At 28.3% G+C, this 68,714-nt stretch overlaps 12 protein-coding genes and 1 long non-coding RNA gene across 18 annotated transcripts in view; 4 read left to right on the top strand and 9 right to left on the bottom strand.

The window, feature by feature from the left end:
- Positions 1 to 501, bottom strand: part of LOC123268784 (cell wall protein DAN4-like) — a 1,456-nt gene extending 955 nt beyond the window's left edge. Inside the window, exons 1-2 of the mRNA XM_044734141.1 lie at positions 272 to 501; positions 1 to 129 (exon numbers count right to left, since the gene is read on the bottom strand). The exon at positions 1 to 129 is cut by the window's left edge and continues 35 nt beyond it. Coding sequence (XP_044590076.1) covers positions 1 to 129; positions 272 to 329 — 187 coding nt within the window. The 5' untranslated portion in view covers positions 330 to 501. The remainder of the gene's footprint in view (positions 130 to 271) is intronic.
- LOC123269026 (prion-like-(Q/N-rich) domain-bearing protein 25) lies at positions 409 to 4,302 on the bottom strand. The gene is made up of 7 exons (XM_044734518.1): positions 4,046 to 4,302; positions 3,426 to 3,677; positions 3,075 to 3,329; positions 2,777 to 3,016; positions 2,455 to 2,523; positions 1,821 to 2,018; positions 409 to 470 (listed from the first exon to the last, which is right to left on the bottom strand). The coding sequence occupies exons 2-7, from the start codon at positions 3,634 to 3,636 to the stop codon at positions 409 to 411; spliced, it is 1,035 nt and encodes a 344-aa protein (XP_044590453.1). The 5' UTR covers positions 3,637 to 3,677; positions 4,046 to 4,302.
- A 10,306-nt stretch (positions 4,303 to 14,608) lies between these two features.
- LOC123269022 (prion-like-(Q/N-rich) domain-bearing protein 25) lies at positions 14,609 to 15,884 on the bottom strand. Its single transcript, XM_044734512.1, has 3 exons — positions 15,637 to 15,884; positions 14,991 to 15,245; positions 14,609 to 14,928 (listed from the first exon to the last, which is right to left on the bottom strand). The coding sequence occupies exons 1-3, from the start codon at positions 15,842 to 15,844 to the stop codon at positions 14,609 to 14,611; spliced, it is 783 nt and encodes a 260-aa protein (XP_044590447.1). The 5' UTR covers positions 15,845 to 15,884.
- A 747-nt stretch (positions 15,885 to 16,631) lies between these two features.
- Positions 16,632 to 22,954, bottom strand: LOC123268794. The gene is made up of 3 exons (XR_006510300.1): positions 22,823 to 22,954; positions 22,632 to 22,722; positions 16,632 to 16,865 (listed from the first exon to the last, which is right to left on the bottom strand). It is a non-coding gene; the product is annotated as an uncharacterized LOC123268794 (long non-coding RNA).
- An 8,212-nt stretch (positions 22,955 to 31,166) lies between these two features.
- On the top strand, positions 31,167 to 33,627 carry LOC123268790. 2 transcript variants are annotated; one of them, XM_044734151.1, is made up of 3 exons: positions 31,167 to 32,451; positions 32,595 to 32,748; positions 32,891 to 33,627. In XM_044734151.1, exons 1-3 carry the CDS (start codon positions 32,122 to 32,124, stop codon positions 32,962 to 32,964), a joined length of 558 nt encoding a protein of 185 aa, XP_044590086.1. In that variant the 5' UTR covers positions 31,167 to 32,121; the 3' UTR covers positions 32,965 to 33,627. The 2 variants fall into 2 exon arrangements, with proteins under 2 accessions (XP_044590086.1, XP_044590085.1); XM_044734150.1 differs by having other exon boundaries at positions 31,169 to 32,451; positions 32,586 to 32,748.
- A 668-nt stretch (positions 33,628 to 34,295) lies between these two features.
- Positions 34,296 to 37,787, bottom strand: LOC123268781 (26S proteasome non-ATPase regulatory subunit 12). The gene is made up of 6 exons (XM_044734138.1): positions 37,649 to 37,787; positions 37,089 to 37,284; positions 36,771 to 37,007; positions 35,266 to 35,552; positions 34,811 to 35,192; positions 34,296 to 34,722 (listed from the first exon to the last, which is right to left on the bottom strand). The coding sequence occupies exons 2-6, from the start codon at positions 37,251 to 37,253 to the stop codon at positions 34,432 to 34,434; spliced, it is 1,362 nt and encodes a 453-aa protein (XP_044590073.1). The 5' UTR covers positions 37,254 to 37,284; positions 37,649 to 37,787; the 3' UTR covers positions 34,296 to 34,431.
- A 517-nt stretch (positions 37,788 to 38,304) lies between these two features.
- On the top strand, positions 38,305 to 39,258 carry LOC123268791 (autophagy protein 12-like). The gene is made up of 3 exons (XM_044734152.1): positions 38,305 to 38,751; positions 38,846 to 38,982; positions 39,067 to 39,258. The coding sequence occupies exons 1-3, from the start codon at positions 38,571 to 38,573 to the stop codon at positions 39,187 to 39,189; spliced, it is 441 nt and encodes a 146-aa protein (XP_044590087.1). The 5' UTR covers positions 38,305 to 38,570; the 3' UTR covers positions 39,190 to 39,258.
- LOC123268778 (cilia- and flagella-associated protein 52) lies at positions 39,257 to 45,888 on the bottom strand. The gene is made up of 11 exons (XM_044734134.1): positions 45,699 to 45,888; positions 45,401 to 45,600; positions 44,505 to 44,682; positions 44,164 to 44,413; positions 43,656 to 43,932; positions 43,417 to 43,589; positions 43,172 to 43,320; positions 41,700 to 41,845; positions 41,465 to 41,616; positions 40,850 to 41,394; positions 39,257 to 39,627 (listed from the first exon to the last, which is right to left on the bottom strand). The coding sequence occupies exons 1-11, from the start codon at positions 45,742 to 45,744 to the stop codon at positions 39,275 to 39,277; spliced, it is 2,469 nt and encodes an 822-aa protein (XP_044590069.1). The 5' UTR covers positions 45,745 to 45,888; the 3' UTR covers positions 39,257 to 39,274.
- Positions 45,889 to 46,916: 1,028 nt separating this feature from the next.
- Positions 46,917 to 47,980, bottom strand: LOC123269021 (speckle-type POZ protein B-like). Its single transcript, XM_044734511.1, has 2 exons — positions 47,002 to 47,980; positions 46,917 to 46,948 (listed from the first exon to the last, which is right to left on the bottom strand). Exons 1-2 carry the CDS (start codon positions 47,978 to 47,980, stop codon positions 46,917 to 46,919), a joined length of 1,011 nt encoding a protein of 336 aa, XP_044590446.1.
- Positions 47,981 to 48,938: 958 nt separating this feature from the next.
- On the bottom strand, positions 48,939 to 50,440 carry LOC123268783 (speckle-type POZ protein-like). Its single transcript, XM_044734140.1, has 2 exons — positions 49,243 to 50,440; positions 48,939 to 49,159 (listed from the first exon to the last, which is right to left on the bottom strand). Exon 1 carries the CDS (start codon positions 50,278 to 50,280, stop codon positions 49,249 to 49,251), a length of 1,032 nt encoding a protein of 343 aa, XP_044590075.1. The 5' UTR covers positions 50,281 to 50,440; the 3' UTR covers positions 48,939 to 49,159; positions 49,243 to 49,248.
- Positions 50,441 to 51,495: 1,055 nt separating this feature from the next.
- Positions 51,496 to 56,481, top strand: LOC123268782 (luc7-like protein 3). 2 transcript variants are annotated; one of them, XM_044734139.1, is made up of 8 exons: positions 51,496 to 51,898; positions 52,398 to 52,646; positions 52,779 to 52,985; positions 53,059 to 53,220; positions 53,411 to 53,625; positions 53,707 to 53,795; positions 54,531 to 54,641; positions 56,374 to 56,481. In XM_044734139.1, exons 1-7 carry the CDS (start codon positions 51,794 to 51,796, stop codon positions 54,602 to 54,604), a joined length of 1,101 nt encoding a protein of 366 aa, XP_044590074.1. In that variant the 5' UTR covers positions 51,496 to 51,793; the 3' UTR covers positions 54,605 to 54,641; positions 56,374 to 56,481. The 2 variants fall into 2 exon arrangements, 1 of the variants encoding a protein (XP_044590074.1); XR_006510296.1 differs by having other exon boundaries at positions 54,531 to 55,251.
- Positions 56,482 to 56,980: 499 nt separating this feature from the next.
- LOC123268785 (mitochondrial glycine transporter-like) lies at positions 56,981 to 60,249 on the bottom strand. Of its 3 annotated transcripts, none has more exons than XM_044734142.1 (7): positions 60,056 to 60,249; positions 59,448 to 59,760; positions 58,435 to 58,553; positions 58,057 to 58,141; positions 57,632 to 57,980; positions 57,298 to 57,548; positions 56,981 to 57,142 (listed from the first exon to the last, which is right to left on the bottom strand). In XM_044734142.1, the coding sequence occupies exons 2-7, from the start codon at positions 59,499 to 59,501 to the stop codon at positions 57,116 to 57,118; spliced, it is 885 nt and encodes a 294-aa protein (XP_044590077.1). In that variant the 5' UTR covers positions 59,502 to 59,760; positions 60,056 to 60,249; the 3' UTR covers positions 56,981 to 57,115. The 3 variants fall into 3 exon arrangements, with proteins under 3 accessions (XP_044590077.1, XP_044590078.1, XP_044590079.1); XM_044734143.1 differs by having other exon boundaries at positions 60,052 to 60,067; XM_044734144.1 differs by lacking the exons at positions 59,448 to 59,760; positions 60,056 to 60,249 and adding an exon at positions 59,314 to 59,441.
- A 2,030-nt stretch (positions 60,250 to 62,279) lies between these two features.
- LOC123268789 (40S ribosomal protein S9) lies at positions 62,280 to 64,601 on the top strand. 2 transcript variants are annotated; one of them, XR_006510297.1, is made up of 5 exons: positions 62,280 to 62,389; positions 63,153 to 63,391; positions 63,594 to 63,780; positions 64,045 to 64,222; positions 64,368 to 64,601. XR_006510297.1 is itself a non-coding variant. In XM_044734148.1 (4 exons), exons 2-4 carry the CDS (start codon positions 63,169 to 63,171, stop codon positions 64,537 to 64,539), a joined length of 582 nt encoding a protein of 193 aa, XP_044590083.1. In that variant the 5' UTR covers positions 62,280 to 62,389; positions 63,153 to 63,168; the 3' UTR covers positions 64,540 to 64,601. The 2 variants fall into 2 exon arrangements, 1 of the variants encoding a protein (XP_044590083.1); XM_044734148.1 differs by lacking the exon at positions 64,045 to 64,222.
- The last annotated feature ends 4,113 nt before the right edge of the window (positions 64,602 to 68,714 follow it).

Genomic DNA, 68,714 nt, shown 5'->3' with positions numbered 1-68,714 from the left:
AAAAGTAAGCAAAGGTACCAGACGGTCTGGTACCGTCACTGTAATAAAGATCAGCTTGAAAAGTTATTATTCCACCTTGGACAGTTGGTCCATCGTGGGTCAATTTGACATAACCACCATACACTATATCTGAATAAAAAAAAATAACTTTAGAAAAAATTGAATGTTAAGTGTTACATTAAAAATTATATTTATAATAAAATACTACGCATATTTTTTTGAGCAATAAGTTATTGGTGAAATAAAAAACGTCATCACGTATTTAACTTACTTTGCCATGTTAAACAATAAATCGCCGCAATGACATTTAAAAAATTAACTCGCCCCATATTACAAAAATCACGTATCACATTTATTATTTTTTTATTTTCCTTGATGTAGTGATAACAAACTTATATCTAAGTTTAATTACCAGTACTCTATGCCAGTGACAATCATGTTTTGATAACTATCATGACTAACTCCATTGTCTGTCATTTTTTAACAATTATGAGTTACTTTACGAAGTTGTCTGCTTGTAGAATAAAATAATTTTTCTTTAGTTGGTAAGCAGGTGGTAAATAGTTGGTTGGTAGTTGAAGAATGCGCGTGCGCTAATCGTAAATAATTTCAAATTCAAACATTTGAAATTTCATCAATGTGATTTTTCACTGTCAAAGATAAAAAATTATTAAACTAAGATTAACAGGTGTCTGACTATCTTTAGAATTTTTTTTAACAAATAAATTATTCTCGATAAATTAAAATAAAATATATAAATACATTTTTTTCAAATATTTCTTTAGTACAATTTTATGAATGACTTTTTTTTTTAAATGAATATCGCGTTCCAGATGCCATAAGGACGTATACCGGCAAAAGGTCCCGGTGAAAAGCTATAAGGGCGTATAAAAAATTTTTTTTCGGGAATCAACGTAGTTTTGTATGAAACGTGCAGAAATGCAAAAAAAAAATTTTCGTCTAACTAAAAATTTTTTTGGACTTAGAAAAAAAACAGAATTTTTATTATACGCCCTTATGGTATCCGATGTGGGTCCCGGGAGCCATAAGGGCGGATAAATTTTTTTTTTGCATTTCTGTACATTTCGGACGAAACTACGTTGATTCCCGAAAAAAATTTTTTTTTATATGCCTTTATGGCTCCCGGGACCCATCTCGGATGCCATAAGGGCGTATAATAAAAATTCGATTTTTTTTTCTAAGTCCAAAAAAAATTTTTATATGGAAAAAATTTTTTTTTTGCATTTCTGCACATTTCATGTAAAAATACGTCAGTTCCCAAAAAAAATTTTTTTTGATACGCCCTTATGGCATCCGAGGTGGGTCCCAGGAGCTATAAAGGCGTATAAAAAAAATTTTTTTCGGGAATCGATGTATTTTCGTCCGAAATGTGCAGAAATGTAAAAAAAAAAATTTATACGCCCTTATGGCATCTGTAACGCGATATTATTGAAGCCTTTTTCAAAGCTATATGCGTGTTTTAGATGATACTGGTCAACTGACAGCTGTCAATTTTTTTAATTTTTATAACAAATCAATTACAATAAAAAAAATTATTTAAAAAATTTCCAAATCATTTATTTTAATTTTTATATGTAGAATTTTTTAATTAAATTTTTTTCATAATAACTTCATTTTTATAAAATAATTAAAAAATTATGTCTTCCAATTTCAGTGCCATTGTTTTAGACACTATTAAAATAAATTTATGTTTTAGAAATCCACTTAACAATGTCAAACCTTTCACTATTTTTTTCTTTTTTAATTTTTAATTGAACATAAATTATCTGCAATGGCAACGTAATTTGGTCTACATTTACAACGAAAATCTTCACAAATAGAATTTCCGACCATGCACTGATCATCTTGCCAACAATATCCATCTAAAATTGGTAAGCATGTTGTATTGCTGACAGCAATATTGTTGATATTACAAACACATTTTTTATTTTTTGAGCAATTTGCATGCCACGGGTCACTGCATTCTGAATTATCATTACAAGAGTATAACAGATCGGCTAAAAGAAAAAATAAGTTACCAATAATCTGAAATTTTATGATGAAATATCAAAAATAAATAAGCTTACATTCTCTGCATTCATGGACAGATACTGATGAAAAAAATGGTTGACATTGACATGTAAAATCGACACAATGAAAGTTTTTTTCACACTCTTCATCATAAGAACAGACTCCATTTAATATGGGGTAACAAGTATGATTATTTAATGCAAAATTGTTATGCTTACAAACGCAAATTTCGTTCAATGAGCATCGCGAATTTCCCAAGTCCAAACAATCTCGGTCTGCTCTACAAAATCGGCTTCGTGTAACTTAAAAAAAAGAAAAAAAAAATATTAAACAAAATTTCAAGAAATAACTCTTAAGTAGGAATAATAATAAATATTGATAGTATCACATTTAGAAAAGAAGAAATAATAAAAATCAGCTTACATAGTGTGTTTGAATTTTTTTTATTGCAATCTTCATGAGATAAACAATTATTTAAATGGTCCATTCTTACTGCAATAAAAATTTTCAAGCATTAAATTTATATTAATTGAATTATTTAATATTTTATATGATAATGAAATCAGCAGACATCTGACAATTTTTGAAATTTTTATAACAAATCAATTATGATAAAAAAATATTTTTGAAAATTCGCACTTAAAATTTTTTTTCAATGTCTACATGTGAAATTTTTGTTGATAATAATTTAATTGTTATAAAAATTTATTTCAATATCATTATTGTATTTGAATTTTACGTGTACCGCATTTAAATCCACGGTGAACATAATGAAGTTTACATTGACATCTATTATTAATACAATCAGAATTTTCCACCGCGCACTTTTTATTATTTCTACAGAATACATTTAATTTCGGAAGACATACTTGATTATCTATCGTTAAATAGTTGTCATTACAAACACATATATTTTTCCTGCATACCGAGTGATTGATAAATTTCCTGCAATATGAGTCATACTGACACGGCATAGCTATGTACGCTAAATAAATAAAATTAAATTAATAAAAAACTTTTCACTTATTTCCATTACAACTTACGTGATGGACAATCAATGCTGGAGTGAGATACGTATTCAAATTTACATTGACATTTATTATTGATACAAACAGAATATTTTGAGACACAGTGATTTTTTTCTGTGCAAGATTCACCTGATGATGCAGTACATGCCGTTGAATTTATTTTTGCCCTATACTCGGTACAAACATACTGTCTATTTGGTAGAAGCTTTGCAATTGTAAATAATCGACAATTAGGATCATTGTTGTAACAAGATCGAGAAGGTGATTCCACTGAAAATGGCCAAATCAAAAATTAATTTCGATTCTTGTTCGTTGTTCATTCAATTAATAGAATTTGCATTTTGAGTACTTAATATTTTAACATACCTAGAACACATTGTTTATCAGCGACATTCAAGTAACCAAGTTTACACTGACATTTATTTTGTTTACAAACTGAAAATTCGATGGGACATTCATTATCAGTGTCACAACAAATTTTACCCAATTTAGTTGTACACCTAGTTTCATCAAATTCGGTGAAAGCGTTTTTACAAGTACATTTTTTATCGCTTGAGCATACAGCGAATTGTATCATTTTACAATCGGCATCAGTATTACATGTTTTGAGGAATTTTTCTGTAAATATAAATCAATAAAATAAGATTAATAAAAAAAAAAATTATGAAAAATCATTTATATAAAAAAAATGATGATACTGAAATCAGCAGACGTTTAAAAATTTTTTTAATTTTTTATCATTAATTAAATTATAATTAAAAAAACATTTTAAGAAAATTATACTTTTAGTTTTTCAAATATTCTGTATCTGGAATTTTTTTTTTTGTAATAATTTTTTTAATAAGAAAAATTCTAAAAATTGTCAGATGTCTGCTAATTTCATTTTCATATAAAATCAAATTTATAAAATAGTAAAACTATAATAGAAGAAAACTATTTTCCCTTATTTAGTAATAAATAATTGTTATAAGACAATAGATTAATACCTTCGTTTATACACACAAACGAATTATTAGAGCTCGTTTGTTTACATGTTGACTTTTCATCGCAACATGTTACTCCATCATTGGGATCACACTAAAAAACATAGTGTATAAATAACTAAGCAATTAAAAATAATAGTAAATTTTTCTAATATTATTAACATACAGTGTCTCCATAATTTACGCATCCATCGTATGAATAAACACACAATACCATTGAAGTTATAGTGATAAATTTAATTAACTTATTTATAAATACCATCATGTAACCCTTTATGACAAAATAATAAAAATTAAAAAATTAATAAACTTATTTAATGTTATAAAATATAAAATATATTGTACAAAATATAGAGCACGTATATCTTCTTTTATATTTACTCAAATTTGTAGTTATCAATCATACGACTATAAAAGCTATTTTTAAAATGTTTTTATGTGTTATGGATGTGGAATGGTTAAAAAATAAAACAACTATTTTTTTTCAGTTGCGTAAATGACTGTCATTAAAAATTAATAATAAATGGTTTATTAAAAAAGAATATTACGATTAATAATACTAAAAAAAAAATTAAAAGATATTTTGAAAATAGACACACTTTCAATCAAAATCTAATTATCGGAATAATATGTCGTGCTTGCAACGATTTTCTTAATTTTTATATATACATAAACTAAGAGGTTGGCAATAGCCTAATCGGCTCGGTACCTGCATTTCGAAAGAGTGGGACCAGGGTTCGATTCCGGCGCGCACCAATATTTTTCAATGATTATAAACTAAGAATATGTGCGTTTCATTGCCAGCCTCTGTGTACCGGTCGGGTTTTCTGTGGTTTTCCCATATAGTTATGGAGGTAAAATGTCATTATAGAAGTACCTCCATACTATTTAAGACCGTAATGCAAATGCAGGTACTGATTATAACGCGTAAGTCGGCCACAGTCGCAGCACATGTGTGTCGGGCATGAAAGAAAAAATCCCGTCATGCAGGGGGGTGGGGACGAAAAAGTGGTTGAGAGTTATAATGACGGGGTTGAGAGATTATATTGCGGAGAAAAAAGTGGAGAGACAATAATTCCCCACCCTCCCTTGTAAAACACTCTACAGTGATACAAGTAAAACCATCCTCAATTATAACCTCAATTATATACATAAACTAGCTGACCCGGTGAACTTCGTATCACCTACAATATATTTTATTACACCTTTTGATCAGCGATTATCAATCTTTAAACTCTAGTCTACTTCAATAAAAAATAAATACTGGCTGTATGAAGTGCGGTTAGAATTTTGTCAAGTTATTAAATGAAACTTGCTTCTCATTATCGCCTGAAAATCAAGATCCCAAAAAATGAACACAGAATTTATGAAATTTTTTTTTGTTCATATATACAGAAGATTTTGAGTTATAGCCAGACTAACGCACAGCAATTCATTTTTATATATATATAGAAGAAGAAGATAGTATAACTCTGCAGTATACTTGTACGTATCTTCCTACATATTGAACAATTTTGGTACACTCTTGCAACCTTGAGGCTCAAGCGTAACAATAGCGATTCCGATACAAAATTAACAATTTTTTATTTTTTTAGCTGAACTTTCGGATTTTCCAATAATTTTTATTTTTTTAAACCATTCCTGAACTATAGCGAACAAAACAAAAAAAAATTTTAAAATCGGTCCAGCCGTTTTTGAGTTTTAGCGAGATTAACGCACAGAAATTTATTTTTATATATGGGTCATTTCATGTCAAATCGACCACTAGTTGGAATCGACCCCTTTCGATTTGGATGAATTTTGGTCAGAAGTTTTCTTTTATCATAAAACGAAGTTCTGCCAAAGGAAAAAAAATAAAAAAATTTTTTTCGAAAGATATGCAAATTCAAAATTTCGCGATTTTTCCAGTTTTTCAATTTTGTTTTTGCAATATCTCGAATGCTATTGTAATACATAATATTGTAATTTTGGGTATTTAAAAATAAAATGTACGACGTGGAAATATTAAATAATAAATTAATTTCAACTTTTTTTTATTTTTTGGACATAATCTTGCATCCTTAAAATAAGTCATCCTTAACGCATGATAGAATTTGTTAATTGTCCTTTTTTTACTTCATTTAAAGTTGTTGACGCCACTTGTCATCTCATTAACATGAGAATAATTTGTAATTTGAGATTGAGAACTATGAATGTGCAGAAATTCGTAAGTAAATAAGTATTCGAAAGAACGAAAAAAATGATATTCTCATGAAATTATTTCTAATTTTTATAGAAAATTAATATCTGTTTGAGTTATTTGAGGTTAAAAACTGTAATTGAAGTGAAGAAACGGACAATAGTATATTACACACCTAGGGAAGTAAAGTAAGAAATGTCTCTCGGCTTCGCCTCGGCCGACAATTACATGTGATCTGAGGCTTTCTTATTTACTTCCCGTGGAGTGTATACTATTTTTTTGCTCGACGAAGGCAGAAAGCGGCACTTTCGTTTAGCGCAGCGGGCCGAAAGTTGACGCTTTCTGCCCGTCGAGCAAAAAAATATATCATGCGTTAAGAAAATAAAAAATTATATCATGCGTTAAGCCTGACTTTTAGATTATGTCTAAAAAATGAATAAAAGTTGAAATTAATTTATTATTTAATATTTTCACGTCGTGCATTTGATTTCTAAATACTCAAAATTACAATATTATGTATCTGCATAACTTTAACTTATATAGAAGTTGCAAAAAACAAGAAAAAATTTTTTTTTTAAATTCAAAAATTCATATTTTTGAAAAAAAAAACCCCTATCCAAAAATTTCAGGATCTTTTAAGATCATTACAAGGTATCATACAAAAAAAATTGAGCCAAAATTTTAATGGCGGTCTCCATTTTTGACGATTTTCAAAAATTCAAAATTTGACAAATTTGGCATTTTTCAAAATTTTTTTCCAAAATATTTCTTTTTCAATAGTCCCAAGTATCCCCTTTTAAAGAAACGAAAGACCATTCCTGTATCTATAATAGCATTCGAGATATTGCAAAAACAAAATTGAAAAACTGGAAAAATCGCGAAATTTTGAATTTGCATATCTTTCGAAAAAAATTTTTTTATTTTTTTTCCTTTGGCAGAACTTCGTTTTATGATAAAAGAAAACTTCTGACCAAAATTCATCCAAATCGGAAGGGGTCGATTCCAACTATTGGTCGATTTGACATGGAATGACCCATATATAGATATATAGATGTGAGAAAAAAATTCGGATAGCTCGGACAGGGATTTAAACCCAGAACCTCCAGATAACACGTTGGCTGCACTTTAATTTTTAATTTTTCGATTTTTTAATGTTTATGATTTTTTTTCAAATGTTTTTTTTTTTTTTCTTTTATGAACCATCTTTGAACCATAACATACAAAAAAAAACTTGTCAAAATCGGTCAAACCATGTTTGAGTTTTAGCGATATTAACGCGCAGCAATTTATTTTTATAACTATAGATATAGATTTTATATGGTGGTTGAGTATTCTTAAATTTTCTAATTTTCCGCGCAATTTTCTTAATTTTTTCTTTCATAAGAACCTTCTCCTGACAATAACAAACACATCAAAAAAAGAATTAGTGAAATCGGTCCAGCCGTTCACGCGTGATGGTGTGACCTAGAGAAATAGGGATTCATTTTTATATATATATATATATATATATATATATATATATATATATAGATATATAGATTATCAGCGATGGCAATGTGATTTGCCTTACATTGACACCGATAATCTTTAGAAATAGAATTTCCGACCATACACTGATCATCTCGCCAACAATCTCCATCTAAAATTGATAATCATGTTGAGTTACACGGATCACTATATTTGTTATTAATATTTTGATTTTTTTACATTAAAAATTGTATACTCACTCAGTAAACATCGGTAAATAGATATCGGTGAAAAATTACGTTTGCATTGACATTGGAAATCAACATAATGAAAATTCAGACCATATTCTTCATCATTTTTACAAAATCCATTCAATATAGGGTAACAAAAATTCGTGGGGGATGCAAAATGATTTTTCTTTACAAACGCATTTGATTCTTATTAGAATAATGCATAATTGTTATTAACTATTAGATAGTACAATAATAACTTCTACTAAACACTTGAAAATATTTTCATTTGAATATACTCGTTTGCACAACAAGTTTTTATTGCCACATATTTCACTCCAAGATTGAGATTGCACTAAAAAGCGTTTGGAAAAATACTAGAAAAATTAGTAATAACAAAATACTCTTTTTCTTTAATTACTGTTGGAATATGATTGAATTACCTACAATATCTTGATGAAAGACGTAATAATTCAACAAATAAGCATATATTACCATCAAAATTGAAATTACAAAGTTTGAAATTTTTCTTTTACTCAATATTATATTATAATCTTCTCAATTAAAAATATGAATAACTTTTAATTAATTAACTTTAGAATACGAATATTCCAATACGAAATACACAAAACAATGTAGTATATTTTTTCTTGATATACTAAATTAACGCAAAAAACACAAATTATATAAAAAAATTGGGAAAACGGTTGACCCTGAAGGCCATCCCTGCAACTTCCCGCTACTTTCGTAATTAAGCGCTCAAAATCGCACAGTACGCTTTTGAAATCTTCGAGCTCAAAAATATAATTTTCGTATAGTTTTGAACTCTGCGAGCTCAAAAGTCTGATGGAAGTTCAATAAAACACTATTTTCTGAATTTTCAAACTGCAATAACTTTTTCATGAATAAACCGATTTTCACGCGGTTAGCGGCATCCGACGCAGTTTTTCAAATTCTATGATATAATTTTAAACACAAATTGATCAGACCGAAAATTTCGGTGTGATTCGAAAAAAACACTTTTTTTCGATTTCTTTCGTCAACGATAACTCACGAACGAATCAACTGATTTTGACCGGCTTGGTGGCGATCGACGTGGTTTTTCGATGTTAAGAGCTGATTAGTTTTTGGAATTGATCGGTTAAGCCGTTTGAAAGTTATTGAAAAAAAAACCACATTTGAAAAAAATTTTTTTTGTAGTTTTTTTAAGATTTCTCAAAATCTACCGGTTCGAATCGGTCCAATTTATATTCAAAATCTAAGTTTAGTTGAACCCCTTCGAATGGCGCCAACCACGATTAAATCGGTCAAGCCGTTCAAAAGTTATGAGAGGTTTACACACACACACACACACACACACACACACACACACACACCATCGCGGGAATACTCAGGGAAGCTTCCTACGACCTCAAAACGTCGAGATCTGATGAAAACTCGATTTTCGAAATACGAGGTAAAAACAAATATTTTTATGTTTCTGATAAGAAATGTTTTAAAAAAGTTATATAAAAACGCTTTCACAATAAATCCATTAACTTTCTGATAAACTTTTTCGCTGATTTATTACACGAGATTCAATGCCACTAAAATTTTTTTTCAAAAATAATAATTTTGAAATAATATAGAATTAAATAAAAAAATTAGGAAAACGGTTGACCCTGAAGGCCATCCCTGCAACTTCCCGCCAATTCTGTACCTAAACGCTTGAAATTGCACTTATGACATTTTTGAGCTCTTCGAGCTCTTAAATATAATTTCTGTGTTATTTTGAGCTCTTCGAGCTCAAAAGTTTGATTAAACACTATTTTTTGAATTTTCAAATCGCAATAACTTTTGAATGAATGAACCGATTTCTACGCGGTTGGTGGCATTCGACGTAGTTTTTTGATCTTCATAATGAATCTTCAAGTTCAAATTCATCAAACGAAAAATTTCGGAGTAATTCCGAAAAAACACTTTTTTTGGTTTTCTTTCGTCAACGATAACTCACGAACGAATCAACCGATTTTGACCAGGCTGGCGGCGATCAACGTGGTTTTTTTATGTTAAGAGCTGAATAGTTTTTGAAATTGATCGGTAGAGCCTTTTAAAAGCACCGGCACACAAAAAAAATTAAGTAGAATGTGCATTTGACCGGACCTACCTAAGGGTACGTATTTTGGTCCGCTAAATCCGAATTCGAGGTCAGTTTGACCCCTACACCCTCGAAATTTCGAGAAAACTTCGAAAAACCGTAAAAATGATGAAAATTGGCAGTTTTAATGATAAAAAAATTTTTTGGAACTAAACTAAGCGTGATTTTCATGTATTTCGATCCGCTGGATATGAATCGAAACTTTATTGAAACCACGAGCCGTTTTAAATGTAAAAAAATCACACAAACCCTCCAAAATTCCGATAAAAGTAATTTTTTTTGTTTTTTTAATCTCGTTTTTGACTTTTGATGAAGACTTAATTGCTTGTGCCTGTAACCAGGGCACCTCCACGTGGTGACGGTGGGCAACAGAACCATCTGGCAGAGTCCCTGGGTTAACGGCGTGTGTGCCGTCATGGCAGGTACAAGTGATAAGTACTTTACGATGCAGGCAATCGGAGCCCCAGTATCGGCGTCTGGTCAGGGTGAGAAAGCAGGCTCGCAGGCGTCATCATCAAGCGACTGCAGCTCTTCAGAAGTGGGAAACTTGGCTACTGGAGAGTATACTATCACAAGAAGTAATTCTCATCTGTGTAATAAAAGTCTTGATTCATTTTGTTACATTTGTGGAGAATTCAATTTGGAAAGGAATCGAAGATCGTTATCTGATAAGATCAAACAAATTTATGAAGAATGTTTTGGTCTCCAAATTACTAATTTGGATTCAGCATGGGTTCCACATACGATTTGTAGTCGATGTAACATGATGTTAACCCGGTGGGAAAAAAACAAGAAACAGGACAACTTGAAATTCACAATACCAATGATATGGTCTTCACCAACTGGTTTACAGAATTGTTATTTCTGTATGACAGATACTACCGGGTTCACCTGGAATACAAAAAACAAAATTGTATACGCCAATGTTTCATCAGCTATTAAGCCACAAAAAATAGAAGTTGTCAAGGAAATTAATACGGTTGAAGAAATGGATGTAGAAGAAGACGATACGCTAGTTGAAGAAAGTTCGGAAGAAGAATATTCAGAAGATGAAGAGTACTTACCTGGCGGAAAAACAAAAGACTCTGAAACGTTTAGCCGAGAAGAACTTAATGATCTGGTTCGAGACTTGGCTTTACCCAAAGATGGAGCTGAATTACTTGCGTCAAGGTTGAAAGAAAAACATTTGTTGGCTAAAGGTGTATCAGTGACATTCTATCGAAATAGGGAAAAAAAATTCCGGAAATTTTTTATGAACGACGATCAAAATTCGGTGGTATACTGTTCAGATGTTAAAGCTTTAGTTGATGAATTGAAACCGAACACGTATAAGGACGATGAGTGGAGACTTTTTATCGATTCATCGAAACGAAGTCTTAAAGCTGTTTTGCTTCATATTGGGAATGAATTTGCGCCGATTCCAATAGCTCATTCGACAAAACTGAAAGAAACTTATGAAAATTTACAGATTGTATTGGGAAAAATAAAATATTCAGAGCATAACTGGAAAATTTGTGGAGATCTCAAAATTGCAACACCTCTTTTAGGTCAGCAATCGGGATTCACCAAATATCCTTGCTATTTATGTTTGTTTGATAGCAGAGACCGGAAAAATCACTATGTCAAAAAAGAATGGCCATCAAGATCTGCATTGAATCCAGGTTCCCATAACGTTATACGACTACCCTTAATTCAGCCTTCCAAATATTTGCTGCCACCACTACATATCAATTTGGGACTCATAAAACAGTACGTGAAAGCTCTGAATAAAGATGGTGATTGTTTTGCGTAATTGAGAGGAAAGTTCCCTGCAATAAGTGATGCGAAATTGAAAGAGGGAATTTTTGATGGACCCCAAATGCGATCTAATTTCAGGATGCAAATTTTGAAGGAACAATGAACGACACAGAAAAAGCAGCTTGGGTAAGCTTCAAAAATGTTTCACAAAACTTTTTGGGAAATAACAGAAGTGAGGATTACAGCACTTTAGTTGACGCATTGCTGAAAAACTACAAAAATTTGGGTTGTTTAATGAATCTCAAATTACACTTTTTAGATTCTCATCTTGACCACTTTCCTGACAATTGTGGAGACTATAGTGAAGAACAGGGAGAACGTTTTCACCAAGAGTGTTAACATGATGGCAGATTTTTGTTGGATGTTAAAAAGAGAAGTACCCGAAGAAAATCGTAAACAAAAGAGGAATCCACTAAGAAGATCATTTGAGGATAAAAGAGTGCGATACAAACGAAGGAAAGTTTAGGATTCGTAAAAATCATTTCTCTCTATCTTTTTATGTCTTGTGTTTTTCACAGATTTAAAGTTATTTGATATATCTACGTTATAGAGTATTCATTTTAGGCATTAAATCATGTTTAATCAATTTTTTTTCTGCTATGGTATGAATGGTAATTTTTACAATTTTTGCGAATTTTTCTAGCTTTAGAGGGTGCATAGACTAAAAAAATTAAGATGCGAATTGAAGACATCAAAAGATATAAAATTTTATCTGAATTGGACCAGGAAAAGTTTTTTTATCATGAAAACTATATTTTTTCGGAATTTTCGAAAGTTTTGTGTGATTTTGTCACATTTAAAATGGCTCGTGGTCTCAATAAAGTTTCGATTCATATTCAGCGGATCGAAATACATGAAAATCACGCTTAGTTTAGTTCCAAAACGTTTTTTTATTATTAAAACTGCCAATTTTCATCATTTTTACGGTTTTTTGAAGTTTTCTCGAAATTTCGAGGGTGTAAAGTTTCGACCAAAATACGTACCCTTAGGTAGGTCCGGTCAAATGCACATTCTACTTAATTTTTTTTGTGTGCCGGTGAAATTATTCCAAAAAAACCACTTTCAAAAAAATTTTTTTTAGTAGTTTTTTTGCGATTTCTCAAAATCTACCTGTCCGAATCGTTCCAAAGTATATTCAAAATCAAAGTTCAGTCAAGCCTTTTCGAATGGCACCAACCGCGATGAAATCGGTCGAGCCATTCAAAAGTTATCAGAGGCTTACATACGGCCACACACACACACACACACACACACACACACACACACACACACACACACGACATAGTGACACCCTCGCGGGAATAGTCAGGAAAGCTTTCTAGGACCTCAAAACGTCAAGATCTGATGAAAACTCGATTTTCGAAAAACAGGGTAAAACCAATAACTTCCCGATTTTTTAAAATTTTCAATTTTCTTAGCGGGAAGTTAAGAATTCAATTCAAAATAACAAAATTATTTTTTTCAGTATACCTTATTTTGAAACATATTTACTGTATCAAGCTAATCGCTTACACCGTCAAAAGTTAAGTAACTTTATTTTTTTTATAGCTATTGATTCAACTATCAAAACATAAAATATATTTTTAAAATACTTAACGGAAGTTATTTGATTTTGTTCAACTTTTTTCAAATAATCAATAAAATTTTTCTGTTCATGTATTATCTTGTAAAAATAATAAGTGTTTTAAGATAGAAGAAATAAAAATAATAGTTAGAAAGTTTAAGATTTATTTTTCTTATTGATTACAATTAATTATCAATTTATAGTACCTTTTTTAGTGATAGATGAAAAAAAATGACACCAAAGTAAACAGACATCTTACAATTGTTTAGATTTTTTATATAGTTAAATTTACATTTTTTATATAGTTAAATTTACATTTACATACAGACACCATCGCGGAAATAGTCAGGGAAACTTCCTAGGACCTCGAAACGTCGAAATTTGATGAAAACTCGACTTTCGTCAAACGGGATGAAAACAATAACTCCCCGATTTTTGAAAATCTTCGATTTTCTTAGAGAGAAGTTAAAAATTTTTTTCTTACGATATTTTATTCTATATATATTCTATATTCTAAGTTTGTCATCACTTTTTGTAATGTATTGTTAGGTATCCGGCAACCCTTTTAGTGCACATAAATTATTAGCGATAGCAACGTGAGTCGATTTGCATTGACACCGATAATCAATACAAATAGAATCTATAGCCTGGCACTGATCGTCTTGCCAACAATATCCACCTAAAATTGGTAAGCATGTTGAGTTATTGATGGCAGTATTGTTGATACTACAAATGCATTTATTTTTTGAACAATTTGAATGCCACCGATCACTACAATCGAGAATATCATTGCAAGAGTATAATTGATGAGCTATAAAAAAGAAAAGTAAATTGATAATGATCTAGTTTTTAACAATAAATATTGTATACTCACTCGATACGCATTGGTTAACAGAAATCGGTGAAAATTTAGGTTTGCATTGGCACTTAAAACCAACGCAATCGAAATTCAACCCACATTGTTCATCATACCTACAAAATCCATCCAATACAGGGTAACAATAATCTGCATTAGATGCAAAACTTTGTTCCTTACAAATGCATATGTTATTCGATGAGCACTGTGAATTTCGGAAACCCCAACAATCTCGATCTATTTTACACGATCTAATTTGTATCGCTGAATAGAAACATAGATATTATTGGATAAATAAGAAAATAAAAATAATTTTATTTAGAACTGATGATAGTTCTATCTGAATAAATAAATAAATAACTGTTTACTTGGAGCCTTTGCGTCTTCGTGTTCTTTGTATTTCGTTTTATTACGTGGTACACATTCATCTTCTTGCTGAATATATTGAATGTTGCAGTGACATTTTTCATCTATACAGAAAGAGTTTTTCGGCGCACATGGTTCTTTATCCGAGCATGAAACGAGTAATTTAGGAAGACATTTTCCATTTATTTCAGAGTAATTATTACCGCAGATACATATTTTGTTTAGACACAGCGAATTCTTGATGAATTTTTTGCAATATGAGTCATAATTACAAGTCATACCTATAAAAGCTGAATTGTGAAAGAAAAATTATAATATAAAACTTTTCATTTTACTTTGTTTATAAACTTACGTGTTCGACAATCAATATCGGAATGAGACACATATTTCAATTTACATTGACATTCATTATTGACACAAACAGAGTATTTTGAGCCACATTGATCACCATTCGTGCAAAATCTACCTGACCATGCAGCACAGGCTGTTGTGTTTATTTCTACCCTATACTCTGTACAAACATACTGTCCATTTTTTAAATACTTTGCATTCGTAAACAAACGACAATTACGGTGATTGTTGTAACAAGATCGAACAGATGATTCAACTAAATAAATTAACAAAAAAAAATATTAATTCTTAACATAAATAAATTAAATAATTATCCTGATTTAAAAAAAAAAAAAAAAAAAAAAAAAACGAATTAAGGGATCATTCTAGTTCGTAACTTTTTAAAAAATTATTTTTTTCTTTTACATTTTTCGAACGTACATATATATGAAAGTATTGTATTTCAAGTTCTAAGTGATCGAACTACTACTGTACTACTGTAACTATATTATTTTACAATGTTTAAGTGAAAGAAAATCAACTTTTTGAAAAGGCTGAAGGGAATTTGTATGGAGCTAGCATCGCTAATTGACTTTAGGTAAGATATTTTTTTTTAATTAAAAAAACTTTAAACGCGTTTATCTCAGAACTATGTTTTTTAAGCTTACTTAGAACACATTGGTTGTTAGCGATATTTAAAAATCCAGGTTCACATTCACAGTAGCCATCATCGCAAACAGAATTAGGAATACGGCATTGTCTATCAATTCTGCAAATTTCTTTCAATTGAAGTACACATGTTCCTCTTTTGATTTCAAAATATCCGTCTCTACAAATACATTTTCTACCACTTGAGGAGCATACTGCAAACGACATTTGATCACAATCAGCATCAGTATCACAACTATTGATCTCAATGACTATAAATGAAAATTACAGTATGTCATACACAAAATTTATTATTGAAATAAATTTTCATATAAATTCATATTATACCTGGTATACATTTTGATCCTTGAACTTGAAATTGTGGCTCACATTGACATTTATCATAAACACAAATAGAATTTTCATCATTACATAGTTCATCATTCAAACATGATCTTTCACATTCAGGTTTACAAAATCCACCTTTTGTTTGAAAGTAATTATATTCACATATACATACTTTATCCTGAGAGCATTTCGTTTTATCTATGAACATTCTACATTGTATGTCATATTCACAAGGCATACCTAGATACACTACAAATAAAAAAGACAATAATTATAAATTATTATTAATAGGTAATAAAATAACTTACTTGGCGTGCAATTTCCAATAGAAAAAGAAAAGTGTTTAGGTTTGCATTTGCATACATTTTTGATGCAAATAGAATGATCTACCTTGCAATCTTCATCCACTTGACAAGTTACATTTAATAATGGGTAACACAATCCCGGAGATAGCGCTACTGTGTTCTTGGCACAGACACAAACTTTTCTTTTTGAGCATTTCGCAAATTTTATTTTTCTACAATCTGTATCATCCTGACATTCTTCATCAATAATTTCTATAAAAATGTAAAGAAACAAACATTTCAATAAACCCTTAAAGAGAGAGTCGTATCTAACTAAACCTTATAAATTTGAATTCAACTTTATTTACTTGGTAGGCATTGCTTTTTGGAATATACATAAAAAGAATCCTTACATCGACATTCATTATTCAGACAGAAAGAATTTTCCGTCCCACACTCGCCATTTCTTAAACAATATTCACCTAATAACGGCACGCAATTATTTTTATTTTTTTGTATGTGATTTGACATACAAACACATTTGTTATCGCTCGAACATTTTGCGTGCCATACAGTTCCACAATCTTCATCAAATATACAATAATCTCCCAATTTGGCTTAATTGATGACAAAAAAAAATTAATAATTATCATAAAGCACTAAATAAAAAGGATTTTTGTTAAGTAAGTAGAGGAAATTAGTCTTGGGTAGTTCGCGAACGACCTAGGTGGGAAGAGCGTTCCTTTAGGTGAACTACGTGACCTGGTTCATCGATGATCTCGCTCTTAGTTCTTTGTACATTTGAATCGTTTATTTGAGAAACCCCATAAGTCATATGGGGTTTCTATATAACTTGTGGGGTTTCTCAAATAAACCATTCATTTTTTTTAGCGTCCGCTTTACTAGACAGTAGCGCTATATGACCAATCGAGTTATTGCACGCCTCATGTGTGAGCATCTGGAAGTGCTTTACTTTCGGCTATAGGACGATTTTGCATTATAAAATCGTTGATATGTCCCAATTTAAACACTAAATCGACGAAAAAAAGTATTTTTTGAAAACTAGATATATTCAATTATATTATTTATTTTTGTTTAGTATATTAACAAATACTGCACTGTTAAAAATTTCTATTGTAATTTTACAAGATATGTATTGGAAGCTAATAGGCAAAACATTTATTTAAAATTACAATCGGGTATAGTAATATTACAAAACATATATAGCTCTGTGAGGTTACTAATTTTACAAAACGGTTTTGTAATTTTACAAATATTTTTAGATTAGCTAAGTTTGTAAAATTACAATACTTTCCTTGAATTTTACTTTAATTGAAATAATAAAAAAGAAAGATTTGATTTAATATTTGTTGTCATTTTATTTTTATGAAGCGCTGACTAGATTTTGAATCTCACGTAGACCTAATTATTACAACTCTGATGATATTAAGTGAAAATAATATTTCCCCTAACTAAGAATCGAACGCGAGCCGCGCGCTTGCCAGACCGATACCTAACGCTCTACGCCGTACGACCGATAGGTGGTTCAACATCTTATTATTCTTATAAGCTAATCCTATGTGGTGATTGAGCATTACGGCTTATTATTTATTATTTACATTATTTTTGTTATTTGATGCTGTTTATTGATGGAAAATAACTAACTTTTACATTATTTATAATTCATTGAATATTGTAAAAATTAAAGTCTAACATATACTCATTCAAATATATTTATTTCGAAATGATCGTTTGAGCATAATATTAAAATTTATAAAAGATAAATGATGCCTCGAATTTATTATTGCAAATAAACAACCATAGATTAAAAATTAGTAAAAATAAATATAAAGGATATTGTTGTTTTTTGATACATCAATCTCATTTTTGTAAAACTGAAAAGTATTGTTTTTAAAATTGGAAAACAGTGAAGTAGAATTACAATTCGTGTAATATAAATAAAATTTTCTAGTGACATTACATTGCACTGTGTAATTTTACAATGAAAATTGTAAAAATAAAAATAAGCTTTTTAAATTTTTTATGAGATTATTGTAATATAAATTACAATATTTTTTTGTTATTTTACATACAATTATGCCGAATCAGATCACAAATAATGTTTGCAAAATTAAAAAGCTTTTTCTTAAAAATTGACCAACGGTTCTGTAATATTACAATGCGTATTAGATTTATACAAGAAGATTGTAAAATTACAATACATCTTAGTAGATTTCCCGACAGGTGCTGGAAAATTACATGAATTGTATTTTATTTCGCATTGCTATACACTGATTTGTAATTTTACATATCATTTGTTTTGTAATATGATTGTAATTTTACAAAAATTTTTAACAGTGTGTAGTTAAAAAATTATTAGTACGGCTATGTTTATTTCCTAGCTACAATTTACTGGAGCGAGGATATTTCAATTAAATTGTTGATTTTAAACACACAAAAGTAAATTTTTACTCTTAACGATTTATTGTTAAATACTTCTTAATAATGTAAAATTACACACTTTTTGATATGTTTAAATTAATTACTGATTAATAGAAAATTGATAAGTTGTCGATAGATATATAGATTGTCGATAGATAGTCGATGTATAGATAGATTGTCGATATATAGTCGATGAATAGATAGATGCAATTGTCTTGTGAGTAGATGACTAACTGAAGAATTTTGTTTGAAGTGATACAGTCAGAGGTTACAGTTTGAGGTAATGAGGAAAGGGTCGATAGGTGTGGTAACGTTATTTGTGCGAAATTATTGGTAGATGAAAATTGTAGGCGTAAAGAAATAATTTGAAGTTAGAGAGAGTAAGTTAGAGAACAGCTGTTATGCACATGGTTGACAGAAAAATTTTCTCACAGATTAGAAAAAATATTCGTCGTCAGATGCAATAAAAAGATAATAAAAAATAAACTCAAGGATACTCAATCCCTAAATTTACGATAGTATTTAAAATTTTAGACTGAAAGGTTTAGCTTTAAATGAGGTACAGCAAATTCTAAAGAGAAAACTATTTAAAAGAATATTCAATAGCTTAAAGAAAAGAAAATAGGCTTATGACCCTATAAACGGCCTAAAATTCCTCAACAAAATAGCTCTTTACCGTAAGATGGACGGTGGCGTTGTTTGCTCGGTGGGTCTTATATACGTGACTGAATAAAGTAGTCAGTACTTGTCTCGGATAGCTTAACTGGTAGAGCCCTTGGCGCGTAACCGAGAGATCTGGGTTCGATTCCCAGTCTGGGCTGTCTGATTATTTTTTCAATTACGGAAAAATTCCCACTGAGTAGGTCCCCCCCCTTTCCCCTATCCGTTCTTTCCCAACTCCCTTAAAAAAAAAATTTGCTTTAATATGGCTTTAACATTCCTAAAAAATGCTAGACGAAACAGGCTGTCAGATAGTCGTCGCGTTTTTTGTCTTCGCGTTTCAGAAAAATATACGCCATGAAATGAAATAAATCTTTCTCCATAAGTTTCCATTCACCCTTATGATGATCCCTATTGCAGGACGTTATCAAACTTGTAATCGTTTAAAAGATATTAATGAAAGTTTAAACATTCATAATTATGAATTTCATTCTATTCTTTTTTATCTTGATAATTTTTCAAGCAGCGCCACAGTAGAAATAGGAATTACGTAGAGAATCATTTTCGAAATTGACCGTCGATGTAACTGTAGAAAGTAGAAAAAAAAATGAAAAAATATATTTTTCTGTATTTTTCTATAAAATGAACATGTGAGGCGTGCACTTTTTGATTTCCCAAACTTTTTACTTTTACTGTGCGCGCCTTGATATTTCGATACCGATACTAAACAACTTCACATTCACATCTAAGAACAGACTTTAAGTAAATGTTTTAAACTAATGAATAAATAAATCTTTGACAAAATTCAATGTCTACTTATATTTTTTTCTTTATTTATTGTTTTTACTAAATTATTTTAAAAAAGAACTAATGAATTAATAGAGCGAACTAGTTCGCCATTGGATTATGAACTAAATTGAGCGCTCTCAGCGGTGACCGACTAGGCCCAAGACTAGAGGAAATAAATTAAATCTACGTTTATTATTCAGGAAATATTATAATACTGAAATTAAAAGACATCCGTCAATTTTTTGGATTTTTATAACAACTAAATTGAAATAGAAAAGTTCTAAAAATTAAAAAAAGACCATTCGGCAGCCGAAATGGAAGTAGATTTCTCGCATAAAAAAATATATTTTTTATAAAATAATATTAACAATAATAAAGAACTTCTATTACAATAAAACGATGACATCAAAACGAAAACGAATGCAAAAGTAAAATTTCATAAAATCTGTCTGAGAAAGTAGGTAATTTTTGGTCTAGACTGATAGTGAGGCATGCAAATCAAAGTTTATTTAATAAGCTTTCATATGCAATTCACAGAATTTTGATAGGATATCGCGTTTAATTGTAATTGCACGGAAATACGGTAAAAGAGAAAATTTTTGCGATTTTCAAAAATTTTTGAATTGCTGTCATTCCTAAACTATTCAAGTTGGAAAAATAAATAAGTATGCAAATTGAAGCTTATTAAATAAACTTTGACAGATTTAGCTCATCTTAGAACTCAACCTCAGAAATCGTCTTAACTTAAGAATGAATATGTTACGTTTTATCGGGATCCGTAAAGAATTGCGGAAGTTAGAGAAGAGACAATGCCGATTATATCGTATATATATATACATATAAATTTTTGAATCATGCATTTTCTGAATCCGCTTGACGAGCTAAGTCGAAATATAGCAAAATTTTTCAAAAGTTCCGTCATGAGGACCAATGCGATAGTTAGATTTCTATGAAATCTACTAAAAAAACATGACAAGTGCAAATTTTTTAACTTCCTGCGAAGAAAATTGAAAATTTTCCAATAAAGGGAAGTTATTGATTTCGGTCTGATTTTCGAAAGTCGAGTTTTCATTGGATCTCCACGTTTTGAGGCCCTAGGAAGCCATTCTGACTATTCCCGCCGAGATGTCCGGTCACGCACACGCGCGTATGTGTGTATGTGAGTGGATGTATGTGTGTAAATAAATTTTTGTCGTACGATTTCTCCAAAACGAATCAAACGATTGAATTTTACGACACAACATTCGGAAGGGTTTATCAGAACTTAGATCTGATTAGATTTGAGAGTTAATCCATCGAGCCATTCCGAAGAAATTAAAAAAAAAAATTTTTTTAATCTTATGTTTTTTAAAAATATCTTTAAATCTTGCGAAAAAATCATAATAAAACCACATATACATTTTTTGTCCTTAAAAAACTGCGTCGAATGCTTTTTTAAAAATGAAAATCGAACGACGGATTCATAAGTTATAGTTGTTCAATAAATACATTCTCGAAGAGCTCAAAATGTGAAAAACGGTGCTTTGAGCTTGAAAAACTCAAATGTTAACCAAAAACACATTTTAAAGCGCTTCAAATTCAAACTTAGCGGAAAGTTCTAGGGTTGGTCTGTGCGGTCAACCGATTTCCAGATTTTTAACTTCCCGCTAAGAAAATCGAAGATTTTCAAAAATCGGGAAGTTATTGTTTTCACTCCGTTTTGCAAAAATCGAGTTTCCATCAGATCTCGACGTTTTAAGGTCTCAGGAAGCTTCCCTGACTATCCCCGCGATGGTGTGTGTGTGTGTGTGTGTGTGTGTGTGTGTGTAACCCTCTTATAACTTTTGAACGGCTTGACTGATTTAGTCACGGTTGGTGCCATTTGAAAAGGCTTGACCAAACTTAGATTTTTAATACTATTTGGACCGATTCGAACCAGTAGATTTTGAGAAATCTCAAAAAAACTACAAAAAAAAAATTTTTTTCAAATGTGGTTTTTTTTTAATAACTTTTAAACGCATTGACCGATCAATTCCAAAAACTAATCAGCTCTTAACATCGAAAAACCACGTCGATTGCTACCAAGCTGGTCAAAATCGGTTGATTCGTTCGTGAGTTATCGTTGACGAAAAAAAGTGTTTTTTTCGAATTACACCGAAATTTTCGGTCTGATCAATTTGTGTTTAAAAATATAACATAGAATTTGAGAAACTGCGTCGAATGCCGCCAACCGCGTGAAAATCGGTTTATGCATTCAAAAGTTATTGCGGTTTGAAAATTCAAAAAATAGTGTTTTATTCAACTTCTGTCAGACTTTTGAGCTCGGAGAACTCAAAATTATATACGTAATAAGTGCAATTTTGAGCGCTTAATTATGAAAGTAGCGGGAAGTTGCGGGGATGACCTTCAGGGTCAACCGTTTTCCTAATTTTTTTTAATTAATGAATCTAAGTATAATAAAAATAAAAACAAATCGCCAGATGTCTTTTAAATCCATAATTGTTGACAAATACCTTCTCTTGCACACATGAAATAATTATCCGTAACTGCTAGTTTACATATAAAATTCGGATTGCAACATGTTAATCTATTCTTAATATCACACTGAAAATATTTAACACGTTTTTAAATAAATGAAAGTTATTATTCATAACAAGTATTAAAATAAAACATAATTTAAAATATATAAGATGAAGTTACTTACCATTTCTCCGTACTCAACGCATCTATGGGAATTTGTTTTATTATTGTTATTTTTTATACGAACGCAAAATACCATCGAAGCCAAAATAACCAAATGAAAAAAGTTTTTTTTAATAATCATCATAAAATTATTCCCAACTCTTTTCTGAAATAAACAAAAATCAAAAATGAATAATTAATAAAACTATTCCAGATAATTCAAGATATATAGCAGACATCATCAATAATTACAAAAAAAAAAATTAGGAAAACAGTTGACCCTAAAGGCCATCCCTGCAACTTCCCGCTAATTCTGTTAATACCTGGCCGCTCTTTGAGCTCAAAAATACAATACGTGTGTTGTTTTGAGCTCTCCGAGCTCAAAAAGATACCTTTTCTATGCTTTTGAGCTCTTTGAGCTCAAAAGTCTGATAGAAGTTTCATAGAACACTATTTTTAACTTCCCGCTAAGAAAATTGAAAATTTTCGAAAATCGGGAAGTTATTGGTTTTACCCCGTTTTTCGAAAATCGAGTTGTCTTCAGATCTTGACGTTTTGACGTCTTAGGAAGATACCCTGATTGTTTTCGCGATGATGTCCGTATGTGTGTGTGTGTGTGTGTGTAACCCTCTTATAACTTTTGAACGGCTTGACTGATTTAGTCACGGTTGGTGCCATTTGAAAAGGCTTGACCAAAATTAGATTTTTAATACTATTTGGACCGATTCGAACCAGTAGATTTTGAGAAATCTCAAAAAAACTACAAAAAAAAATTTTTTGAAATGAGGTTTTTTTGGAATTACTTTTAAATGGCTTCACCGATCAATTCCAAAATCTAATCAGCTCTTAAGATCAAAAAACCACGTCGATCACCGCAAACCCGGTCAAAATCAGTTAATTCGTTCGTGAGTTATCGTTGTCGAAAGAAAACCGAAAAAAGTGTTTTTTTGGAATTACTTCACAATTCCTGGCTCGATTGATTGAAACTTGAAAATTCTTTGTAGGGCTTTAAAAATTGCGTCGAATGCCGCCAACCGCTTGAAAATCGGTTCATTCATTCAAAAGTTATTGCAGTTTGAAAATTCAAAAAATTATGGTTTATTACACTGCTATTAGAGTTTTAAGCTCGAAGAGCTCAAAAAGACACAAAAATCACATTTTTGAGCTCGAAGAGATCAAAAACGTAATGTATAGTTTTGAGCGCTTAAGAACAAAATGAGCGGGAAGTAGCAGGGATGGCCTTTAGGGTCAACCGTCATCCTAATTTTTTGAATTTTCAAACCGCAATAACTTTTGAATGAATGAATTGATTTTTACGCGGTTGGCGACATTCTACGTAGTTTTTGAAGCCTCATAAAGAATTTTTAAGTTTCAATTAGTCAAACGAGAAATTTCGGAGTAACTCCGAAAAAACACTTTTTTCGGTTTTCTTTCATTCACGATATCTCTCGAATGAATCAACCGATTTTGACCGGATTGGCGGTGATCGACGTAGTTTTTTAAGGTTAAAAGCTGATTAGTTTTTGGAATCGATTGGTAGAGCCGTTTAAAAGTTATTCCAAAAAAACGACTTCTGAAAAAATTTTTTTTCCTATTTTTTTTAGATTTCTCCAAATTTCTCAAAATCTATCGGTCCGAATCGGTTCAAATTAACAGGAAATCTAAGTTTGGCGAAGCCCTTTCGAATGGCATCAACCGCGATGAAATCAGTTAAACCGTTCAAAAGTTATGAGAGGTTTATATACTTACACACACACACACACACACACACACACACACACACACACACACACACACACACACACACACACACACACACACACACACACACACACACACACACACACACACAGACATAGTGACACCCTCGCGGGAATAGTCAAGAAAGCTTTCTAGGACCTCAAAACGTCAAGATCTGATGAAAACTCGATTTTCGAAAAACAGGGTAAAACCAATAACTTCCCGATTTTTGAAAATTTTCAATTTTCTTAGCGGGAAGTTAAAAATTCAATTCAAAATAACAAAATTATTTTTTTATCAGTATACCTTATTTTGAAACATATTTACTGTATCAAGCTCATCGCTTACACCGTCAAAAGTTAAGTAACTTTATTTTTTTTATAGCTATTGATTCAACTATCAAAACATAAAATATATTTTTAAAATACTTAACGGAAGTTATTTGATTCTGTTCAACTTTTTTTAAATAATCAATAAAATTTTTCTGTTCATGTATTATCTTGTAAAAATAATAAGTGTTTTAAAATAGAAGAAATAAAAATAATAGTTAGAAAGTTTAGGATTTATTTTTCTTATTGATTACAATTAATTATCAATTTATAGTACCTTTTTTAGTGATAGATAAAAAAAAATGACACCAAAGTAAACAGACATCTTACAATTGTTTAGATTTTTTATATAGTTAAATTATTATAAAAAAATTTTAGTTGTAATATTCGACATGTAGAAATTTAAAAAAATTGTGTGTTAATTTAAAAAAATATTTTTTTCATTATAATTGATTTGTTATGAAAATTTAAAAAATTGTCAGATGTCTGCTCTGCTGATTAAAGTATCATGAAAAAACAATTAAATGATTTTTTCTATTCTATTGTATCAAGTAACTTTCAATAAATTATAAATAATCAAATCTAAGTGGGAATTAATATTCGTAATTGACCAATTATTTTAACTTTGAAGTTAAATTACTTTTTTTTATCATTTTATTTTAATTCTGTATAAGTATCTATTTTTGTATAGAAAGTCTACCCTTGACGACACATTTTTTGAATTTAGAATCGGGTTTTCTAAAAATATTTATTCTGCTAGTACATTTTAACTTCAGTAATATATTTATAATTTTCAACTCAATAATCGAATTTTTTTTATGGTTGTCTTGATACTAAAATTCATACAAAACATTTTTGTATATAATTTATTATTAAAAAAAATTTTCAATTTCTTCTTTATCCTGAATAATTTTTATGATATTAAAGTTGTCTGAAAACTGTCAATTTTTTAAATTTTTATTACGTCAATTAAAATAAAAAAAAACGTTTCTAAAAATTTCCACTAATAATTTTTTTTAATTTTCACATTTAGAATTTTTTTATTAAAATTTTTTTCATAATAATTTCCTTGCTATAAAATTCTAAAAAAATTTCTAATATCTGTCAACTTCAGTGTCATTAATTTTTAAAAATGAAAATAAAATTAGCCGACATCTCACAATTTGTAAAATATTTTTTATTTAAAAATTAAAAAAAAAAACCTCACATGCCCTTATTAAAAAAAAAAAAAAAGATTTAAAACGATTCGAAAGGGCTCAAAGCGATTAAATACGATTCAACTTGACAAATATGTAGATATACATTTTGCATGGGTTGAATCGTTTTAAATCTTTTTTTTTAATAAGGGTAGAAAATTTGAAAAATTATACATGCGATTTTTTAAAAACATTTTTTCATTTCTAATTAAATTAAATTATTTCATAAAAATTTTAGCTAGGGTAAATGTTCCAGTAGTTGACTGGACACCAGTAGTTGACCGCTTTCATAAAAAAGTCAAAAAATTATTAACTGCATTTTTTATGACCCTGAAATTTATTTTTAACTGTTGTTGAACTTATAATCATTACATTGAATAGGTATTCCAAATATTATTTAATTTTTGGAACATCGAAAATAATTCATGAAAATTTTCCACCACATGATCTGACTAAAATCGGTCAATTACTATAGTAGAGTATCCGAGAGGCGACTATATGTTTTAGTTAACAAAAAAGTTTCTATTAGGTTAATCTTGCCAAATTAAATTCTGAAGTAGTATTTAATAGTTTCTTAACAAATCTTCTAATAAGATTTGACAAAAACAATCAAATAAATAGTTTCTTACCTATATAAAATAAAAATATAAATATGTTTACGTGATAATTTCATGTTCACATAAGTGTTGTTATTTAAAATAATTTATAATTATTAAATTATTAGTAATAAAGAAGTATTTATGGTTATTGTTTAATGTGTTTCAAATAAGATGATTGTTGAGTCAAGTTTAAATTTGTACACTGATAGAAGGATTTATTAGCTATTAATAATTTAATTTATTTAGGAGGAAAGAGTACATTTATTAATAGTTAATAAGTATTTATTTATATTTAACCAATATTTATTAACAGTTAATAAATATTTTATTGAGTGAATTTGTGTTTCGCTTGCAATGTCATATGTTATAAAGATTGCTTATAAACAAAAATCATCTTTACAAATTATTTACATTAATTATATTATTTTATAATAACGTTTACTGTAACATACCAAATTTTATCACAGCTCATAATTATCTTTTATATTTTAATAGAATATTGTGCAACAAGTGCGACAAGTTGTCGATTGCCCATGAAAAAGAAGTTGAACGCACGAGCGAAGCGAGTGCGGTCATTCGCTTGAGTGGGTAATCGACAACTTGTCACACGAGTTGCACATACTATTTTGTATTACAAATGCGGCGATAGATCTGGGCACAAAATCGGGGTCCAGGGGCAGAGCCCCGGCAGAGCTCCGCCCCCCAGTCCTTAAAAACAAATAAAAAGTTAAAAAACAAGAAACAAATATATTTTAGATAATAAATGCAAAGTAACTAACATTAATTAAGTTAACAAAAAATGAATTTACTTGTTGAAGTAATCAACACATAAAATAAGATAACATTAAATTTAGCTGTCACTACAATTTTTTAATTTTATTTAACAAACAAATTTGTTCTAAAAAATTATTCATAAAAAATTGGATTTTTTATTTTATAAAATTCCTACATGTCAATTTAAAAAAAAATCATAATTTATTTTTTACAAAAATTATTAAAATTATCAAATTTCTGCTAAATTAATTTATATTACAATTACACAGTTCAATATTAATTAATTATTTTTACTTTCGTTAAAAATATGAACTTTGCAATGTCAACCTCACTTCTTTAATATTGACAGTTAGATTGTGTTTTTTTTTGTTATTTATTTTAATTTTAGCAGTTTTCACAGTCAATTGCGTGCGACAGGGATAGTTTGAGTGTGCCAAGAATAATTTGCGAGCGACAAGTAAACTTGTCGCACTCAAATAACAGTTTCATTTATGAATAAATAATAGTTTAAAAAAACTAAAAACACGATTTTTATAGAAAACCAAACTAAAAAATAGAGAATAAATTTAAATTAAGAATAGTGTTAAAAATTTCAATAAATATAAATTAATAATAGTGTAAATAAAAAAAATGTATTTTATTTTAAAAAAAGCGTGAGGTGCATGGTGTCAATAGTTATAAATATTTTATTGACAGATATGAGTAGAGTGATTATCATTTTGATAATATCTTAAAAAGCACCCTACGCTTTTTTTAAAATAAAATACATTTTTTTTATTTACACTATTATTAATTTATATTTATTGAAATTTTTAACACTATTCTTAATTTAAATTTATTTTCTATTTTTAGTTTGGTTTTCTATAAAAAGCGTGTTTTAGTTTTTTAAAATATTATTTATTTTTTACTGTTTAGGTTGGTTTATTTATAAAAGCGTGATTTTTTAGTTTTTTTAAACTATTATTTGTTGATTATCAAAAATATTCAGGCGCGCAAATTACCCACGGAGAGTTACATACTGACATACTGACATACTGACATACAAGTGAAGCTAATAAAAAAATAATTATTTATAAATATTATAAAAATACGGGGAATCAGAGTTCGATTTCGGAGAGCGAGCCTGAGAAACGGCTACCAGAACCAAGGAAGGCCGCAGGCGCGCAGATTACCCACGGAGAGTTACATACTGACATACTGACATACTGACAAACTGACAAACTGACAAACAAACTGACATACAAGTGAAGCTAATATAAAGCGTGTAAAAAACTCGTGCGTAATTTAAAAAAATTGGCAAACAGTTCTTTTTCAACCGCAACAGCGAGCGCCAAGATACTACTTTTCCCGCAAGAGTAATACAAAATATTAAAAACGTTAATTTATTTAGTGAATTGAATTATTATCATGTATTCCAGCTGTAGGGTTATAAAAAGTGTCAAAAGAAAATTGTTATTTTTGCTTTTGATTTTAAATAAACATTTAATTAAACATTAATGAATATTTATTAACAGTTAATAAATCGTATTTAATAAATAATTTATAAACTGTTAATAAATATTTATTAAACCCTATGATATTAACAAACATCATTAAATATAAACAAATTTTACTATCAGTGTAACAAGTTTAAATATGAATTTTTTTGTTAATATTAGAAATATATAGACATAAATTTATAGTAATTAATAGTTTATTTTAAATAATAGTTATTATTTTTAATAATTGCATACGTGTGCCTCAAAAAAATGTTTTTTTGCCCTCCGGGCGGAAAGTGGCAACTTTCGTCCCGCTGCGCTAAACTAAGTTGCCGCTTTCCGCCTTCGTCGGACAAAAAAATAGTATACACTCCTCGGGAAGTAAATAAGAAAGCCTCAGATCACATGTTTGTTGACCTCGGCTTCGCCTCGGCCAACAATTACATGTGATCTGAGACATTTCTTACTTTACTCCCCTAGGTGTGTAATATACTATTTCATATAACCTGCATTGAAAATGTGAGTTTCAATACCTGTTGAGCCAACCGAAACTAGACAATTTCAGACCAATGCGACTGTGCCGGGCAGGTATCAATTATTTCTTCCCGGCGGACAGAAAATGACGATTTTCTGTCCGCGAGGTGAAGTTGCAGCTTTATTTTCAATCCTATCAATTGTTTGTTTGTTTTATACCTTTATAATTGTCATTCTAACCGTTAACTGTACTGACATATTATAATTCTGTTATTAAGCATAAATAAGAATGATAAAAGAAAACTTGTCAATTTACGAATAATGTTTGGTAAAAAATAAACTATTACTTTCTATTTTATTATAAGTTCCATAATAAAATCGTATTTTCGCTGTTCGTCTGAAACTATCTAGTTCTGGTTGGCTCCAGACATTGAAACTAGCATTTTTAATGCAACTTATATGAAAAATATAATGTGTAACGCGGGATGAAACACGATTTCAGACCGAGTGATGCCAGCCCTTGCTTCGCTCGGGCAGGCAACTTCACTCTGGTCTGAAATTGGTTTGTTTCATCCCTAGTCACACAATATACTATTGTTTACTAATAATACAAATCTAATTTAAATAAATAAGCATAAAAACATTATACATTAAACATAAAAAACTAATTAAAATTTAAAAAATAACCAATGTTTGATAATCGGTCAACTACTGGAACACTCCGGTCAATTTACTGGATCAAGCCGGTCAACTACTGGTGTTTTTATCTTACTTGCATTTAAATGTGAATTTATATATAATTTTATGAATAATTCGAATAGATAACATCACATATCAAAAACTTGAATATTTAAAGTTTAACCCTTCAGCACTCTCGCAAAACGATTTACTATCATTACTCGCGCGATGAGAAAAACTCTCACGCCTTTTGTAGAAACACACGCATGCTTATAGCCCCTTTAATTTAAAAAATCTCAAACAAGATAAATTTTTTAAAACAAAAAAAAATTGACTTATTTAAAAATAATATTTAATAATAATACATCCAAACACAAATGCACTCTTACAGGAACCTCCGAACTGTACCGATCAGACCCGATTTTTTAAATTCTGACCCCTAGCTCTACTTTACTATTGCGATGAGAAAATATCTCACAGAGTTAATAAAATTTATTTTATTTTTTTATAGTACAGAACAATTAAAATAATAATATTGCAATCTGAAATAATATTAATTTTTTGACAGATAGAAAAAAAATCACATAGTCATTCCATTTGAAATTTGAAAGAAAATTTGAGTTATTGATGAGCGTGAGAGAAAATCTCATAGCGAGAGTGCTGAAGGGTTAAATAAACTTAATTTTTTTTTTTTTTTTTTTTTTTTTAGCGTATAATAATTAAATTACGATCAATTGAAATGCCAAAAATCCTTAATCGGTCAACTACTGGTACATTTACCCTACTCACATAAATTAAAAATGTCTGTAATCTATAATTTTATAAAGTTAGCCGACATTTTTAATTTTTTTGTATTTATTAAATTAGAACTAAAAAAAATTGCACTTATAGTTTTTAAAGTTTTTTACGAATGAAAATTTTTTTTCAATTTTTTTGTAATAATTTTTTCAATAAAAAAAAATTATAAAAATTTTTAGATGTCGGCTAACTTAATTTTCATTGCAATCTTGAGTCACGAATAAATTTTTCTACAGTTGGTACATTTATTCTAAGTGTATTCTCTCTCTCTCTCTCTCTCTCTCTCTTTCTCTCTCTCTCAAAAACTCCGAACAGCATGACATGGTGAAGGAGCCAGCGCCGTGAAGTTAGTTCACCGAGAATTTCTCTTTTGTTTAGTCTCGTTTTTTTTATTTTTTTTTGTTATTATTTTATGCCGAGTGCGGTGAAAGAAAATCACGAGCATGTGTTAGTGAAGAGCAGACAGGGATTTTTAACATCAGTTTATCGGTGTGTTATTTCTCACTGCCAACAGTCCAGTTGGTCATCGGATGTTGCCGTTAATTGTGTCGGGTTTTAAGAGACGCAAAAAAAGCGGGTATCTCATCTTATTATTGTCATCATATGGGTTACTGTACATTAATTATTATAATTATAAACAATTACTGCTGGTTTAAGACTGTGCGTACACCCGACTTGAACAATAAAAAAACAAAGAGTTAAAATACAGTATATATATATATATCTACAGCAAGAACCCTGAAGACTTGACTGTTGAATATTTAAAGATACCGCAGCTAACCCAACAGCCAACAGCCGACATTGACTAAATAAATGTTCTGTGTGTTAGTAGCAGCCAACAGCAATAATCCAAGTTTAGTTGTACCGAGGACTGAAGAATAATGATAATGTCGTCGCTAGTACGACTCGGAATTTTTTTCCAACATCTTGCCAGCCAAATTACAATTAATTACAATCAATAATTATTATATTTTCATTGTATTTAATGACACTGCTGATAGCTGTGATTATCTATCAATCATCAACGTAAATATAAATATATTTATTTAATAGTATTGTTAATTTTTTGTTTATTTGGTTGGTTGATTTTTAAATTACTCAAGGATCTGAGATAGCTAAGTAGGACAAATAAATAAATAAATAAATAAAATAAATATATAAAACTATTTAAAGATTAGTTAAAGTTTTAATCAACTTAAATTAAAACCTTAACAATTGGTGTTGGTATGAATCATATGGCTTTAGAAGCAGGAACATGGCCACGGTTTTTGAGAGTCCATTTCTTTCAAACAGACTCAGGCAAATCGAAGAACGTTACGAGGAGCCAGCAACATTTGGCAGATGTGATTGCACAAGTTATAGTTATTTAGCTCTCAGCGTTGTATTATTTACAATTGGTACTGCTGTTACTATTTTATCACTGGGCGATGCCGTTGATGGTCAGATATTTTCAAAACTTGGTCACATGTGGCTTGTAGGACCTATTTTTATTTGCTCCGGTCTGATGGTTGCTGTTAAATGTATTCTTTATTTAAGAAGAAAGTCCGTCATACAAATGATTATTCATCAGCGCCAACTATTTCGAGTACGTTTTATTTTAACTACTTTTTTTATCACTCTCTTATTAACAAAATCATTATTGTGTTTCATTAAATTATTATCATTTACTTTAACAATTTTTAGTCCTTATATTTCGTGTATTTGATGGCTTTAATTTAGCGTTTGCAGGAATTGGCAAGTGCACAAGGAGTCGGTGGATCGGGAGCTGGGACACCTGGCCCGCCGCCTTATGATTCAATAACCCAAGGACAAGGACCAAGTGAACTGCCACCACCAACTTACGCCGAAGCTGTTGCACTCTTGCATCAAAGTGAAATTCACGGTATTAATATTTCTTCTTTATCTTTTTTATTTTCAATTTGTGAATAAATATTTATCTAACCTTGCTCGCAGCTTTTATTTATCTATTTATTTGATAGTGATTTATTGATTGATTGATTAAATTAATAAAAAATTTATTTCAGGTGCTAAATTCTCGAGTGATACACAAACAGACAGTGGTCTTTTATCAGTGGGAACAACTCGAGCCAAACCTTAAATGCTTCCAAGTATTTTTATATTTGTTCTCATAATAATTACAAATAATATTATTTTATTATCTACACGTACATGACGTATAGTACGACGACTGAAAATTATAATTATAAACATAAAAATAAATATTTCTTTACATCACCATTAATATGAGCGTAAACCAATATCCGGATATATTTAATTAATATCAGGTCATTAATCGGTACGTTATAATATTATCTTCTTTTTCTTATTATTTGTCAATGCCAGTTTTTTTATTACATTTTTTTTTCTCGAATAAAATAAATGGCCACAAGCATTTTCATTAATAAGCTTAGTCGCATTCAAACTTCACGGTAGTGCAGTCTGTGACATAGTACTTACAGCTATTAATTGTCATTGTAATTCAGCTGAAAAATTTAGTTACTTATTTTGAAGTTAAATTTTAAATTTCCATAAATACTATTTATTTATTTTTTTTTTTTTTAAGTCATTGTAAATTACAATTAGGTACAGAAGGTTTGTATTTAACATTCCTCGTACAGATGTGGTTACTAATAGAGCTGTGATGGAGTCTGTCGGCGTTAAGTTTCATTATTTTTAAAATTTTTGAGACTTAATAATGTAATCAAGTCTTTTAACAAACAATAACACGTGCAAAAATTTTCTACAGCAGACGATGGTTTTTTTAAACAGAATACCGAGCACATATTAATTAATTATATAATAGAAATGAATCAATAAATTGGATAGAATTTTTGTACAGTTTACTATAATTGTCAAGAGATAATCAAAGGATAATATTTTTATATTGTAAATGGTCGCAATGGTAAGACTGCATTTGCCTTTACTGTAATAGTGACGTATAATTACCAACTTTTAATTTAAATTGTCTTGGTGAGACACGGAATTGACTTTTTATCTTTTGAATTTTTCTATAAAATTTTCATCGAATTATTAAGGTATTTAATTGAAGAAAAAAAAATTAATTAATTGGAATTCATTAAAGCATTTAGACAAGAGCATAAGGTTAAAATTGACAATTTATTAAGAAAAAAATATCGAAAAATGTGAATTTTTTATATATGTATATCATTTATTTAAATTTAAATTAGTCGTATTTAACATAAACTTTTAATGAGTAAATATTAATTATATGAGTGTCGAATAATTAAATTTTAATTTTGAATAAATTTTAATTTTTTAAATTTAAAAATAACACATTTTTAAGTTTAAGGCATCACACGTTATGCAAAAAATGAAATTAAAGGTTTTTATTATCATTACTATTGCAATTAATTTTGATGTTTCTTGTAAATAGACTATAATTAAATAAATGGTATTATGCGGATAAAATTATTGTTATTTTCTTTTTATTATACATTTATTATTAATGTTTATCATTAAATACCTAGTATTAATGTAGAAATATTGAACTTATTTAAAATCAATAATGAAAAAAATAATAGTATCATTGTATAACCAAAAGTCTTCACGCATTGGCGACAGCAAGCATTTCTTCTTGATGTATGAGATGCGTTGTGTGGTTGAGCAGACTCATTAGTTTATTCAGAGACGCAGCCCAGGCGTCAAGAACAGCAGCAGGTTCTTGAGTACCAGTAAAACGCACCACTCCAGCTGGTCTATCCGTACGGGCACTTATTACGCCAGTTTCAACTAACTTGCACAGACAAGTCTCAGTCTCTTCAATAGGCAAGTCCAGTAACTCGGCCATCCGGGTCAAAGTTATTTTAGTATAGTACTTGGCCATTATTCTTATGTTCTGCAATAAAGATGTACATTTATTTTAAATATAATTGATATGATAAGTCAATAAAAATAAATGAATGGTGGATTTGTTCAAAACTTACATGTTCCACAACTCGGTTTCGTAATTCAGTCCATCGTTTTCGACCTTCTTCCGTGGATGCAGTGAAAACTTCCGTAGTTCGTAACTCTTGCTCGTAAATATCACAGAGTCCGGACCACTTGATAAGCTCAGGATTTACGAACAGTCGCAGCAGCTCTTTGTAAGTAGGTATCTCGTCAATTAATTTGTCAGCGAGTAACCTGTGGGTTAAATCTGCTTGTTCCGGCTCATGAGGAGCCAAAACCAAATACAAAACAGCACGTGAAAGTGCGGTGTGCCGTTTCTCTGAATCGTTTTTCACCGTCGGGGTTTCCAAGATCGCACGGTTGTGGCGACAGAGCTCCAAATACCACCCTTCGTGCTTTGCCAGCTCCATCATCAGTCTAAAATAATAATAGTTATTAATTATTTATTCAATGGATATTTTTATATTAAATTTTATGCTAAATATCTTACTCATAGTATTTCAATTTGAGTGCTTGGGTCTCTTCATTGTTCTCATCTTCAAAGAACTTGATACTTATTTTCTTAGCGATTATCTGCGTACGAACAAAGTCTTGTTTTGCTAAACAGAGACGCATTTGTTCGAGTATCAAAGCTGCTTTTTCGCGTTTAGCCATGCTGCCGTAAGTTTCGATTTGAAGCTCCAACATTATTGATGCTGCGCCAGTGATATCATTGTCTTCTTCTTTCAACTTTGCAAGACGATGAATCAAGCGAGCACGTTCGACTTCTACGTAAATCTAAAAAAAAAAAAAAAAAAAAAAAAAAAAGCCGAAATGGAAGTAGATTTCTCAAATAAAGAAAATTTATGTTTAATAAAATAATATCAATACTAATAATGTATCACTTAATTAATTGATTAAAAACAAAATTTGATAATAAATTTTAAACTATTCAGAACTAATTTTGTTCAAAAAATTATCTTGTAAATAAATAGTTTCTCAAATATTTGTCAAACGATTTTGATCAAAATCGAATTTTAAGTAACTGCTTAGAAACAACAATTTACAAGTTAATCATAATTTTGAAACTGGATGAAATTTTAATTTAAGAAAACAATATTTAGAACTAATTTGTAACATATTTACTGACGACCTACTCGAACACATTACACGAAAGACTGATCAATATCGTGATTATTGAATCTACATCATGTTTATGCTATGATATAATTCTAAAACGGCTGCAACAGTAAAACTATTTCATTAAACGAACTCTAAAAGGAATAATATCGGAGCTATTACCACTTTTGAGGAGTGAAAATTGAAGCTTAAAAAAAGAGCTTTGCGACGCAACTAACCGAACTTCAATATCTTGTCTAGTTCAATAATTATACCAAGTTGAAGTGTATGGTAAAAACATAAATTTTTACGATTTTCAAAATTTCAAAATTTTGTCATTTCCAAATTACTCGCCCGATTAAGCTCATTTTCGAACTTAAACTTGGTCTTTATCGATAGATAAAGCATGTTGAGTTTGAGAAGAATCGGTTATAAATTGAAAACGCTATCGTGCTGACAAGCCGCGTTATATCGTATAAATATATATAAATACATAAGGTAAAAGACTCAGTTATTGACACTGGCCTAGTTCATTGACATTTGCAATTTTATTCTAATTAAAAAAATAAAATGTTCTTAAAAAACCAATTATCTTAAAATTTATAATTCAAAAATTATATTTATTAATTTATTAGAGTCGATTTGTTTTATTTAATTTAAATAAAATTTCAAGTGTCAATAACTAGGCCAATGTCAATAACTGGGTCTTTTACTTTATATAAACTTTTGAATGTAATACATTTTCTGACTCAGCTCAACAAACTAAGTCAGAAAATGGCTAAATTTTTTAAAAGTTGCGCCATGAGGACGGATGCAATAATTAGATTTTTTTGAAATGTACTAAAAATGATCATTTAAATCAATACTTTGGTTTTTAAAAAGTAAAATTTAATTTACCTTTCCCGCTGTTACGGATGTCAGAGTTTCAATAAGTTTAATCTCCGTCTGTTTATCAGGAGTTTTATCAATATAAGTAGAGCACTCTTGGACCATCTTCGTGACTGCTTGCTTCAATTGGGAACGTCTTTTTGATAAAAGGACTATGTGTTCATTCAAGGCCGCCCAATTTTTAGCTTCAAAACAAATTTCTACTATCGCAACTAGCACTCGTGACGTGGAAATCATATCAGCACCCTGTTGATTCACAAATAAATAAATAATTAATTTGTTTCCTGATAAATTAACAAATTTTCATGCAATATTTTTCCAACTTACGGTTCGGGTCAATTTTTCCAAAACCAAAAGTTGGTCAAGTGCGTCATGGAGTTTTCCTTCTTGCGCTAATTTTTTACACTCGGGAATTTTAACATCACAGTTACTGCTGTAATCAACCTCCATCTTAACGATCCTCCCGGATTCTGTAGTCGTTGGTTCAGTCATTTTAAATATTTTTATTCTGATCTACTGCTTCCTATAAAACGAATACAAAAATTACTAAGCAATGTTATTAATCAACTCCATGTTTGACAAGATCATTACAGTGCACTTTTTCTATTTTCAGAAACACAAACAATTTTTTTTCTATTTAATTTAGAAGTAAATAAATAGAAATATTAAAATTTTTAGTCTAACATCAACTCTGAGTGCTTTTCATAAATATGTATAAGTTTATTAATTACGAGAATTTAATTAATAAATAATAAATAGTTAGAGGTTAGACTAACAATGAGACGCCGCTTATTCATCAGATATACTGAAATAAAATCTGGATTTTTTAATTAGTATTTTAAAATTTATGAAATAATCAAATTTATCCAATTTAAAAAAATACTTACAATAAAGAATAGTTTCACGATTAACAGTGAAATTTTGTTGATGACAGTATAAAAATTTTTTAGAGTAAAATTTTTTTTTTAGGATGTAGCTAAAGGTTCGGAAACTTTTTTGGTAATCTAGATGTATAAGCACAGCACTGAAACTAGCGGTAGCGCATATACGGCACTGGTCGTTATATAAGTATTTTTACGTCATTTGTAAACGGTGATTTAAGATTTCAAATATTAAAATTTTTGTTTCTGTCATTAGACGTATTGCTTTAATAATAAAAAATGTTTTTATTTTTATGATATTAAAATCAGCAGACATCTAGTAATTTTTTTTTTTTTTTTTTTCATTTTTATTATAACTCAATCATAAAAAAAATACTTTTTTGTGATACTGAAGTTAGCTGACAGCTGTCAATTGTTAAATTCCTATAACAAATCAATAACAATACTAAATGATGCTTTTGAAATTTCTTCTGATAATTTATTTTAATATTCACCTGTGAATTTTTTTTATAATAGTTTCATTGCTATAAAATTCTAAAAAAATTTCTAATGTCTCTCAACTTCAGTATCATTACTTTTTAACAATTTTTAATTTTTAGCTGTGGAATTTTTTTCATAAAATTTTTTAACAACAATGTAGTTAATAAAATTAAAACAATTGACAGATGACTGTTAATTTCTGTAAAAGATCGTATTGATAAAAAAGGAATGTTAATTAATTTTTATTAAATCGCTTTTATGTAAACTGACCAAGACTAAAATCATTAAATTCAGTAGTTGTTGTCAGAAAAAGGATAGCAATGTTTTGTCAACATAACCTTTTACGTTAGTACTGTCACAACATTGGTTTTATCACAAAGAATTTTTAAATGAATTTCTGAATGGACTGGTAATGAATTGATTTGACATTTATAAAAGTTTATAAACAATGGGTGATAAAGAAGAAGAAATTCCTTCACAAGAAGCTAGTGAAAATGCTGGAGACAATGCATCAAATAATAAACCAGCAGCTGAAGAAGCTGAAATGGAATCGTTGAAACAAACACTGTCTGATACTAATTTATCAGGAGCTGATGGATCTCAATCTGCACCAAAGGATAAAACGAAAAGTATGTTGATATTTAATAAAATAATAACTGTTGTCAGTTTATAGGTATTGATTATTTGTTTACAGTGTTAAACAAAAATAATATTTTATTTCAGTTGACATTTTATTGAAAGCTACTGGCAACGCTCCGATAATGAAAAAAAAGAAATGGGCAGTGAGTCCTGAACAGCATATCGGATGGATATCTGAATTTATTAAAAAGTATTTAAAACTTGACGCAAATGAAAGATTGGTAATTTTATTTTAAAATGAACTATTTATATAAACAATTATTAACCTATTGTGTTTAATTAATTAATTGTTTTAATTATTGCAGTTTCTGTATATTAACCAGACATTTGCTCCAGCACCTGACCAAACAGTCAAAAATTTATACGACTGTTACGGAACAGATGGAAAATTAATAATTCACTACTGCAAAAGTCAAGCATGGGGTTGAAATAAACATTTATTATTTAATATAATTTAATCACTAAGCTATTAAAATAAAATGATAATATAAGGATAATTCCAAGTACATCAATTCATTTTTTTCCAGATGTTACAAAGACTAGATTTTTATTAATTGAATTTCGCTGATTAGTTTCTGGAGCCTGAGAATGTCCATCTTGTAAAATACTTTGTACACTGTCTGTTCGTGTTGACGGTAATTTTTCTTTGCTGTTTTTACCATGGCAACCATTCTTAAAAGACTTAACAGAACTTGGTGCTGAATTTTGTTCAGTTTTTGTATGAGAAACAATCTTAGAATTTTCTGATTTCGAAGGAATGTTCTTCTCAGTTTGACTACTTGGTGCTTCTTGATCACCCTTACACTGACAATTGTCTTTGGCTGGTTGAATTGGATCGTATTGACACGATCCATTGCCTTTTTGACCTAAAAATAATTATAGTTGTTATTTCGCATGTCTAGAGGTAAAAAGGCGTATAGCTAAGGGTTATCAGGGATTTGTGCTGAAAGGGCGTATAAAAAATTTTTTTTTTTTCCATTTGGTTTGAAATTGTCTGAAACGTAAAAATCTGTGAAAAAAAAAGTTGCTATCCTAAAGCTGAAAGGGCGTATCTCAAGACATACGTCCTTTCAGCTTTAAGAAAAGTACTACTTAAAGGTAAAAGGGCGCATAAAAATAATTTTAGTTTTGATACCAAATGTTAAATAATAGTTTCACGAGACAAGTTATACACAGAAAAAAAAATTTACCTGAATCAAGTAAATAATTTTGAAGAATTTCATCTTCTTGATTTGAGTAGAGAAATTCTTAAACCAAGAAATTTTTCTTGACTTAAGTAAATCTTACTTAATTGAAGAATTTTTCGTCTTGATTCAAGACAATGAAACTTTTCAAAATCATTTTCTTGGTTCAAGAATTTTCATCTTGATTCAAATTAAATTTTTTTTCAGTGTACTAAAATAACAGCCTCATATACAAAGTTTGATATAATCAAATAGAAAGTAAATCAATCAAAAAGAAATTACGTAAAAATTAAGTAATAAAAAAAATTACAATGACAGATAACATTGAAATATTTTGAAATTTCTCGCTATAATCGCCCTTTTGAATATAATTACTGGCGTCGTTTACACAACAGCTGTTACATTATGATCAAGAGTCCAGAATCCAAATTTTATAATAACTATTTCTTAAAATAAAAAGCGAGAAAATAATCACGCGTAATTTATTGTTTTTTGGATATATTTTCTTTTTTAACTTTCAAAAATTGTATAGTTGAGGTTTTACGCCGCTACTACAACAGAAAGTTTTTCTTTCACATTTTTAAATTACGAATATGTTCTTTTGTAAACTGGCCGAAAAAAAATTATACGCCCTTTCACCTTTAGATCACCAAAATTTCGAATTTTTAAAAGTAAAAGGGCGTATGATTAAAGACATACGCTTTTTACCTTTGTAAATTTTTTATTTCAATTTTAAGCGTAGAATGTGTCTACTACTCGATTGGCAATAAAAAAAAAAAAATATGTGCTCTTTTACCTTTGCAAAGGTAAAAAGGCGCATAAATTGTTATACGCCCTTTTACCTTTAGGCACGCAATTTATTGTTCACTTTATTACTCGCTTTTACAGATAGAAAAATTCATACCTTTATGAACAGTCCGAATACTATCAATAGAAGATACAGATCTGCGGCTTATATTTCCCACATTTTCTTCTCGCGGGTAACTTTGCCGAGAAATCGAACCTTCATGGCTGCTTCTAGATTTCTTAGAATCACTTTTGACACTTCTGGAGTCCGCGGAATCGTCAAAAGGATTTTTCCAAATGATAACAGCACCATCAGCGCTTGTAGTCACGATATTCATGCTGTTAGAACTGAATCTACATGCTGTTACGACGGCTGCGTGACCTGTTCCAACGTGCGTGATGTCACCGGTAATATACTCCCAAAATTTAACTAAACAATCATTGCCACCCGTCACAAAATAAGCTCCATCCGGACTGATATCTATGCAGTTTATCGAAGCAATCGTTGACCCTTCAACTTCACGGACTATGGTACCGTCCAATGTCTCCCAGTAGCCGACTTTGCGATCCGTGCCACAAGTAAGAACTTGCAGGCCATTGGGGTGGAATTTTGCTGACATGAACATTGTATTGCCCATGATTACTTGTTTCCTTGAACAATCTCTGTAAAAAGTTCAAGTAAAATATATTAAATAACTATTTCTTAATTCAACAGAAAATTTCAAAAACTTACATTATATCCCAGATGACACATGTCCCATCAGTACTTGAGCTTATTACTTCTTCGTCATTGTGAGAAACATGCAATGAAGTAATAGGACCTCGGTGTTCCTTCAAAATTGCTTTTAATCTTTGAACATCTTTGAATAATTGCCACACTCGTACCTTGGAGCGAAATAAGTATGTATCACTTTTTTTGTACGAAGAAATTTTAAATGTATGTTTCTAAAAAAATTTTTATATAAAACCTGTCCATCACAGCCACCAGTTATTAAAGTCTTTCCGTCTCTAGTTATACCAATAGCTGAAACAGCTTTTATATGTGCATTTTCAATTGCAAAATACAAATTACCACTTTGTGGTTTAAATGCTCTAATAATTCCATCGTTCCAAGCTACAATTTTATTTAATATTAATAAAAAGAAATACTCATCCATTTTTTAATATAACGCGTTACTTATGCCAAAAGGGCATATAAAAAAAATTATTTTTTTACAATCAATTTAGGGAAAAAATTTTTTTTAAAGCTACAAGGGTGGGAATAAAAAAAAACGCCATTCGGCCACACCCGAAATAGAAGGTAGATTTCATAGAATAAATTATCATCCTGCCTCAATAATTTTCGTCTGACATTGAATGAAATTTATTTTAACATAAATAAGTAAGTTGTATTACATATTACCTGAAAATGGTTCAATTGAACTCTTAACCCGTCAGCACTCACGTAATGAGCATTTTGCTCACACAACAACATCCAGCTTATAGAGCGGCGTTGTAGTGCGAGTGAGACACTAAAATTCACGTGAGTTCTGACGGGTTAACTTTAATAAAATAACTAAAAACGGTAAAAATGTCAATGTTATATGCGTCAAATTAGAGGTGATTTCATGAGCTTTTACATGAATTCATCAAAAATTATTTAAATGAGATTCCAACCACCTATAGAAAGAGATGAGGATTAAGGCGAATGCAGTACAGGAAGCACAAGTCTGTGATTTGAAAGAAAAAGTTGAAAGGCAGATTAATACTTTGATGAAAAAATTGTAAAAAACAGTTTTTACTGTTGTACAATGTAACAACCCATATAAAAAAAAAGTATTGAGACAAAGAAAAAAGTATTTAAAAGTATTGGTTTTCTAGTCAATCTAATACTTTTCAATGCTTTTTTCTTTATCTCAATACTTTTTTTTATTCAGGGAAATATATCTAATCTAGTTAAATGAGATTATAACAAAATTCCGACTTAATTTTAACATGAGGACCAATGCAATAGATAGATTTCAATGAAATCTACCTAAAATTAGTCAAAATAACTTCTAAAGACCTAAAAACGTCGACATCTCGTGAAAAATTGATTTTTGGAAATTGAACCGAAAATATCAACATCCTAATTTTCTAAAGTTTTTAATTTTTCGTATTTTAAAATTTCTTGTTAAAAAAATCGATAACTTCGGAAAATTGAGATGTTAATATTTTCAGTTCAATTTTTAAAAATCAATTTTTTATGATATCTCGATGTTTTGAGATCCTTAAAAGCTATTTTAACTATTTTTTTATTTACGCTTCTTGGCTTTAAAATTTTTTTTGCGTTTTTTTTTTACCAGATTGTTGTTTTTCTGACATGCCCAAATTAATTGGAGAAAAAAATTCTTTTTATCCTTCCTTTTGGCATTAGAAAAGCAATAAATATTTTGAAGAATAAAACTGATAAATATTTTACCTGATAAAATAAGTTTACCATCATAAAAAAAAGAAAGACTGGTACATACGAAATTGGGTACAGTAATTCTCAATAATTCTTTTTGGGATTCCAAATGCCACAGTCGTATGTCATTTTTACTTCCAGTAGCAAATATTTCTGAATAATTACTATAAAAACATATATAATTACATAAAAACATATTACTATACTATAAATCAATAATTTAATGAAGATAATTTGAAGTAATAAATTAAATTACGTACTGAGGAAAAGCAACGTCATATACAGAGTCAGTGTGACATGTTAAAATGATATTACTTTTTAAATTTGTTGAATTTGTTTCATAAATTTCACAGCATGAGGTACTAATAAGGAATGAATTTTTTTCGTACCAAGTAATTGATGTCACTGCACCGCGTACGCTTGTTTTTTTTAACTGAAAAAATTTAAGTGTTTTAATAAAAATGTTATCCTCTACATTGAATTTAACGAGTAAACTTACAGTGCGTATTTGCGGGGTACTTGGCAATTTTACTAATTGTTTAGCCATCGCACCGGCGGGAATAGGAACGATTTCAATCAATTCAATTGTACCATTACCAGTGCCTACAATTATTTTCTTGTTTGGTAACAAAATTAACTGGGTTACACCTCCAGAGTATAAATTTCCAACTCCCGTCTTTAATTTTTTCGGATCGTCAGGTATTTTTGAGTAACATCCCACCATTACTGGTGGTGTTGAAGGTTCTAAATTATTCAAATCACTGTCGTAGTTCAATCTATCAATTAATATATAATCTATATAATTAAGAGATTAAGAAAAATTTTGTCTCCGGTATATTTACATGATAAAATGAGTTTTTTAAAATTAGATTTAGTATCATTAGAAAGGTCTTGACCTTCCTTAGAAAAATCATGAAGCCAAAATTTTTTTATTCAATCCGTAAATTTCAGCAGTCGGATTGCTAGTTATTATTTAGATGAAAAGCAGTATAATTGAATTGCATTACCGAGTCATTATAATATCTCCTGAGGATGTTCCCCAATACGCTTCCTGGTCTTTATCATCAATAGCAATACAATTAATACAGCGGCGTATTTTTCCTACTTTAATATACGACCCGTGAACTTTCCGTGCATCAGGATCTATTTGCCAAATCCTTAAAGTTCCGTCTCCACCTGTGAGGAAACATCGATCGCGCAGATTTGCTCGAGCAAGTGTCACAGCATTACCTGTTATGTCAGTACTAGCAAATGCTCCTGCAAAAATTCAAAAAATACTTATTTAGTTAATGTTTAATTTTAATATAATGTTTAATTTATTAAACCATGATGAATTATGAAAACAAACCACATATTGCCATATTTTTATCGATGTCCCAAATAATAATCTTCCCATCATCTCTTCCTCCTAAACTTATTAGATAATTACTTTTACACGTAAAACAGATGTCTTCAATTTTGCCTTTATGGATTTCATAGCTACCTCGTATATTTTTTTCTTCGTAGTTCCATATAATTACCATGGCCTGAATAATTAAGTATTTTTTTTTATTTTATAGGAATTTTTATGACAATGAAATTAGCAGACACTTGACAATTTTTTAATTTTTCTTAAAAAATAAACTAGTACTAGAAAATTATTAAAAAAAAATTGCATTTGCAATTTTTTAGAGCTTCTAGAGATAAAATTTTTTAAACAATTTTTCTTGCTATAATTTATTATTTGTTAAACAAATTATAAAAATTATTAAATATCTCTCAATTTCAGTATTATGAATTTGTATTAAATTTACATAAGTATATATTTACAAAAAAATTAATTTGATTCAAGAGAAAAAATTTTTAACACTCAAAATTATTTTGTAGAATTTCAATGTTTGGGGTCAAGTATAAAAATTCATGAAAATTAATTTAGGAGTTATTTTTTGATAATTTTTTAACAAATAAATTATGGCAAAAAAAATTATAAAAAAAATTGACATATTTAAATTTTAATAAATTAAAAATCCAATTTTTTAAAAATAACTTTTTGGACCAAATTTATTTGTTAAAAAAAATTAAAAAATTGTGAAGGGACAGCTACATTCAATATCATTAAAAATTCCCAAATTAAATTAATTAAAGAATATTTCTGCTTGCATAAAAATAATGAAATTCTTCAAAATTTGTTTCTTGGATTAAGGCTTTTTTTTTCTCTTAAATCAATTTGATTTTTTAATCGGTGTAATATAAATTTGTCATTACTTTGAATCCTAAGTGAGTAAGTTGTCCAGAAGCAATGTATTTACCACATGGTGAAATGCATAGTGTTGTTATGACATTAGTATGACCTGATAAGAAAATTTGTTCACCTGTCTCGATTGTTTTTACAGTGACTTTATTTCCCATTGAATAGATTAGATGATTATTATTAGGATGAAGTTGTAATCCGTGTTTAGTTATGCCTGTTGTGGTGTAGAAATAATTTAAAAGATAATTATTGAAATATTTATGAATTATAACCAGTAATTTATAATTGAATTATTGACAATTAGATACTTACCATCAAATCCAATAATTCCTAATACATTTAGTATTTTAATATCCATAATTGTTAAAAGAGCTTTGTATGATTTGCTTGACAACTGAATACCATTTGTAAACAAATTTTTTAATTGCGCGCTTGCGTAAATGACTTGTTTTAAGTTTCCACGTGTGTTATATCAATGAAGATAAACTTTCAATCAAACCAATTAAATGAAAATTAAATTAGCCGACATTTAAAAATTTTTATAATTTATTTTATTGAAAAATAATTTTTAAAAAATTAAAACAAAAATTTTCACATGTAGAAAATTTTAAAAATTATGCGTGGAATTTTTTAAAAATAGTTTTTTAGTTCTAATTTTTAATTAATAAAAAAAATCAAAAATTGTTGAGTGTCGGTTAACTTAATTTTCATACCAATTAAATATCCATACAGAATTATTTGAAAACCGCTAATTGAAATTAAATAATAAAAATTATTTTAATTAAAAAAAAAAAATTTAATGATTCTCTTCGATTATAATTTTTTATTCTATTATAAATTTTATGTAAGAAAAATTCAGTAAAAACATTTTGATTGAGAAATTGAATATTTATTAGAAAAAAATAGTTCAATCTAAATGTAAATGTATATTTTATATCAATGATTACATTTATCAAAGAACCTTTGCTTACAAACAAAATAATTTATAACTTAAATATAAATAAATAAAATTAACATTAATGATACATTGCGTTTTATGATTTATTAGTTACAAAAATGAGTCAAATTATTTCCTGAACAATTTGACGATTAAATATAATCGGGTATAGCTTATATTTTGATTTATTATAAATTTTACACGTTCAGTTTTTGCAAATAATTTTTTTAACTGTTCGGAAATCGTAAAACGACAAAAAGAAAACTAAACCCTGTAATTTTTTGATAGCAGCTCACAACAAATTGAACGTCTAAGTAATTCTATTTCTTTGTTTACTTTCTTATTTCTTATAATAGTTACAAAAAAAATGATACTGAAATCAGCAGACATCTGACTATTTTTTAAATCTTTATAAAAAAAGTATTTTCAAAAATTTTGCTCTTGTAACTTGTGCGAATTTCTTAATGTGGAATTTTTTTATTAAAATTTTTTCACAATACTTTAGTTTCTATAAAAATACAAAAATTGACAGATATTTGTTAATTTGAATATTATCAAAAAAAAATTTTACAAATTAAAAAATGTACATCCTTTTAAACGTTGATCAAAACTTTTTTATTTAGATCTGATTAAAATTCTCAAAATTTTTAATGATCTTCAGAAATAATGGTAAATTACTTATTTTTAACGCTTCGTACTCAAGAGTTTTTGATACTTGAAAAATATTGGCAACAATAAATTCAGTAGCGCACTTTAATATCACCTCAGAATGATAAAGATCACCTAAAGTAGCAAGTCTTACTGCATTTTCTGTGTTTAAAAATTGTATAACTGATCTCTCACACATTCTCTTGAGCGATGGCAACTGGAACTTCTCTGCAGCGTCCAACAAATCCACAACATCATTATCATTTATCTGATCAATTTGGTCTATATAAATAAACTTCAACACTTTTTCAAAAATGTTTGGATCTATATCATTTATTTTAACCTCATTTTCCTTAGTTTCTCTCATATCGCTGGTGAACATCGCGGAGAACACTGGACTGCGTACCATTAAAAGAGCTTTGTGTGCCAAAAATTTCTTGTTATCAACTACCAGAGTGATATCACTAGCTAATTTAGTTGCATAAAGTTCTTTTATAGAGTCACTAACTTTATGGGTTTCTTCCAGCGGAACTTTACTTACAATTGACGTATAGCTGCCAAATATAGAGAGGCTGATACAAATCGTCAGAGTATCGTTAGGCAACAATTCTTCTCGAGATTTCAAAAAATCTTCAATCTCAATAAATTTCGGGTAACCCCAACTTTTTTCGAAGCCAAAGATGGTGTTAAACTCATGTGAATATTTTTTCTCATTCTGATGATCCAAAATGAAAAATTCACAGTGTGTTCTTATTTTGACATTTTCTTCATTACACAAGTATAGAAATATTGATATCCATTTTTTTTTATTTTTTGTGTGTTCATCTCTTTCAAGATGTAACTGCAAAAACCAGCTGTCATTAATCTGAGAACCCGTTGAAAATTTAGACGAACGAAGTTCTTCATAATCTCGACATTCTTTGTAGCACTCAATAAATGAGACAAATTCATTTATCTTCCATTCATACAAAATGTTACGTTTACCTGCTATCGAATACTCTCTTTCCATATTTGAGTAAATTTATACAATTTATCAGTTAAGATTATTTTACTGGCAATATTTATTAAACAATTCAAAATTAATCTTATGAACACTAATGACGATTCTTTGTGATCTAATAAGTAAATAATCGCGTGTTACAGCGGTGATTGGCGCCGCTTTGTTTTTTAATTTCAACATGGCTACATTCTGAAGTTAGTTGATAATTAACGTTTTTGTTTTTAAATAACTTACTAAAAAAAAAACCAAAAATTTATAATTGTAGAGTGAAGTCTAATTCTTTACAATAAATTTTATTTTTATAATTTAAAAAAATTTCAAAAATTGAAAAATATTTGATAACTTCTAACATTTGGTTTGTAAGCATTTATGTGATTAATAATTAAAACTGAAATTAGGGGACATTTAAGAATTTTTGAAATTTTCATAACAAATCATTTATTGTAAAAATATATTTAAAAAATTCACATTTACAATTTTTTTAAGTTTCTATAAGGTAAAAGACCCAGTTATTGACACTGGCCTAGTTATTGACACTTGCAATTTTATTTTAATTAAAAAAAACAAATCAACTTTTATAAATTAATAAATATATTTTTTGAATTATAAATTTTAAGATAATTGCTTTTTTGAGAACATTTTATTTTTTTAATTAGAATAAAATTGCAAGTGTCAAACAACTAGGCCAGTGTCAATAACTGGGTCTTTTATCTTATGTGAAATTTGTTTGCTAAATTTTTTTCATTATAATTTGTTATAAATCTTAAAAAATTATTATAGATACCTCTTAAATTCAGTACCATAATTAACATTTACAACTTTTTTTAAAATACGCTTTTTTTTATATTGAAAATTCTTTAAATTACTACTATTATTATATTTCTATCAATAAATCGATTAATAATAAATTTTATTTTTTGTTTAATAAATTTAAATATCACAGAAATATATCGCAATTATTATATTTATGTCGTTAAAGACAGAGTAGATATTAATAAGCAACATTATTTCTATAAACAAATGTACATGATCTAGAAAACTATTAAGAATATGCATATAATTATTAAAACTTTGAAAAAGTTGTGAAAATTTCTATAACAACACAATAACATAAGGTTTTAAAATTAAATATCGCTTGAGCAATTTTTTTAAAATATTCAGTTCTATATTTTCCAATATCTCCTGGACCTAGTAGTAAAAAAATATAAATAAATAACAAAGTTTATTTGCGAATTTTATATATAATAAATAATACTGAGTTAAAGTGAGACCTTAATTTAGATGCTGCATACTTTGCTCAAAATAATTGATAACAAAGGTGAATTTTCTCCTTCTAACGTCTTGAAGTCCTCAGTTTTTATTACTTTCTGAGCATTGATGGCGATGAAACGAAGAACATACTCATAAAATTGAGAAGCGCTTTGACGATCAGCGATTTCCAGATACCGGATCGCATTATTAACAGTTATTGATTTGCATAAAGATTTTTCACATAAAATTTTAAGTGTCTGAAGCTGATACATATCAGCTGCTTCAAAAAGATCTTCTGCATAATCATCAATGTCTGAGACTTGGTCTGTGTAAATAAATTCTAACATTTTTTCCAGTATTTCTGGATCGGTATCAGTAATTTTAATTTTATTTTCTTTCTTCTCTTGCATCTGGTGAGTGAACATCGCGTGAAAGACTGGACTTCGCACCATCAGAAACGCTTTATGAGCTGGAATTTTTTTATTGCCCACAACTAAAGTAATATCACTACCGACTTTACTGTCAAAAAGAATCTTCAAGTCATCAACGATCTGGCGTTTTGAAGTTTTCGACGGAAGTTCATTGATAACTGATACATAATTATCATGAACTGAAAGCTCGATACAGACAGTCAAGATATCATTGGAGAAGTAATTTTCTTTGTTTTCCAATAATTCATTAATTTTTACAAATTGACTATAGCCACATTCTTCTAGATGTCGGAAATTTCTGCTGGATGGCTCTTGAACTGCACACTTTTCATTGTCTTTATTCAGTATATACACTAAATATTCGACAGTTGTTTCTGCGATTTCGCTGTCGGCCAAGGTTAAGCCCAATGAAATCCATCCTTTAGTTTTTGATTGCTTGCTGGAGTCAACTTTCAATTCCAAAAACCAGGAGTCGTTAAACCTGGCGCCTGAAGAAAATCTCGGGGACTCCAAATTCTTATCCGTCTTATCATAGTCAGCAGAGACGATAAATGATGGCAAACACTCAATTTCCCATTTGAATACCACCTTGTACTTTTTGACCTTAGAATAGCCTGCTATTTCCATTTTATTAGTGGTTATTTTACACAAAACTAAAATAATACTTGCTGATATTTCTTTGATAAAAAAAAACGGCGATTTGTAAAATTCAACACTTTATTTAATAAGTAAATAAATCAGGAAAACGTTACGGCCAAATTTTATGATTCATACTGCTGATAAGTATATTGTGTGCTACAGCAATATGCTGTATTGCATTCACTAATCTCAGTGTGTTATTACAATTAATCAAAAAAAAATACTTGTACTACTAATCATAATGTCGAGTAATACTACAGTAAAGTAATAGTTTTACTAATCGATATAATCACTAAAAATACTTTTAGTAATTGAAACGATTGCTAAGTAATGACCTGAAATTTATAATACTACGGATTAGAAAAATGTTTGTAAATACGGTAAGAGCCCCAGTAGCTGCTCATGTAACAATACATACTGTGAATATAAATATAGAAATACATGGAGTGAGCATGTACAGGTACAGAAGCAGCTACTGGGGCTCTACTCTTACTTTATATAAAACTGAAATCAGCAGACATCTGACAATTATTTTTTTTATACTTGTTACAAATCATTTATAAAAAAATATATTTTTAAAAAATTTGCACTTGTAATTTTTTTAAATCTCTAGACGTGGAATTTTTTTTATGAAAAATTAATTTTGTCATAATAGAATTTAAAAAAATTGACAGATGTCTGTTAATTCCAATTTCATGTAAATATCAAGAAAAAATTATTACCATCAAAAATAATTTTTGATTTTCTTCATTAATTAAATAATAACCAAACAAAATATTTAAAAAATTTGCACTCGTAGTTTTTTTTAATTTTTACATGTAAAAATTTTTTTTTTAATTTTCATATAATTTATTTAATAAAAAAATTATTTTCGATGTCGGCTAACTTAGTTTCGTGCATAATTTACCTAGTTTTAATTTTATTTTAATGTTGTTTTTATTAATCATCAAATGAGTTTATTATGGATTCTGTGTATCGTCTTCATAGCTTCATACTTTATTATTATTTATTAAAATCATTGTAAACTTAAAATTACATAATATCACACTAGCGCTCTTTGCGCAAAACAGATAACTATATTACCAATAAATGAATTTTTCAGCTACTGCCCTCTACCATCGACATCTGAATTCAATTATTGAAGAAAATACGAAACACATCTACATCTATATAGACTATAGTTTTTACTTTTTACTTGTACTCGGCTCGCAGTATAGTTGCATGTGTTTCGTGTCACACATCAGTTGTTTGTTTAAATACAAAAAAAAAAAGTAAATGCATTATCAGTACTAATCACTATCAATAAAATAATCATATGATTACGTAAGTTTATCTTATTACAGTTAAATCAATAAAAAATAATTTACAAAATCTTGTAATTTATTTTTTTAATCATGGTGTCATTTCTGAGCACAATCAGTGATTAGTGAACATATACTCACAAATATACACATGTATATTGACACATATATATTCCGCACATAAAAAACGACATTCAAACATGGCTGCTGCAGCGGCTGCCGCGCTTCTCGATGAATTGATGGGAAGAAATCGTAATGTTTTACCAAACGAAAAACCTAAAGAACTCAATTGGGAAGATCCTGAGGTACTTATTTTCTGATATTTTTTTCTTCTAGTCTTACAATCATAAGTTAATATATTGTCACTTATCCATCTCTATTTTCTCTCCTGCTAATTTTTGTGTCTACGAATTGTATCCTATAACATCTATTTTATTACTATTAAACATTTTATGACATTAATGTTAGCAGTCACTCGACCATTTTTTAATTTTATTTAACAAATTTGTTCTAAAAAATTATTTTTAAAAAATGGCATTTCTAATTTTATTTAAATTTCTACGTCAATTTTTTTTTATATTTTTTTTTTTGCACTAATTTATTTCTTAAAAAAATTCTAAAATTTATTAAGTATTAAGTATCTGCTACTTTAATTTTCATAAACATTTTCTGATATTTTAATTAATTAATTTAATTGTGCGTTCATTTTTTTCTCTTTTTAATAAATAAGAAATTGACAGCCAGTTTTTTTATCTTATTATCTGACAATGAAATTAATCAATTTTCTTTTTTTTTTTTTTACAGTTTTGCAAACTCTACTTAGTCAAATTTTGTCCACATGATTTATTTGTGAATACAAGAGCTGATTTAGGTGCATGTTCCCGTGTACACGACGATGAAGCACGTGAACTTTATGAAAAAGCGCAATACTCATATAGAAAACAGCAATATGAAGATGAATTCATACGCTTTTGTCAAAGCATGTTAAATGAAGTGGAAAGGAAAATTGTAAAAGGCAAACAGAGGCTAGCACTTATTGGAAAAACTGAAGCGGTAATTATATTAGATATATTACTCGAAATTTATTTCATCATTAAATATAAAATTTTCGTTTAGTAGATGGATGTAAACTTAAAAGTGAATTTGAGCTATTGAAAAACGTCTTTTTTTTTTATTTCATTTTAGCCGACACTAACTCCAGCACAAACGCAAAGAAATGAAGAACAAATCGCGCTTTTAACAGAAAAAATTAACAAATTAGTCGAAGAGGCTGAGCAGAGTGGTATTCAGGGTAATGTTGAACAGGCACAAGGATTAATGAGACTCTGTGATCAATTGAAGGAAGAACGTGAGACGCTTAGGAAATCCAATGACAACAGTCATTACAATCAGGTTTGTTTTTGGAGTAGTTTTTTCACTTGTACATTTTCCAATTAATGAGCTTAAAATCACTGAAAAAATTTAGACGGCGGAGTTGGCAGCTGCACAAGAAAAACAAATGGAAGTATGTGACGTATGTGGAGCATTTTTAATTGTCGGTGACGCACAACAACGTATTGACGATCATCTTATGGGCAAACAGCACGTCGGATATGCTAGATTAAAAACAGCTCTCCAAGAAATAATGGTAAATTTTTTTTATCTGAACGAAAAAATATGTAGAATATACTTGCTAGCTCTTCAGAAAGTTTAAAAATACCCTTATATTTATTAGCAGTACCAAAATATCTGAGTCTGGTTTAGAGCCGGTAGTGTTCTTTTTTTTTTATTTATTTATGTCGTAAAATGGTTTAAATAATTCTGTTGCGATATTATAGGCTAAACGTGAAAAGGCGAGAGATGAAAAAGAACAAAAAAGAGATGAAGATCGTAAACAACGTGCTCGTGCTAATGACGAAATTGAAAGGAGACGACGTGATGGAGATAGAGAACGTGATCGTGAGCGAGATCGTGATCGTGATCGTGATCGTGATCGTGAAAGAGATAAACGTCGTAGACGTGATGAAGAAAAAAATCGGCATGATTCACACAGGTTACTTTTAACTTCATTTAACAATAAATTTGTCGCCATTTATTTTAATTGAATAATTTTTTTAATATTATTCTATTTTAGAAATTCTAACTACAGAAGTAGAAGTCAATCACGCGATCACCATGATCGTCATCGAGAAGAAGATTATCGTCGTCATAATCGAGACAGAGGTAAAAATAAATTCTTATTATAATTAATATTATTATGAAAAAAAAATTATCAAATTTTCTAAAATAAAAAAAATCGGCCCTGTCCGGGATGAGCGGCGGGAGTAGTTATCAAATTGATTGAAGTTTTTTTTGAGAAAAAAAAATAAAAATAAAAAAAAGTGACGAACTTTGAAAAAATAACAATTTTGCTCAAAAAACCCGATTATTTTATAGAATTGATCATATTTATTTTTTTTGTGTATTTTTTCGAAAAGTTCATTCAAAAACAAAAATTTATAAAAAAAAAAAAGGTATCCAAAGATCAATGTCTCAAAAAGTTATGGTTATTTGAAAATAAAAAAGCCATTTTTTTTTAAAATTCATAACTTTTTTGGGGTTGGATAAAAAAATTTGAAAAAATTCTCAAAAATGTCTTTTAAAGGGTAGAAAAGAATAGAAAAGTTTCAACTAAGTCTAAAGGAGTCGGGTTCAAAAGTGGTCGATTTGGCATGGAATACCTCATATATATTCATAGAATTTATTTTTTATAATTAACTAAACATTTGTAGGTCACTTTTAGTTTATTTGTCTTCTTTGGTTGTTTCTTCTTTTGATATTTAAAAAATTTTTTAAGTATTTTTTTTTTTTATAATCTATTTATTACGAAAATGTCAAAAATCGTCAGATGTCTGCTGATTTTAGTATCATTCACATAAAAAAGAAATATTAATAATTTTTTATTTTTAATTACAACAGGAAACCGAGATCATAGAAATTCCAACAGTCACAATCGTCGCCGTCACCGGTCAAGAAGTCGAAGTCACAAGTAACAATTCTTGATTGGTTAGTGAGTGAGCAATGATCCAGGTATGCACTATACAATTAAATATTAACGTGTCAATTACTGTGCAGGTATTGAAAATATAATAAGGTGAGTTTAATTAGCTCTGCCACGTAAATGAACATTACTATTTGATTGTTCAAAATAAATAAACGTTTCCAAATTTTGTAATAAAAAACAAAATTGCAATAATATAAAAAAAAAAAAAAAAAAACAAGATCAAATTGTTTGTAACTGAAATCGTTGGTAATTCAGCGTTTAATATTATTTTTATTACACGATTACGGAAACAAATACGACTATACGTAATATACTGCGCGTTTTAAATGAATAAAATAACGCGGTAAATAATTAATGATTGATGTAGATTAAAGATAATACTTAGTTTATTATAAATACATAAATGATACGAGCAAGTTAGGAGAAGGTATACCTACACTTGCTTTATTATTGCAATAGGAATATTATTTAAAGTTACTTTTATTAATTAATAATTTAACGTAAAAAAACAATAGTTGAAAAAATAAAAAAAAATTCAAAAAAGTTAGTGGTTTAGTGAAGGAAATGAGTGCCTACTACAGTAGATCTGCTTCAGCAGTGCCCTGTGTGACTAGCTTCTGCCACGCATTTAATGAGGTATTTATATCGGAATGATGATACCTAATGAAATCAAATATAAATATTTTCATAAATAATATTATAATTCGCACTTCACAATAAAGTGATTAAATATCGCTGATACCGACTTTATTGTTTTTATTAAAAATTAAAGAATTATTGTTAAGTTATTTAAACTCTGATGCAACTAACACATGACAATAGTATAATAAGTATGCGAACGACTGTAAATAATAGAATTTTATGAAAAAAAGGTCTAATTACATTTTTTACGTGAATTTTGCTATTTGTTGAATTTTTTTAATTGCTAAGTTTTTAAACTCATATATTTTAACGATACTAAAATCAACAGACATTTCCATTTTTTAGATTTCTATAACAATTAAATTATGAAAAAAATTCCACTTATAGATATTTAAAAAAATTACAAGTGTGAATTAAAAAAATTATTTTTTTTATCATAATTTAGATAGATTTATTTCACCTTGTACAACAGTAAAAACTGCTTTTTACAATTTTTCATCCCAGTGTTATATATTATATTAATCTGCATCTTATTAAATAATTAAAGTTCTGGTTTTAGCACCACTTTTTCTTAATTATTTTATGTTATTACTAATATCACTCTTTACTATATTTTAAAATTTTAAATTTTAGATTTTTAAAATATTTTAAATTAAATTAAGTTACATTACATTGAAAATTCTGGAAATTTTTTTATCATAATTTATTTTTTATAAAAATAAAAAAAAAAAGTGTAGATGTTTGCTGATTTCATTATCATTATATCTTATTAATGAATAAAATACTGGTAGTGTAAATGTAATAGGACTTTTTTAGTAAAATTATTTTAAAATAAATGGCGTTCTTAAAGCCAAAGGGCGTATGAGTTAAAAATTTTGAAAACTCAGCTAAAAGAATATATAAGTATTGAAAATGAAACAAACAATCAATAGCTATGAATATATACATAAATATAAAATTTATATTAACAAATGTATTATATGTAACTGGTGACGGTTTATTACAGATTAGTTTTTATAGATTTTTCTCTGATATTTTATGAAATAGATATAGAATTTATTTATAAAATTTAATTGTATGATTTAATTATTTTAAAATTTATCTGTCTATTTTCAGAATTTGACCAGCCGGAGGATTTGACTTCACTTAATGAATCATGCGAGTTATCAACGTGAAATATCTTTTAAGGTAAAGATTTTATATAATCTTGAGATTGGCGAAAAGCAAAACGCGGTCGTTGAATAAATTAACTATTGTTCAAAAAAATAAAAAAAAAAAAATCCGTTTTTTTGTTCAGATAATCGTGGTTTATAATTAATAAATCGACAATGGTTATTAATTATACATTTTTTTTTAATTAACTGAACTAACTGTTAAAATAAACAGTTGAATTGATGAAATAAAATTTTGTTTGTTTAATTAAATAAACAATTAGAATTCTTTACCATATTCCAGTAAAAAAAATAAAATGTTATTTTACATAAATAAAACGGGTTAAGCGTTCCACATCGATTATAAAAAATAATTAATATTTTCCATCGTATAAGTGTAATTAAACAAACAGAATAAAAATAATTAATTTAAATTGTGTATTAGTTATAAATTGTAATTTTTGACGCATAAATTGTTACTTCTTATCAATAAAAAATTAATTAATTAATGTCTTGTAATAATTGTATCATCCATAATTATTTATCAACAGAAAATAATAATTTTTACAATATTACATATAAAAATTGATGTCTTTAATTTTATTAATGATTTATAGATATTTACAATAATGATACACCATAATGCCGATCTTTTTGCAGTCTTAAATATTTAATACTGGGAAAAAAAGACGTTCAGTGAGAGATTTTTATTTTAAGCCCAAGTTTGTTGTTATCTGAAATAATATAAATTGTAATTATTAATTAAAAGAATTAAAATTAATAATTAATATGATAAATTATTTCAATTATATTATTATAATATCAGTGAAACAAATTAATTTTGCGTGACATAAATAATATCAATACATTAACATAATAGATAAATTACCTGCTCGTATACAGTCCACGCCATAGTTGTCATTAAAGTCCGTCTCAACATTCGAGGAACGATTCCTTTAAAAAAACCTCTGTATCCATATTTATTATGTACAAAAATAAATACACTTTTTGTATCATTAAATTTATCTGGATATAATTGCATTTTAGTTTTAATAACATCTACTGGCTGAGTTATAGCCGATGCTAAAATTCCAGCAACTATTCCACAGGCAAAATGAGTTGTTACATCGCTGTTTAATTCTAAAAAAATAACAATAGTAGTAATCATTATTATTAATTAGATTAGATAAAAAAATTAAATTATATTAAAGCAATTCAATTACTTTTAACAGATAGTTGTTTTAATTGGGTATAAAACATAAGATAGAGGCCACTGTACGGAGCATCACGTAATAAAGTTGGCGCTAAACCGCTGGAAAGTCCCTTTATACCTTCGTATTTATAAATAAGTCTTAATGCCTCTCTCATACTACCGTATTTGTAAACACCGCTCTCGTATCTTGTTTTAATTACGGTTATTGGTATCAATAAACTTCCTGATAGTGAACGTGCTGCTATTCCCAGTGAGACCGCTTGTAATGGTGTAAGCGGCTCTTCTAAACATATTGTGTGTTTTAGCCAATGAAGAGTAGAAAAATATAAGCCTACACCAGGTATTACTCGAGTTATCGACTAGAAATTAAAAAAAAAAATTATCTTTAATCTATTAATTTAACATTTCAGTTTAATTATTACAAATTATAATTACCGGGGTCATTCCCTTCCATAGTCCGAAAATATTATCCTTTTTGATAATATGAATCACCGTTGTTATCATCGGGTATTTTGGCGAACTTTACAAAGATAAAAATAATTTTTAATTATCAAAAAAGTACAAATTATTATGATACTGAAGACAACTGACAACCGTCAATTTTTTTTTATTTTTTTAGCGAATAAATTACAACAAAAAATGCTTCTAAAAATTTCCACTAATAATTTTTTTTTTTATTTTCACATACAAAATTTTTTTCATTGTTATAAAATTCTAAAAAAATTTCTTATGTCTGTCAACTTTACTGTCATAAATCATAAATTATTAATAACTTGCGTTAAAATAAAATGTTAATCAAAAAATAATAATTACCTCACATGATGGTTTACGGTGTTTTGCAGGCGAGTTTTAATGAGGTCTAACGGTTGGAATAAAATTGTTGAAAAGGTTCCGGAAAATGATCCAGCGAGAAATGATTTCAAAATTGGATACTGCAAATAACATAAAATTTTAATTAATAAATGTGTAACAACGCTAAAAATGATGAAAGCTATTTTTAATAATTATTTATTTGTTCCAATTAAATATTTATTAATATAAATAATGACCCTATGATCCTTAATTTATTGATAATTTTAAGTTCAGTGGTTATCAAACTCACGAGCGACATTCACGTGAGTTCATATAATCTTCAGAGGTCGTGAAAAAATTTAATAATACAATGCTCCTTCCCTAAAATATAACAAGTTATCTTTTTTTCTCTTGTAGTAAATAATGAAAAAATTGAGACATCTAAAATATATACGAGAAGGGGCACTGCAATTTTTGTTTACGAAACTGTCATATCTTTTTTAAGAAAGATAAAATTAATTAATTTTTGTTATTTTCAGCTGTATAATTACTTTTTTAATTTTTATTGTCAATAAGTTCATTATACACTTATTAATTTTTTTTAATTCATAAAAAAATGTATAAGCAAAAAAAAAAAATCTGTATAGGAAAATTTTAATATTATGAAAAATTGTACTACAAAAAATTTTATTAATGGGTATTTTAAAAATTTTTGACATGAATTCATCATATCATTTTTTCTCAATACAAATTTTTTTTTAGTTTTCATAATTATGAATTCAAGGATTACTGAATAAAATTTTTTTGTGCTAAATAAATATGAATAAAAATAACGTTTAGAGAGTATGTATAATTTATGATAAGCACTAAACAAATAATTTTAAGCATAAAATTACTCACAGTTGTCAATGTATCCATTTCCAGAGAAAATAAAAATAATTCGAATGAAAAATAAATGATTACTGATAATAAAGAGACTTCTCAGAAAGCAAGTATTGAACTAAAGTAATTAATAATGTTACGCCGGTACTTACATCTTTATGCATCGTCGTTTCTTCACTTCTTAGGTCAGCCAAGTGACCTTCCATATCAAAACATGTAAGATAATTACAGTAAAATAATAAACAAAAGTTATATTATAAATGTAGTTGCAGCGTTATCAAATCGTATTTTCAATGAAACGTGATTTAAACGTGACTTCAACCAAACGTGATTTAAATTTATTGTTATTATAATATCTGCTAACATTTGTGTTAATGGATAATCTTCTAATTATCTTTTGTATTTTTATTTTATCACTTTTTAAATACATCCCTCGTATCGTTGAAACTTTCATATTATTTTCCACTGAAAAATAATTAATAATTAGATTAGTAATATGAAAAATATATTATTGCGCAAACTAATCGAGACATATTTTTTATACAAGTAAATCAAGTTTTTATATTTATATATAAACTTTTTTTTTTTTTTAATTGTTAAAGCTTACATGCATATTTATAAAAATTCATTATTCATTTTATCACTTAGTTGCAATAGGCTATTTACGTAAGAATATTCTTCAACTACCAAAAAAATCCTTATCATTGAGTCATTAGCGATTAGCAATAATCATTGATAGCAATTGATACTACGTACTTACACTTTTACAGTTGTTTTTCAAAATTTATAATTTTTTTTTTTATGAAAGTAATCACATTTAATATAAATTATCATTTAATAAATAACAATATGCAATTTGTTTTGTTAAATGTACGTAAATTGTAATTTTTTTTACTTTCTTACAACGTAGTTTTAGATCAAATATATGTCATTAATATTGAGTAACATAACTAAACAGTTATTAAATAACAATATTTATGAATATACATTTATATATGTTGCTCTAATTTTTTTAAGAAGAAACCTATATTGACAGTTGAGTATTTTATTACGTATGTAGTTAACTTTTACTAAGTAAGAGAGCTGTAGTTTTCAATTATTTTTTTCAATTTCTTGTTTTTATGCAATTAAATTAAAATTTGCTAACATTCCCTGTTTAAAATTTCCAATAGGATCCCATCAAAAGCGACAAAAGCCACTTAGAAACCCATAAATTTTATTTGTTTCTAAGTGGCTTTTGTCGCTTTTGATGGGATCCTATTAGAGATTTTCAACAGTATTTGGTATCAGCCAACATTCAATAAATAGTTGAATTTTGACTATATTAATTAATAATTATAACAATGAATTGAGAAATTTATAAACTTACATGTAAAAAGCGCATCATAGAAATTTAATGATAATTTTTTTTAAATGTAATAATTCTTGATAAGAATCCATAGAAATTGTTGAAGTTCCACTAGTATCATTAATTAAACTGTAGCAGCCAAATTAAAAGTAATTAAGATAAGTATAATACTGAAATTAGCAGAAAGTTGAAAAATTTTTTCATTAATTGAATTAAAACTAAACAAATATTTTTTAAAACAAGTCTTTATAGTTTTTCAAATCTTCTGAGTGTGAAATTTTTCATGATATTGAAATTGAGAAACATCTGATAATTTTTAGGAATTTTTAACAAATAAATTATGAAAAGAAAAATTTATAAAAAACATCCTATTTTGAAAAGCTCTAAACAATTGTAAATGCAATTTTTTAAAAAAAATTTTTTAGAGTTAGTTTATTTTGTGAAAAGTGCCTGCTAACTTCAGTGTTATAATTTTTCTTTTTAATTTTTTGTAATAAATTTTTTAATAAGGAAAATTCTAAAAATTGTCAGATGTCTGCTAATTTTATGACATTAATGTTAGCAGTCACTTGACCACTTTTGGATTTTTTTAACAAACAAATTTGTTAAAAAAAATTGTTTTTTTAAGAATTCCATTTTTAATTTTTTAAAATTTCTCTGTCAATTTTTTTACCATAATTTACCTACTTATTGCAAAAATTTTTAAAATTATTAAATATTTGTTAAATTAATTTTCATGCTAATTTCATACTTATAGATAAGTTCAACAAAATTGAAATGAATTTTTCTTTAGGGCCAGTTTTTGAACCCCGGGTTTAAGTATTTTATTATTGTGAATATATCTATATATAATATAGATATAAAGATATATTCACAATGATAAAATACTTAAACCCAGTGTTGAAAAACTGGCCCTTAATTGCTTATAATTTGAAGATACTTACAAACTTAAATCAATATTAATTGCTGTTATAAAATTTAATTATCCATAATTTTCTGAAATAAAAATAAATAATTTTTGTACAAAAAAATTTAATAAATTTTTTACGTTCTCTTAAATACTCCTTATTTTTTAGATGGTGATTTTTTAACATTTTGATGCAGCAATAATCCAATTATAAATTATTTGAATGATTAAAACCTAAATATTATATCTCTATTAGATATTAATGATATTAAATGGTTTTTTAAAGTGATAATAAATTTTGAACTAATTGTTTTTTTCGTACAAATAGAAGATTCTCTAAAATGGAGTTAGACAATTTGCTAATTAGAACATCGTTGTATTATTACGCATAATATATATATATATATATATATATATATATATATATATATATATATATATATTTACCCCTACCTGATTTCCGCAAAGTGGAGTAATTATTTAATAAAATTGATGATGAGTAAAAATATACTTCAACTAAAAAAAGACATAAACTTGCAAGCTATTAATTTTCATATCTAAATAATTATTTCCTAATATTTCAGGTGTTATGTCTGAAATTCAGTAATTCTGACGAGTATTTATCAACTTATTGAATCAATTGCGCGTGTAAGTTACTTGTGCTGCCATCTTATTCACTACACAAAAAACAAAGATTTTCTGTTAAAACTTTCTCTGAAAACTGCTATAGTTTCTGCTTAATTCTAGTCATCGGCTTGGAGCGTTTTATCATCCCGTTCCTCCGCCATTTTCGTCGTTGCTCTACAGACGGTCGGTCGTTACTCTTACCAATATAAGAAGTAAGTTCAATTTCAACTCCAATAAAATTATTTTCTGTTAATATAATTATTTAAAAATATTTTATTTATTCTGATCTAATTATTGAGTATTTATTTATTTCACTTTATTGTCACTCAGATGGTATTATTATTGAAAATTAAATATGACGCCGATAAGGTTAGGGTGTCCACGTGTTTCATTCTTTAATAAATTCTTTTTTAAATTAAAAAATTCAGCTAAATATTCTATTTTTAATAATTATTCTATTTAGATTAACTATAAGTAATATTTTTGACTATTCAGGATACTCATTTGTTGCAAAATAATTAAGATTTTAAATATGTTAGTCACCGTGTAACAACGCGTGTCCAGTTAACATTATGTTCATGTAAATTTATTAAATTTTTCTCAATATTGAATTGAAAATATTTATTATTATAAAAATTAAGTTAGCTGATATTTAAAAACTTTTTAATTTTTTTTTATCAAAAAAATGATTACAAAAAAAAAAAAAAATTTTTCATTTGTAAAAAACTTGAAAAACTATAAGTGCAATTTTTAAAAAATATTTATTTGTTCTAATTTAATTATTGAAAAAAAAAAATTAAAAACGTCGGCTAACTTGAGTATTATTTTATTATTTATTTGATTAGTTTGTGACATTAAAAAAAAAAATGATAATATTTTTTGAATACTCTAAAATATTTTCAATATTTCTAATTCTATACAAAAATTTTTATCATCAAATTAACTAATTGTACTTCTTTTTTTTTTTATTATCAGGTAACGATCTTTCATAATGGTGAACGGTAGAATCCCATCAGTCTTCTCAAAGACTTACGTCACACCGCGTCGTCCCTATGAAAAGGCACGTCTTGACCAAGAGTTGAAGATCATCGGAGAATACGGTCTCCGTAACAAACGTGAAGTATGGAGAGTAAAATACACTCTCGCTAAAATCCGTAAAGCTGCTCGTGAGTTGCTTACTCTCGAAGAAAAAGACCCAAAGCGTCTCTTTGAAGGTAATTATTTTTAACCATCGCCAAAAAATTAATTTTTACCTAAAAGATTTGAAATGATGATACTATTTAAATTATTTTTCTGACACCTCTTGTCCGATTTTATAATGAGGGACTTATTAATCTGAAATTTTTATCATAAAATAATTTTTATAAAGATTTTTTTCGATAGTCAGGAGTTTAATACCGGAAATTATCTTTTCAGGAAACGCACTTTTGCGTCGTCTGGTACGAATTGGAGTCTTGGACGAGAGCCACATGAAACTCGATTACGTGTTGGGTCTTAAAATTGAAGATTTCTTGGAGAGACGTCTCCAGACTCAAGTGTTCAAACTTGGTCTTGCCAAGTCAATCCACCACGCCCGTGTTCTTATCCGTCAGAGACACATTCGGTTGGTTTATTTAACAGTTAAAAAAACAAAAAAAAAAAAATAATTATGCCTTGACGTCTGGGCAAGAAATATCTATGACAGCTTAGATTGTTTCTAATCTTCAAGGCTAGATTAATTACCTGGCTAATCAGTAATGAAGGCTTTTATCCTTTAATTATTTTCGTATCCAGGAAACATTTTAACATTTAATTTAACTATTGTTATTATATTTATTTATAATTAATTGCGTAAATCTTTCTTAAACATTCTTTAATTTACTCACAGATTGTCTAACGATTGAACATGATCGTTTAGACAATAATTGGTTTAATTTTCGTAAAGGCCACTGAAGTCTAGTTTTTATGACTAGTACTTTACGCCGCCGTTAACCCGTGAGGGAGCGCTGCCAATTTTCGGCATAACGAGGGGGAAGAGATTACTCTGAAAATAATTTTGAAAATCGGTATGAAATTTTTTAACGTAATAATTCGTATAGTGAGAAGAAGTCGGAGATGTTTAATTGTGATTCTATTCATTTGATATTATGATTAGAATTGAATTACATATTGAACTTTTATAATTTATTTATTTTTATTTTCTCTTTACAGTGTTCGCAAACAAGTCGTGAACATCCCGTCGTTCATTGTTCGTTTGGACTCGCAAAAACACATTGATTTCTCATTGAAATCGCCGTTCGGTGGTGGCCGTCCTGGTCGTGTAAAGAGGAAGAACATGCGTAAGGGAACTGGCGCAGCTGCCGCAGAGGAAGAAGAAGATTAAACTGTAAATTAAATGTTCAATTTGAACTTTAAATAAAATCACTCATTTACAGTTTAAAAATAGTTTTGTTATTACGTTTTTTATAATTTAGTATTTAAGTCAATAGAGTGAATGAGTGAGAGTGAAAGATTAGTTTTAATTATAAAAAATAACTATTTTTAATATTTCATGTTTATTAATTTATTTATATCAATAAAATGATTGTTAATTTAATAACTAGTAATTAAAAAAAAATTTCCACTTAGTTATATTTAATTTAAACATCAATTAATCGTTAACTTTATATTTTTTATTTTTAACTTTTTAAATCATTTCAAGAAATTTAGAACATCGTGTTTATGATCTACAAATGTATTTTTAGGAATTAAGACAATAGCTTGAAAGAGTGAGAATTAGTTTATCACTTAAGACGCTTTATAACTTTATCAGAAAGTTGAGGATCAGTTCTTAGCTGAAAGTTAAGTACAACTTATAACAGGATGAATGCTTCAAAAGTTGAGCGTAACTTAATACGGACTATCGCTAACTCGCTTCCAGTTATGACTATTTCTGTTTACTTTATTATTTTATCAATAATTGATAGAAAAACTATAATTCAGGGAATTAATTAATTTTTTGGAGTAATCATACATATATTCTAATAGATATCAGTTTTTCATAAAGTTCTTAAAATTTTTTCAATGCAAAAAAAAATTCACCGGTTTCTCACTCTTCTATTTTTTGTTTGATGAAGTAAATCGATTTTAAATTTTAACTGCATCGTATTGTGCATTTAATTATCTACTTTTAAAGTTTGCAAGATTTCTTGAGATTTTTTTAATGGGACTCAACTATTTTAAAGTAAACATTTTTTTTTTTTAAATTTTGATAGATATTTATTATTTATGCCAAGGCGATAATGGCCGTATGGCAAATACAAAATTACATATTTAATAATATACAGTACAAATAACGATATACATTATTAATTTAAACTATTTATTTTAATAATAATTGATTCAGTTTCAGTTTATTATTTTTAATTTAAGTTTTGATTTAACTGAAAAAATAACTTGAGATAACGTCTTAGCTTATTTACAAAATTCATAACAATGCTCGGTTGTGATACAGGTCTACTCATAAAATCTCTACTCACAGCTATCAACGACATCTGTACTTAATTACATTTTTATTCGAAATCATATTCATTCAATCACAACTTTATTCAATCAAATCTTTACTCTGATTCAACTTTACTCAATATTACTTGCTTTCAGGTAGAACTTTAGTCCGTTACAACCTTACTCAAATTCAACAGCAGTCAATTACAACTTTGCTCAGTTTCAATTGTATTTATTTTCAAGTCTATTCACTGAATTTTTAACTCAGTTATATCTCTATTCACAAAGAATTTATTCACTTAAATTTGTAATCATTTACAATTATACTCAAGTTCATCTCTACTCACGAATTTTTACATTATCAATTAACCATAAATGCGTGAGTAGAGATGAACTTGAGTACACTTGTAAATGATTACAAATTTAAGTGAATAAATTCTTTGTGAATAGAGATATAACTGAGTTAAAAATTCAGTGAATAGACTTCCTGAGTAAAAAAACAGAATTCCGCCGCACCACCGCTGCACTACATCCGTGACAATTTTGATTATTTTACAAGTACCGCACTACCGCCGCACCAGCGCCGTGAAAAGTAAATAAATTTCTATTCGCCGCACCACCGCCGCACTACAACTGTGAAGCGCTCGGGTAGAAATAAAATTATTATTTTTTACGAAAAAATAATAAATTTTGTTCGACCGCCGCACCACCGCCGCACCATACCGCCGTTTGATGGTATATACATTGAAATAAAATATTTGTTGATCATCATAGTTAAATAGCTTAACTAAATTCTTTAAGTTAACTATGGTGCAGCGCAGTTGGCAATGTTCGAGACTTCCATGCAAACGATCCAGGTTCGAACCCCATCACAGTTCAATTTTTAAAATTCTTTCAGAGTATTTCGATAGGCGTGCCGCTTCTGTGCAACCCGAGGACAAAATTAAAAATCTACATCAACAATACGACTAAAAAAATCAATAATTTCGCGGTGCTTTGGCCTGATTTAAAAAAATTTTTTTTTTTTTAATATTAGACATTTGATTAAAAGGAGGTTGATCAATAGGTCTTAGATTAAGATTTCTAGTCGCATTATTTATTAATTAATTATTGCGTGATAAATTGATTATGATACCATTTTTTGTGAAATTGTATGTATGATTTAGCATTGGTGCGACGGTGGTGCAGCGGTGGTGCGGCGATGCTAGGGGGAGTAAATTTTTAGCGTGCGGCGTAATAGTCCGCCAAACGGCGGTCGTGCGGCGGTATGGTGCAGCGGCGGTCGAACGAAATTTATTATTTTTCCGTAAAAAATAATAATTTCATTTTTACTCGGGTTGAAAATGAATACAATTGAAACTGAGCAAAGTTGTAATTGACTACTGTTGAATTTGAGTAAGGTTGTAACTGATTAAAGTTCTACCTGAAAGCAAGTAATATTGAGTAAAGTTGAATCAGAGTAAAGATTTAATTGAATAAAGTTGTGACTGAATGAATATGATTTCGAATAAAAATGTAATTGAGTACAGATGTCGTTGATAGCTGTGAGTAGAGATTTTATGAGTAGACCTGTAACTCAGCCCAATGCTCTACTTTGTAGTAAACAGTAAATATTTTTCGGTAACTTCATACACTTTTCTAATAAATTTAAATGACGAACAACTATCATTATATCTTATAGTGACTTTTGCTTAATATTAGCGTACAATAATTTAAATATCTAATTTAAATAAGTAGTCAAACAATATATTCTTGAATGCTTCGAAACTAGTCGCATTTATTATTTCAGTTGGTAATTTTTCCCAGAGACGAAATATTTAAGTGTATGAAGCAATAATGTAATGTTGTTTATAGTTTATTAAAGTATTTTAATAAAATATAAATAATAATTTATGTTATAATTTTAAGACAATATTATTGAATAAAAATCAAGAATGTAAGAAGTTTTTTCGACAGAGCATTATGCAGTAACCGTAAGAATGACGTAAAACATAAGAAAATTGAGAATATGCTGTGTTTTAAAAGGCTTAACATATTTTTGCTTGTCTATTATTGTTATTACAGTATTAAAGCAAGTAGTTAATCTTGAAAAATTTTTCCTTTTTATACTATGGTAGTTTTTCTCTAGAGAAGAGCTCATTGAAAAAATCTAAAAAACGTAAAGAATGTCCTAGAGCGGAAGTTAATGAGCGGACGAACTCTGCGTTATGAACATTACTACAATATTCTGGAGTAAATGACCGACATTTGCTTTAATGTGTGTTGGTTAATTTTTTTTTAGCTTTTATGTGTATATATATAGTATACGTAAGCTGTTGGATGCTCTTATGAAACTGGAGCAGCGAGAAAACGGGATTACGTATTTTAAAAGAGAAAAAATAATTGTAAATACGGGTATTTAAAAAAAAAGGAGGAGACTACCGACGATTATTTTCGTTGACCACTGCGTCGCTTGTCGGTTTTTTCTTTATTTATTTTGTAAAGCTCTTTTTTTAAGGCCATGGAAGCGAGACGAGAACCCGTTATGTGATCACAGGATACAAGTTTACCTATTATTTGCGACAATCGAGCGTAAAAGAGTTTGCATTACGAATATAAAAAATAAAATAAAGGAATTCAATTGCTGCAGACTTGTTATTAAATAATAAAATTCCGATTAATTTTATTTGTCGCTAGTTAGTACCGTAAGTAATTTAAATAAATACTATTTTGTCATTTTTTTGTTTGTTTTATAAGATTTATTTTTAAAAGTAAATTTATCTTATGTTATTTTTTTTTAACATTTAAGATTTTTTATTTAAAATTTATAAAAAAGTAATTTAGAGATTATAACTGATAAAATCCATTTTTATTTCATTTCATTTTTGTCAAAACGCTTTTTTTTTTTTTTAAATTGGGTTTTCAAAGTCGGTGATCAAAATTTTTCGAAAACGGCTGGACCAATCAGTCTTTAATTTTGACACAATTTTCTTAATTATATTTTTCAGTAATTCATCAAAAGATAATTGATAATTCTGATAAATATTTTATATTTTTATAAACAATTGACGGCTAAAATTTTCATCACAAATAGAA

The sequence above is a fragment of the Cotesia glomerata genome, linkage group LG7 (genome assembly GCF_020080835.1).
Source record: "Cotesia glomerata isolate CgM1 linkage group LG7, MPM_Cglom_v2.3, whole genome shotgun sequence".
NCBI lineage: Eukaryota > Metazoa > Arthropoda > Insecta > Hymenoptera > Braconidae > Cotesia > Cotesia glomerata.
Note: the sequence above shows the minus strand (reverse complement) of the source record. Positions and strands in the feature narration are given on the sequence as shown.

Coding starts and splice junctions, on each gene's coding strand:
- LOC123268782 (XM_044734139.1), top strand. CDS start 51,794: ATGGCTGCTGCAGCGGCTGCCGCGCTTCTCGATGAATTGATGGGAAGA. Junction 51,899..52,397: donor TCAATTGGGAAGATCCTGAG/GTACTTATTTTC, acceptor TTTTTTTTACAG/TTTTGCAAACTCTACTTAGT. Junction 53,221..53,410: donor CAGCTCTCCAAGAAATAATG/GTAAATTTTTTT, acceptor GCGATATTATAG/GCTAAACGTGAAAAGGCGAG.
- LOC123268791 (XM_044734152.1), top strand. CDS start 38,571: ATGGGTGATAAAGAAGAAGAAATTCCTTCACAAGAAGCTAGTGAAAAT. Junction 38,752..38,845: donor ACCAAAGGATAAAACGAAAA/GTATGTTGATAT, acceptor ATTTTATTTCAG/TTGACATTTTATTGAAAGCT. Junction 38,983..39,066: donor TTGACGCAAATGAAAGATTG/GTAATTTTATTT, acceptor TAATTATTGCAG/TTTCTGTATATTAACCAGAC.
- LOC123268789 (XM_044734148.1), top strand. CDS start 63,169: ATGGTGAACGGTAGAATCCCATCAGTCTTCTCAAAGACTTACGTCACA. Junction 63,392..63,593: donor CCCAAAGCGTCTCTTTGAAG/GTAATTATTTTT, acceptor TTATCTTTTCAG/GAAACGCACTTTTGCGTCGT. Junction 63,781..64,367: donor ATCCGTCAGAGACACATTCG/GTTGGTTTATTT, acceptor TTCTCTTTACAG/TGTTCGCAAACAAGTCGTGA.
- LOC123269021 (XM_044734511.1), bottom strand. CDS start 47,980: ATGGAAAGAGAGTATTCGATAGCAGGTAAACGTAACATTTTGTATGAA. Junction 46,949..47,001: donor GTACGAAGCGTTAAAAATAA/GTAATTTACCAT, acceptor AATTTTAATCAG/ATCTAAATAAAAAAGTTTTG.
- LOC123269026 (XM_044734518.1), bottom strand. CDS start 3,636: ATGATACAATTCGCTGTATGCTCAAGCGATAAAAAATGTACTTGTAAA. Junction 2,524..2,776: donor TCACCGTGGATTTAAATGCG/GTACACGTAAAA, acceptor TTTTTATTGCAG/TAAGAATGGACCATTTAAAT. Junction 2,019..2,454: donor AAAAAATTCAAACACACTAT/GTAAGCTGATTT, acceptor TTTTTCTTTTAG/CCGATCTGTTATACTCTTGT.
- LOC123268781 (XM_044734138.1), bottom strand. CDS start 37,253: ATGACTGAACCAACGACTACAGAATCCGGGAGGATCGTTAAGATGGAG. Junction 37,008..37,088: donor TGGAAAAATTGACCCGAACC/GTAAGTTGGAAA, acceptor GTGAATCAACAG/GGTGCTGATATGATTTCCAC. Junction 35,193..35,265: donor CTCAAATTGAAATACTATGA/GTAAGATATTTA, acceptor TTATTATTTTAG/ACTGATGATGGAGCTGGCAA.
- LOC123268785 (XM_044734142.1), bottom strand. CDS start 59,501: ATGGAAGGTCACTTGGCTGACCTAAGAAGTGAAGAAACGACGATGCAT. Junction 58,554..59,447: donor AAACGACGATGCATAAAGAT/GTAAGTACCGGC, acceptor TGTTATTTGCAG/TATCCAATTTTGAAATCATT. Junction 57,549..57,631: donor AAAACAACTATCTGTTAAAA/GTAATTGAATTG, acceptor TTATTTTTTTAG/AATTAAACAGCGATGTAACA.
- LOC123269022 (XM_044734512.1), bottom strand. CDS start 15,844: ATGTCGTTTGCAGTATGCTCCTCAAGTGGTAGAAAATGTATTTGTAGA. Junction 15,246..15,636: donor TAACAACCAATGTGTTCTAA/GTAAGCTTAAAA, acceptor TAATTTATTTAG/TTGAATCATCTGTTCGATCT. Junction 14,929..14,990: donor CGATATTGATTGTCGAACAC/GTAAGTTTATAA, acceptor TTCACAATTCAG/CTTTTATAGGTATGACTTGT.
- LOC123268783 (XM_044734140.1), bottom strand. CDS start 50,280: ATGGAAATAGCAGGCTATTCTAAGGTCAAAAAGTACAAGGTGGTATTC.
- LOC123268790 (XM_044734150.1), top strand. CDS start 32,122: ATGGCCACGGTTTTTGAGAGTCCATTTCTTTCAAACAGACTCAGGCAA. Junction 32,452..32,585: donor ATCAGCGCCAACTATTTCGA/GTACGTTTTATT, acceptor GCTTTAATTTAG/CGTTTGCAGGAATTGGCAAG. Junction 32,749..32,890: donor GCATCAAAGTGAAATTCACG/GTATTAATATTT, acceptor AATTTATTTCAG/GTGCTAAATTCTCGAGTGAT.
- LOC123268778 (XM_044734134.1), bottom strand. CDS start 45,744: ATGGATATTAAAATACTAAATGTATTAGGAATTATTGGATTTGATG. Junction 44,414..44,504: donor TAAAAATATGGCAATATGTG/GTTTGTTTTCAT, acceptor GAATTTTTGCAG/GAGCATTTGCTAGTACTGAC. Junction 41,617..41,699: donor CTGGTGGCTGTGATGGACAG/GTTTTATATAAA, acceptor TTTCGCTCCAAG/GTACGAGTGTGGCAATTATT.